The following is a 72,089-nucleotide window of genomic DNA, read 5'->3' as shown; positions in this document are numbered from 1 at the left end:
ATATGCAAAAGCTGTGTATATTTATTCCTCCTCAAACATTTCATGTTTTAATATTACTATTTACATAGTTCATATTTTGTATTCCTCAATAAATTATTAAAGTAAGAGTTATTTAAATACTTTGTCCTTTGTCATTTATTATATAGTTAATAGTGATTTACACACCACTATTACAGTATTAGGGTATTCTGAATTCGTCTACACATTTACATATTCATATGTACTCATGTTACTACTTAATGTCCTTTAATTTGTTTTTATAATTTCAAACTATTTATTTTTTAAGATTTATAATTTTAATTACAGTTAGTTAGCATAGTGTTATATTATTGTCCTTTCATTTTATTTATTTATTTATTTTAAAGATTTTATATATTTATTTGAGAGAGAGAGAATGAGAGATAGAGAACATGAGACGGAAGAGGGTCAGAGGGAGAAGCAGACTCCCTGCTGAGCAGGGAGCCTGATGTGAGACTCGATCCTGGGACTCCAGGATCATGACCTGAGCCAAAGGCAGTCACTTAACCAGCTGAGCCACCCAGGCGCCCTGTCCTTTCATTTTAGCTTAAAGAACTCCTTAACATTTCTTGTAAGTCACTTGGTGGTGATGACATCCCGCAGTTTTTCATTGTCTAGAAAAGTCTTTATTTCTCCTTTACTTCTTTTTTTTAAATTTTTTATTGTTATGTTAATCACCATACATTACATCATTAGTTCTTAATGTAGTGTTCCATGATTCATTGTTTGTGCATAACACCCAGTGCTCCACGCAGAATTTGCCCTCTTTAATACCCATCACCAGACTAACCCATCCCCCCACCCTCCTTCCCTCTAGAACCCTCAGTTTGTTTTTCAGAGTCCATCGTCTCTCATGGTTCGTCTCCCCCTCCGACTTACTCCCTTTTATTCTTGCCCTCCTGCGATCTTCTTCTTTTTTTCTTTTTTCTTAACATATGTTGCATTATTTGTTTCAAGGGACAGATCTGTGATTCAACAGTCTTGCACAATTCACAGCGCTCACCATAGCACATACCCCACCCAATGTCTATCACCCAGCCACCCCATCTCTCCCACCCTCTGCCACTCCAGCAACCCTCAGTTTGTTTCCTGAGATTAAGAATTTCTCATATCGGGCGCCTGGGTGGCTCAGTCGGTTAAGCGACTGCCTTCGGCTCAGGTCATGATCCTGGAGTCCCGGGATCAAGTCCCGCATCGGGCTCCCTGCTCGGCGGGGAGTCTGCTTCTCCCTCTGACCCTCTTCCCTCATGCTCTCTCTCTCTCATTCTCTCTCCCTCAAATAAATAAATAAAATCTTTAAAAAAAAAAAAAAAAAAAAAAAAAAAAATTTCTCATATCAGTGAGGTCATATGATACATGTCTTTCTCTGATTGACTTATTTCACTCAGCATAACACCCTCCAGTTCCATCCACGTCGTTGCAAATGACAAGATCTCATTCCTTTTGATGGCTGCATAATATTCCATTGTGTATATATACCACTTCATCTTTATCCATTCATCTGTCGATGGACATCTTGGCTCTTTCCACAGTTTGGCTATTGTGGACATTGCTGCTATAAACATTGGGGTGCACGTACCCCTTTGGATCCCTACATTTGTACCTTTGGGGTAAATACCCAATAGTGCAATTGCTGGATCGTATGGTAGCTCTATTTTCAACTGTTTGAGGAACCTCCATACTGTTTTCCAGAGGGGTTGCACCAGCTTGCATTCCCACCAACAGTGTAGGAGTGTTCCCCTTTCTCCACATCCCCACCAACATCTGTCGTTTCTTGACTTGTTAATTTTAGCCATTCTGACTGGTGTGAGGTGGTATCTCTTTGAGGTTTTGATTTGGATTTCCCTGATGCCGAGCGATGTTAAGCACTTTTTCATGTGTCTGTTAGCCATTTGGATGTCTTCTTTGGAGAAATGTCTGTTCATGTCTTCTGCCCATTTCTTGATTGGATTATTTGTTCTTTGGGTGTTGAGTTTGATAAGTTCTTTATAGATTTTGGATACTAGTCCTTTATCTGATATGTCATTTGCAAATATTTTCTCCCATTCTGTCGGTTGTCTTTTGGTTTTGTTGAGTGTTCCCCTTGCTGTGCAAAGCTTTTTATCTTGATGAAATCCCAATATTTCAATTTTGCCCTTGCTTCCCTTGCCTTTGGCGATGTTTCTAGGAAGAAGTTGCTGCAGCTGAGGTGGAAGAGGTGCTACCTGTGTTCTCCTTTAGGATTTTGATGGACTCCCGTTTCACCTTTAGGTCTTTCAACAATTTAGAGTCTATTTTTGTGTGTGGTGTAAGGAAATGGTCCAGTTTCATTCTTCTGCACGTGGCTGTCCAATTTTCCCAACAGCATTTGTTGAAGAGACTGTCTTTTTCCCATTGGACATTCTTTCCTGCTATGTCAAAGATGAGTTGACCATAGAGTGGAGGGTCCATTTCTGGGCTCTCGATTCTGTTCCATTGATCTATGTGTCTGTTTTTGTGCCAGTACCATACTGTCTTGATGATGACAGCTTTGTAATAGAGCTGGAGTCAGGAATTTTGATGTCACCGGCTTTGCTTTTCTTTTTCAATATTCCTCTGGCTATTCGGGGTCTCTTCTGGTTTCATACAAATTTTAGGATTATTTGTTCTATTTCTTTGAAAACAGTGGATGGTATTTTGATGGGGATTGCATTGAATGTGTAGATTGTTCTAGGTAGCATTGACATCTTCACAATATTTGTTCTTCCAATCCAGGAGCATGGAAGGTTTTTCCATTTCTTTGTGTCTTTTTCAATTTCTTTTATGAGCATTTTATAGTTTTCTGAGTACAGATCCTTTGCCTCTTTGGTTAAATTTATACCTAGTTATCTTAAGGTTTTGGGTGCAATTGTAAATGGGAATGACTCCTTGATTTGTCTCTCTTCTGTGTTGTTGTTGGTGTATAGTAATGCCACTGATTTCTGTGCATTGATTTTATATTCTGCTACTTTACTGAACTCCTGTGTGAGTTCTAGCAGTTTGGGGTGGAGTCTTTTGGGTTTTCCACATAGAGTATCATATCATCTGCAAAGAGTGAGAGTTTGACTTCCTCTTTGCCGATTTGGATGCCTTTGATTTCTTTTCGTTGTCTGATTGCTCTGGCTAGGACTTCTAATACTATGTTGAATAGCAGTGGTGAGAGTGGACATCCCTGCCACGTTCCTGTCCTTAGGGGAAAAGATCTCAGCTTTTTCCCATTGAGAATGACATTCGCTGTAGGTTTTTCATAGATGGCTTTTATGATGTTGAGGTATGTACCCTCTATCCCTACACTCCGAAGAGTTTTGAACAAGAAAGAATGCTGTACTTTGTCAAATGCTTTTTCTGCATCTATTGAAAAGATCATATGATTCTTTTGTTAATGTATTGTATCACGTTGATTGATTTGCGGATGTTGAACCGGCCTTGCAGTCCAGGGATTAATCCCACTTGGACATGGTGAATAATCCTTTTAATGTACTGTTGGTTCCTATTGGCTAGTATTTTGGTGAGAATTTTTGCATCCATGTTCATCAAGGATATTGGTCTGTAATTCTCCTTTTTGATGGGGTCTTTCTCTGGTTTTGGGATCAAGGTAATCGTGGCCCCATAAAATGAGATTGGAAGTTTTCCTTCCATTTCTATTTTTTGGAACAGTTTCAGGAGAATAGGTATTAATTCTTCTTTAAATGGCTGATAGAATTCCCCTGGGAAGCCATCTGGCCCTGGGCTTTTGTTTGTTGGGAGATTTTGGATGACTGCTTCAATTTCCTTAGTGGTTATAGGTCTGTTCAGGTTTTCTATTTCTTCCTGGTTCAATTTTGGTAGTTGATACATCTCTAGGAATGCACCTATTTCTTCCAGGTTATCTAATTTGCTGGCATAGAGTTGCTCATAATATGTGTTACAATTGTATGTATTTCTTTGTTGTTGGTTGTGATCTCTCCTCTTTCATTCATGATTTTGTTGATTTGGGTCATTTCTCTTTTCTTTTTGATAAGTCTGGCCAGGGGTTTATCAATCTTGTTAATTCTTTCAAAGAACCAGCTCCTAGTTTCGTTGATCTGTTCTACTGTTCTTTTGGTTTCTAGTTCATTGATTTCTGCTCTGATCTTTATGATTTCTCTTCTCCTGCTGTGTTTAGTCTTTATTTGCTGTTCTTTCTCCAGCTCCTTTAGGTGTAGCGTTAGGTTGTGTATTTGAGACCTTTCTTGTTTCTTGAGAAAGGCTTGTATTGCTATATACTTTCCTCTCAGGACTGCCTTTGCTGTCTCCCAAAGGTTTTGAACAGTTGTGTTTTCATTTTCATTGGCTTCCATGATTTTTTTAAATTCTTCTTTAATTTCCTGGTTGACCCATTCATTCTTTAGTAGGATGCTCTTTAGCCTCCATATATTTGAGTTCTTTCCGTCTTTCCTCTTGTGATTGAGTTCTAGTTTCAAAGCATTGTGGTCTGAAAATATGCAGGGAATAATCTCAATCTTTTGGTACCGGTTGAGGCCTGATTTGTGACCTAGGATGTGATCAGTTCTGGAGAATGTTCCATGGGCACTAGAGAAGAATGTGTATTCCGTTGCTTTGGGATGGAATGTCCTGAACATGTCTGTAAAGTCCATTGGTCCAGTGTGTCATTTAAAGTCTTTATTTCCTTGTTGACCTTTTGCTTAGATGATCTGTCCATTTCAGTGAGGGGGGTGTTAAAGTCCCCCACTATTATTGTATTGTTGTAAATGCATTTCTTCGCTTTTGTTATTAATTGCCTGATATAATTGGCTTCTCCCATGTTAGGGGCATAGATATTTACAATTGTTAGATCTTCTTCTTGGATAGACACTTTAAGGAGGATATAGTGTCCTTCCTCATCTCTTATTACAGTCATTGTTTTAAAATCTAGTTTGTCTGATATAAGGATTGCCACCCCAGCTTTCTTTTGGTGTCCATTAGCATGGTCAGTGGTTTTCCACCCCCTCACTTTCAATCTGGGGGTGTCTTTGGTTCTAAAATGAGTCTCTTGCAGACAGCATATAGATGGGTATTGTTTTTTTAACCCAATCTGATAGCCTGTGTCTTTTGATTGAGGCATTCAGCCCATTTACATTCAGAGTAACTATTGAAAGGTATGAATTTAGTGCCATTGTATTGCCTGTAAGGTGACTGTGACTGTATATTGTCTGTGTTCCTTTCTGATCTATGCTGCTTTTAGGCTCTGTCTTTGCTTATAGGACCCCTTTCAATATTTCTTGGAGGGCTGCAAAGGGTTTGCAAATTCCTTTAGTTTTTGTTTGTCCTGGAAGCTTTTTATCTCTCCTTTAATTTTCAATGAGAGCCTAGCTCGATATAGTAGTCTTGGCTGCATATTTTTCTCGTTTAGTGCTCTGAAGATATCATGCCAGTCCTTTCTGGCCTGCCAGATCTCTGTGATTAGGTCTGTTGCCAATCTAATATTTCTACCATTGTAGGTTACATATATCTTCTCCCGAGCTGTTTTCAGGATTTTCTCTTTGTCTCTGAGATTCGTAAGTTTTACTATTAGATGTTGGGGTGTTGACCTATTTTTATTGATTTTGAGAGAGGTTCTTTGTGCCTCCTGGATTTTGATGCCTGTTTCCTTTCTCACATTAGGGAAGTTCTCTGCTATAATTTGCTCCAATATACCTTCTGTCCCTCTCTCTCTTTCTTCTTCTTCTGGGATCTCAATTATTCTAATGTTGTTTCATCTTATCGTATTGCTTATCTCTCGAATTCTGCCCTCGTGATTCTGTAGTTGTTTCTCTCTCTTTTTCTCAGCTTCTTCATTTTCCATCATTTGGTCTTCTATTTTGCTGATTCTTTCTTCTGCCTCATTTATCCTAGCAGTTAGTGCCCCCATTTTTGATTGCACCTCATTAATAGCCTTTTTGATTTTGACTTGGTTAGATTTTAGTTCTTTTATTTCTCCAGAAAGAGTTTCTCTAATAACTTCCAGGCTTTTTCCAAGCCCAGCTAGTATCTTTAAAGTCATGATTGTGAACTCTAGGTCTGACATCGTAGTAATGTCCGTATTGAGTAGGTCCCTGGCTGACGGTACTACCTCTTGTTCTTTTTGCTGATGTGATTTTTTTCTCTTGTCATTTTGTCCAGAGGAGAATGGATGAATGAGAGAACAAAATGCTAACAGGTTAAAAACGTCCCCAGCAAATATATTCTATACAAATCAGAAAATACCTGAAACCAGGGTAAAAGAAAGGGAAAGAAAGAAAAAAGAAAGAGAAAAAAAAAAACAAAAAGAAAAGGATAAAAACAAAAACAGAAGAATATAAAAAAACAGAATATCATCAAATATGATCAGGCTAGCTCATAGATCAGTGCCACACACAAGATTTTGGGCATATTTTGGTCTGTTAGAAAAAAGTTCCTCCTAAAAATTAAAGGGTGAAAGCCTTATATATGTACAAAATAAGGGTTGATACAATGAAGGGATGGAAGATGACTGTAAAGATGAAAAGTATAAAAGATTTTATAAAAGGAATTGATAAGATAAGAAGTTGTTTGAAAAAAGAAAGAAGAAGATTTAAAAAAGAAGAGGAAAAAAAAGGGAGTGACTGTGATCAGGCAGGAGTCTAGAACAAAGCCATATACTAGTGATTTAGGGTATATTTTGATCTGTTAGAAGAAACTGTATCTCAAAATTTTAAAGAGAGAACAACTTATATATGCCAAAAATAAGGGTAACTACAATGAAGGGATAAAATATGACTCTAAAAAGGAAAAATAAAAAAAATTTTTTTTAAAAAAGGGATTGATAAAATGTTGGTTGAAAAGGGAAAATTAAAAATTAAAAAAAACCTTTTAAAAAAATTAACTTTGAAAAACTAATGAATCATGGTAAAAAAAGGCATGAATTCTATGTGCAGTATTCCCCTAGTGCTGGAGTTCTCCTGTTCTCTTTGATCGGTAAACTTAGTCTTGGCTTGCTGGCTGTTCGTGCTGATCTTCTGGGGGAGGGACCTGTTGCCGTGGTTCCCAAATGTCTTTGCCGGGAGGCGGAATTGCCGCCCTTGATGGTCCGGGCTAAGCAAGCTGCTTGGGTTTGCTCTCAGGAGCTTTTGTTCCCTGCAAGCTCTTGTACAGCTTTGGAGGACCAGGGTGAAAATCGTGGCCTCCCAATCTCCACTCGGAGGAGCTGAGAACTCGGGGCCCCGCTCCTCAGTGTGCCCCCAGAGAAAAGCAGTCACTCCCATGTCCCCTCTCCGGCCGCACTCCGTGCTCACCCGGCCTGTGACCGAGCGTTTCTATCCTTGGCACCCGACCCCCTGTGGAGTCTCCAAACCCAGCAGATCCCTGCTCATCCCCAAGGGGAGGAAGGGGAGTCTCCCTGTATCTGCTGGTTGTTGGGTCCCTGCTGGAGAAGCAGTGGCCCAACTGGGCCGCGAATCACAGTTTATGGCCACCTCGAGCTGAGAGCCAGCGTCTCGGCTCCGTCTCTGCAGCCAGCTTCCCCGCTCCAATACCTGGAAGTTCTGCTGCACTCAGGCACCCCCAGTCTTTCTGTGACCCCCAGGGTCCTGAGACCACACTGTTCCGCGAGGGTTCCACCCTCCGCTTAGCCACTGGAGCGACGTTCTAAGCGGAGCCGACTTCTAAAAGTTCCGATCTTGTGCTCCGCTGCTCTATCACTTGTCAGAAGCGGCCGACGGAGGCCCCCTCCCCCGCCATCCATCCTCCGGAATATCGCCTCTGATTCACTTCTCCGTAGTCCTACCTTCCAGAGAGTGGTCATTTCTCTGTTCAGAGACTTGTTGCTACTCTCTTCTTCGGTCTCCTGTTGAGTTTGTAGGTGTTCAGATTGGTTTGATCCCTATATAGCTGAATTCCTGAGACCAGACAAAATCCAGGTCTCCTACTCCTCCACCATCTTGCTCTGGTCCTCTCTTCCTTTACTTCTAATTGACAACATAGATGGGTAATTTATTCTTGTTTAGCAGTTTTTCTCCATTTAGTTATTGGAGTCTGTCATTCCATGATTCCCAGCCTGAAAATTTACTGCTGAGAAATGTATTACAGCTTTATGGGTATTTTCTTGTATGTGACAAACCACTTTTCTCTTACTATTTTCAAAAAAATTTTTTGGTAATTTTTGACAATTGATTATAATGTACCTCAGTGAAGTCGTCGTTGTCGTCATCGTCTTCTTCTTCTTCTTCTCTTTTTTTTTTTTGAATGCTTTGTGGATCTTCATCATTGATTTATCCAGATTTCTACATCTTTCCCTCATTCCTGGGAGTTTTTTTTTTTTTGTTAAGATTTTATTTATTTATTTGAGAGAGAGAGAGAATGAGAGAGAGAGAGCACGAGAGGGAAGAGGGTCAGAGGGAGAAGCAGACTCCCTGCCAAGCAGAGAGCCCGATGCGGGACTTGATCCCGGGACTCCAGGATCATGACCTGAGCCGAAGGCAGTCGCTTAACCAACTGAGCCACCCAGGCGCCCATTCCTGGGAGTTTTTAGCCATTATGTTTTTAAGTGAACTTTCTTCCCCTTTTGTATATCTTCTTCATGGACTCCCATAATGAAAATATTAGCTCCTTTGATGAAGTCCCATAATGCAGAAGGCTTTATTCCTTTTAAATTCTTGTTTTTAATCTCATTTGTCTGGATTTACATATGGCTTATCTTCTAGTGAGCTTTTTTTTTTCTCTTGAATAACTTAAAGGACTTTCTTTTCAAATAGAAGTTAAATAAATTCTTATACTGTTCTTATCTTTTCTGAATATTGTTAAAATATTTAATTACATTTTATAAGATTTTTCTTTTTTAAATATTTTATTTATTTATTTGAGAGAGAGAATGAGAAATAGAGAGCACGAGAGGGAAGAGGGTCAGAGGGAGAAGCAGACTCCCTGCCGAGCAGGGTGCCCGATGCGGGACTCGATCCCAGGACTCCAGGATCATGACCTGAGCCAAAGGCAGTTGCTTAACCAACTGAGCCACCCAGGCGCCCAGATTTTTCTTTTTTAAATCTCACAGCATGTTGTACCATTTGGATCTGGAATTATTTGAAATATCACAATATGTGTTTGCTCTGTGCTCAGTTTCAGGAAATTTGTTTACATATCAATCTATTCATTACTGTAAAGCTCTTTAAATTCCAGCAAATGTGTTATGCAGTTTATACAAAATATAAGTAAACCAAAGCCTACTTGATGAAATTGCCTTTTGTATCTCTCACTTTCAGTATGTGTGGGTTTTTTATTTTATGTTATTGATTTATATCACTCATTAGAGCCATTTGTTTGCTCTACATTAGAAAATGTGACTGGACAGTTGAGCACTACAAAATAAAATATGACTTTGTGATTTCAAGATGTTATTTAATAAAAGTATATTTTTACTGTGGGTGATATAACTGATACCTGGGAAAGTGCCAAATTGACATTTGTCTATAAAGGCTCAAAGTGTGGTTGGATATGTATGTTTCTTAAATGCTTTCTTACAAATTATGAAGCCTCTTGAATGCATGCCAGTATTTGATGTTACTCAGTGATTTCAGAAATCATCATGCTACTTTATTTCCACATATCTCATTGCGTCAATGTGTCTCTTTTACGATTGTGAGGGACAGACTAAATAAGTCAATTCCAATAAGAATGGCAGCATTTCCCTTTGGAATATTTCAGAGTTCAAGCCATTGGGAAATGGGCAACAAATATAAAATCATCACCATCCTCATTCTGTTTGTTCTTACATGCAACTATATTTGCTAAAGTCAAGAAAGCAAGAAGCAAAGTACCTTTTAGGAAAGAAGTTTCTCAATATTTGAAAATCACCGCTAGTCTTGTTGACCTAGAATAATGATCAGTAATACTTCCATCAACAACTACACACAAAGCCTGATGATTTCTTCCAGCTTCTACAGAAAGAATACTTCGGTGAGTTTTGTTTTCTTTTATTTTGGTTGTTCATTTTAATTTCAGTCGGAAAACAAACCTACCAAAATCTTTCCTAAATTTTCTAGTAATACAAGTTTCTTGGATGTAATATCTATATATCTATATCATCTGTCTATGTATCTATCTATCGATCATCTATCTATCATCTATCTATTTATCTATCTATCATCCATAGAGAGAGTGTATATAAGGAAAATATTTGAATTCTATGTATTTGAACCCATAGTATAAGTCTTAGGTATAATTCAGCTATAACTCTTTTCTCCATTCTGTTACATTTAATAACTTAAGTGGATATAATTTTGCAATGATTGGTTTCAAGTGGTTCTTTTCCAATAAAGAATGAGATAAAACACATTGCATTCCAAATTGTTGATTACAATAGTTTTATATTTATTTACTTTTTAGTTACATACACTATTCAAAGTATAAAAACAGGATGCATATCCAGAAAGTATAAGAACACTGAGCCAAACTAGGAAATAAAAACATCTTAACACATTTACAAAACTTAAATAAAATAGCATTTTTATAAAACTTGTAACTGAAGAACATGACAAACATCTGCATCAAATTATTGCTACTGCTTACTCCTGACTTGTAAAAGTGCAGAGGTCTGTCGATTTCAGAGACTTACACTGAAACCGTTCACCTAAATTTTTGAAACAATTGCACTTTCCTTTTCCATTTACACTGTTTCATTAATTGAAATCTTAATTTAATAAGTGATAATTGTTAATTGTTGAGACAGAAAGAGAAGTCACAGATACTGACAGATAAAAGTTGAGCTACAGCGCTAGAAAATTATAATACAAGAAACACATTGAAGTAAAACTAGATAAACAGTACATAAATGGATGGTAGATGATGTATAAACTAATAAATATGCTTATTGCTATTCATATATATGTATATGTTTATCTATACCTATATCCAATCTATACCTATTTAATGTCTTTTCTGCTAAAGTGTTGGCAGATTTTAAATCAAGTAGAAAAGTATACAGCATTTTTTTTACTTAAGATTATATTTAGGCAAAATATTTGGAAAGATCCATGTGTAAGTAGCATGTCTATCAGAGAATTAGAAACTGGATATCAGTAGCTAAAATACTGGGAAAGGAAATACAGATTTGCAAATAGAAATTTGACCTATTTTCTAATTGTAATTGTGTAGCAGTGTTTTAAAATAAAATCTGATAAACACATATATATCTGTGTGTATCTATTTCTATCTTTCTATCAATCCATCTAGGCATATGGATTTCACAAATGCATAAAACGGCCTTGCAATTTGAAAACTACATAACTAAAAGGAGTATGAGTGTAAAAAAGGAGAATACATAGTAATGCAGAAGGCTAAAATAAGAAATTCTCTGATATTACATAGAATCAATTATAAACAATAATCTAAATATCAGAAGAAAAAAGAAAATATTAAAGCAAAATAAGGAGAAATGAAATTTAAAATAAAAAGAGGAATGCCTATTGTTCATGAAGTTTACTTTTAAGACAAATATGGAAAAAATTATGAGTCAAATAATCAATTCATTGAAAGACAAAAATTGCAAAGCCAATGGATAGAGGAGGTAAAATGGGATCATTGGATACTTCATACTTATTCCTCCACTTCCTTTACTTATAAATTAATATTCTTCTCTGTAAGTCACAGGTTGTATTTTGTTGTGAATCTGATAATTTGTGCATATGCTTGCATAGCATTATAACCCTTAGACACATAAAGAGAAATAAATCTTGATAAAAATATGGATTAATTGATGAGGAAAATGAATTTTTAAAACTACTTTTTTTTTATTTTTTTTAAAGATTGTATTTATTTATTTGAGAGAGAGAGAGAGAGAATGAGAGATAGAAAGCATGAGAGGGAAGAGGGTCAGAGGGAGAAGCAGACTCCCTGCTGAGCAGGGAGCCCGATGTGGGACTCGATCCCGGGACCCCAGGATCATGACCCGAGCCGAAGGCAGTTGCTTAACCAACTGAGCCACCCAGGCGCCCAAAACTACTTTTGACTTTTTCTCATACACACATTTATTAATGTAATAAGTATTAGCACAGTTTTTTTTCAGCTTTACTGGGGAAAAATAACTATACTTTGAATTCTTGACCACTTTAACCATACTTTTCTTTTTTTAATGCAGAATATTTCATAAAAAATGAACAATGTCTTGGTGGTGACAGAATTTCTTATCTTGGGATTGTCTGGCCCATGGAGTCTTCAGTTTTTACAATCTGTGCTTTTTACAGTAATTTACCTGTTAGCCCTGGTGGGGAATGGCCTCAGTATTACCATAACATCTTTGGACCCATGCCTGCACACACCCATGTATTTCTTTTTAAGGAATCTGTCCCTGTTTGATCTTTGTCTCATTTCAGCTGTTGTGACAATTTTGGAATTGTTGTCAATTCCTTGACACACAGCAATTCTATCTCATTTTTTGGCTGTGTCACCCAGGTCTTCCTGGTGCCTTTTTCAGCAGGGGCAGAGTTATTCCTCCTCACAGTGATGTCCATTGAACACTATGATGCCATTTGCCATCCCCTGTACTATGAAACCATCATGAATAGGAATATCATTGAATAGGGGCACATGTGGGCAGATGGTGGCTCTGTCCTGGCTCAGTGGTGGCTTGATATCTGTTATACATACAGCAGGAATGTTTTCTTTATCTTACTGTGGATTTAATGAAGTTCAACAATTCTTCTGTGATATTCCCCAGTTGCTAGCTATTACTTGCTCAGAGAATATAACTGCAGAAATTGTACTCATTCTTGTTAACGCAGTCCTGGATTTCTGTTGCTTTATTTGCAGCACAGTCTCCTATGTCTATATCTTCTCCACTGTCAGAAGGATATCATCCACAAAAAGAGGTTGCTGCTTGTGTTCTCCTTTAGGATTTTGATGGAATCCTGTCTCACATTTACGTCTTTCAACCATTTGGAGTCTATTTTTGTGTGCAGTGTAAGGAAATGGTCCAGTTTCATTCTTCTGCATGTGGCTGTCCAATTTTCCCAACACCATTTGTTGAAGAGACTGCCTTTTTTTCCATTGGACATTCTTTCCTGCTTTGTCAAAGATTAGTTGACCATAGAGTGGAGGGTCCATTTCTGGGCTCTCGATTCTGTTCCATTGATCTATATGTCTGTTTTTGTGCCAGTACCATACTGTCTTGATGTTGACAGATTTGTAATATAGCTGGAAGTCCGGAATTGTGATACCGCCAGCTTTGTTTTCTTTTTCAACATTCCTCTGGCTATTCGGGGTCTCTTTTAGGATTTTAGGACTATTTGTTCCATTTCTTTGAAAAAAGTGGATGGTATTTTGATGGGGATTGCATTGAATGTGTAGATTGCTCTAGGTAGCATTACATCTTCACAATATTTGTTCTTCCAATCCATGAGCATGGAACGTTTTTCCATCTGTTTGTGTCTTCCTTAATTTCTTTCATGAGTATTTTATAGTTTTCTGAGTACAGATCCTTTGCTTCTTTGGTTAGATTTATTCCTAGGTATCTTATGGTTTTGGGTGCAATTGTAAATGGGATCGACTCCTTAATTTGTCTCTCTTCTGTCTTGCTGTTGGTGTATAGGAATGCCACTGATTTCTGTGCATTGATTCTATATCCTGCCACTTTACTGAATTCCTGTATGAGTTCTAGCAGTTTTGGGGTGGAGTCTTTTGGGTTTTCCACATAAAGTATCATATCATCTGCAAAGAGTGAGAGTTTGACTTCCTCTTTGCCAATTTGGATACCTTTGATTTTTTTTGTTGTCTGATTGCTGTGGCTAGGACTTTTAATACTATGTTGAATAGCATTGGTGTTAGTGGACATCCCTGCTGCGTTCCTGACCTTAGGCGGAAAGCTCTCAGCTTTTCCCCATTGAGAATGATATTCGCTGTAGGTTTTTCATAGATGGCTTCTGTGATATTGAGGTATGTACCCTCTATCCCTATACTATGAAGAGATTTGATCAAGAAAGAATGCTGAAATTTGTAAAATGGTTTTTCTGCATCTATTGAGAGGATCATATGATTCTTGTTCTTTCTTTTGTTAATATATTGTATCACTTTGATTGATTTGCGGATGATGAACCAACCTTGCAACACAGGGATAAATCCCACTTGGTCATGGTGAATAATCCTTTTAATGTACTGTTGGATCCTATTGGCTAGTATTTTGGTGAGAGTTTTTGCATCCATGTTCATCAAGGATATTGGTCTGTAATTCTCCTTTTTGATGGAGTCTTTGTCTGGTTTTGGGATCAAGGTAATGGTGGCCTCATAAAACGAGATTGGAAGTTTTCCTTCCATTTCTATTTTTTGGAACAGTTTCAGAAGAATAGGTATTAATTTTTCTTTAAATATTTGGTAGAATTCCCCTGGGAAGCCATCTGGCCCTGGGCTTTTGTTTTTTGGAGATTTTTGATGACTATTTCAATTTCCTTAGTGGTTATAGGTCTGTTCACGTTTTCTATTTCTTCCTGGTTCAATTTTGGTAGTGGATACATCTCTAGGAATGCACCCATTTCTTCCAGGTTATCTAATTTGCTGGAATAGAGTTGCTCATAATATGTTCTTATAATTGTATTTCTTTGGTGTTGCTTGTGATCTCTCCTCTTTCATTCATGATTTTGTTGATTTGGGTCATTTCTCTTTTCTTTTGGATAAGTCTGGCCAGGGGTTTATCAATCTTGTTAATTCTTTCAAAGATCCAGCTCCTAGTTTCGTTAATCTGTTCTACTGTTCTTTTGGTTTCTAGTTCATTGATTTCTGCTCTGATCTTTATTATTTCTCTTCTCCTGCTGGGTTTAGGTTTTATTTGCTGTTTTTTCTCCAGCTCCTTTAGGTGTAGGGTTAAATTGTGTCTTTGAGACCTTTCTTTTTCCTCTTAGGACTGCCTTTGCTGTATCCCAAAGATTGTAAACAGTTGTGTTTTCATTTTTATAGGTTTCCAATAATATTTTTAATTCTTCTTTATTTTCTGGTTGACCCATTCATTCTTTAGTAGGATGCTCTTTACCTTCCATGTATTTGAGGTCTTTCCGACTTTCCTCTTATGATTGAGTTCTAGTTTCAAAGCATTGTGGTCTGAAAATATGCAGGGAATAATCCCAATCTTTTGGTACCGGTTGAGACCTGATTTGTGACCTAGGATGTAATGTACTCTGGAGAATGTTCCATGGGCACTAGAGAAGAATGTGTATTCCGTTGTTTTGGGATGGAATGTTCTGAATATGTCTGTGAAGTCCATTTGGTTCAGTGTGTCATTTAAAGTCCTTATTTCCTTGTTAATCTTTACTTAGGTTATCTGTCCATTTCAGTCAGGGGGGTGTTAAAGTCCCCCACTATTACTGTATTGTTGTCAATGCGTTTCTTTGCTTTTTCTTTTAATTGCCTTATATAATTGGCTGCTCCCATGTTAGGGGCATAGATATTTACAATTGGTAGATCTTCTTGGTGGATAGATCCTTTAAGTAGGATATAGTGTCCTACCTCATCTCTTATTATACACTTTGGTTTGAAATCTAATTTGTCTGATATAAGGATTGCCACCCCAGCTTTCTTTTGGTGTCCATTAGCATGGTAAATGCTTTTCTACCCCCTCACTTTCAATGTTTGGGTCTAAAATGAGTCTCTTGCAGACAACATATCGTTGGGTCTTGTTTTTTAATCCAATCTGATAGCCTGTGTCTTTTGATTGGGGCATTTAGTCCATTTACATTCAGAGTAACTATTGAAAGAGGTGAATTTAGTGCCACTGTATTGCCTGTAAGGTGACTGTTACTGTATATTGTCTGTGTTCCTCTCTAGGCTATGCTGCTTTTAGGCTTTCTTTGCTTAGAGGACCCCTTTCAATATTTCTTGCAGGGCTGGTTTCGTGTTTGCAAATTCCTTTAGTTTTTGTTTTTTCCTAGAAATTTTTTATCTCTCCTTCTATTTTCAATGAGAGCCTAGCTGGATATAGTATTCTTGGCTGCATATTTTTCTCATTTACTGCTCTGAAGATATCATGCCAGTCCTTTCTGGCCTGCCAGGTCTCTGTGGATAAGTCTGTTGCCAATCTAATGTTTCTACCATTATAGGTTACATATCTCTTCTCCTGAGCTGCTTTCAAGATTTTCTTTTTGTATTTTAGTCTTGTAAGTTTTACTATTAGTTATCAGGGTGTTGACCTATTTTTATTGATTTTGAGAAGGGTTCTCTCTGCCTCCTGAATATTGATGCCTGTTTCCTTCCCCACTTTAGGGACGTTCTCTGCTATAATTTGCTCCCATATACCTTCTGTCCCTCTCTCTCTTTCTTCTCCTCCTGGATCCCAATTATTCTAATGTTGTTTCATCTTATCATATCACTTATCTCTCGAATTCTGCCCTCGTGATCCAGTAGTTGTTTATCTCTCTTTTTCTCAGCTTCTTTATATTCCATCATTTCGTCTTCTATATTGGTAATTCTCTCTTCTGCTTCATTTATCCTAGCAGTTAGTGCCCCCTTTTTTTATTGCACCTCATTAATAGCCTTTTTGATTTCGACTTGGTTAGATTTTAGTTCTTTTATTTCTCCAGGAAGGGTCTCTCTAATAACTTCCATGCTTTTTTCAAGCCCAGCTAGTATCTTTAAAATCATGATTCTGAACTCTAGGTCCGACATTGTAATAATGTCTTTACTGAGTAGGCCCCTGGCAGACAGTAGTACATCTTGTTCTTTTTTCTGAGGTGATTTTTTCCTCTTGTCTTTTGTCCAGAGGAGAATAGATGAATGGGAGAACAAAATGCTAACAGGTTAACAACGTCCCCAGAAAATATACTCTAAACAAATCAGAAAGCCCTGAAACCAGGGGGAAAGAAAGGGAAAGAAAGAAAAAAAGAAAAAAGAAAAAAAAAGATAAAAAAAAACAAAAACAGAACAAAATAAAACAAAAAAAACCAGAATATGATCAAATATGATCATGCTAGTACATAGATCAGTGCCACACACCAGAATTTGGGTGTATTTTGGTCTGTTAGAAGAAAGTGCCTCCTAAAATTTTAAAGAAAGAAAGAATTATATATGTACAAAATAAGGGTTGATACAATGAGGGGATGGAATATGACTGTAAAGATGAAAATTATAAAAGATTTTATAAAAGGAATTGATAAGAAGTTGTTTGAAAAAAGAAAAAGAAGATTAAAAAAAAAAAGAGAGAGAAAATGTGATCAGGCAGGAGACTAGAACAAAGCCATACACTAGTGATTTAGGGTATATTTTGATCTGTTAGAAGAAACTGTACCTCAAAATTTTAAAGAGAGAACAACTTATATATATATGCAAAAAATATGGATAACTACTCCAAAGGGATAGAATATGACTCTAAAAATCAAAAATAAAAGTGGTTTTTTAAAAAGGGATTGATAAGATGTTGGTTGAAAAAGAGAAAAAGAAAAATTAAAAAAAAAAGTTAAAAAAATAACTTTGAAAAACTAATGAATCATGGTAAAACAGCCATGAATTCTATGTGCAGTATTCCCCTAGCGCTGGAGTTCTCCTGTTCTCATTGATGGGTAAACTTGGTCTTGGCTGGCTGTTAGTGCTGATCTTCTGGGGGAGCGGCCTGTTGCAGTGGTTCCCAAATGTCTTTGCTGGAGGTGGAATTGCCCTGCCCTTGTGTGTCCAGGCTAAGCAAGCTGCTCCAGTTTGTTCTCAGGAGCTTTTGTTCCCTGCAAACTCTCGGTACATCTATGGAGGACGAGATTGAAAATGGTGGCCTCCCAATCTCCACCCGGATGAGCCAAGAATTCCGGGCCCCGCTCCTCAGTGCGCTCCCAAAGAAAAGCAGTCAGTCACTCCCTTCTCCCCGGTTTCCGGCCACACTCCATGCTCACCCGGCCTGTGACCAAGTGTTTCTATCTCTGGCACCTGACCCTGTGTGGAGTCTCCAGACCCAGCAGATTCCTGTGGTGCGCTCCCGCGCCGCTCCTCCCCGGGGGAGGAAGGGGAGTCTCCCCGGCTCTGCCGCTTGTTGGGTCCCTGCTGGAGGAGCAGTGGCCTGACTGTGCCGCGGATCACAGTTTATGGCAACCCCGAGCTGAGAGCCCACACCTCAGCTCCGTTTCTGCAGCTGGCTTCCCCGCTCCGATACCTGGGAGCTCTGCCACACTCAGGCACCCCTGGTCTTTCTGTGACCCTGAGGGTCCTGAGACCACACTGTCCTGTGAGGGTTCCACCTCCCACTTAGCCACTGGAACCACGTCCTTCAGCGGAGCTGACTTCTAAAAGTTCCGATTTTGTGCTCTGTGCTCTATCGCTTGCCAGAAACGGCCGACGGAGGCCCCCTCCCCCGCCGTCTATCCTCCCAAATATCACCTCGGATTCATTTCTCCTCACGTCCTACCTTCCAGAAAGTGGTTGCTTTTCTGTTCAGAGAGTTGTTGCTATTCTTTTCTTTGATCTCCTGTTGAGTTTGTAGGTGTTCAGAATGGTTTGATCCCTATTCAGCTGAATTCCTGAGACCAGATGAAATCCAGGTCTCCTACTCCTCCGCCATCTTGCTCCGCCCCCTCATTTGCATTTATTTAATTACATGGAGGTCATGGGAAGCTTAGAAAAATGTCCATCTGGGATATTTTATTTCATCATAATAAATCTTATACTGAATATTTGCTTTTGCATATGGACATTTGAAAGGGATAACAGATTGGATTTATGTACAATAAAATAATATTTATTTAATATAGAGTTAATATAAAGTTAAAGTGTAAATATTTTGGTTTCAATATTGAGTTAATATAGAGTTAACATTTGTTTTTGTTTATCTTATAAAAATGGGATTATATTTTTTCTGCATCTCTTTCTCTCTTTCTTTCTTTCTTTTTCTTTCTTTCTTTTTCTTTTCTTTCTTTCTTTTTTTCTTTCTTTCCTTCTTTCTTCCTTCCTTCCTTCCTTCCTTCCTTCCTTCCTTCCTTCCTTCTTCCTCCTTTCTTTCTTCTTCTTCTTTTCTTTCTTTTCTTTCTTTCTTTCTTTCTTTCTTTTCTTTCTTTCTTTCTTTCTTTCTTTTTTCTTTCTTTCTTTTTCTTTCTTTCTTTCTTTCTTTCTTCTTTCCTTCTTTCATTCTTGTTATTATGTTAGTCACCATACAGTACTTCATTAGTATTTGATGTACTGTTCCATGATTCATTATTTGTGTCTAACACCCAATGTTCATTGCAATACTTGGCCTCCTTAATACCCATCACTGCACTAACCCATCCCCCCCACCCTCCCTTCTGAAACTCTCAATTTGTTTCCTAGAGTCCAGAGTCTCTCATGGTTTATTTCCTTCTCTGATTCCCCCCTCTTCATTTTTCCCTTCCTTCTCCTAATGTCCTCCATGCTATTCCTTATGTTCCACAAATAAGTGAAATCATATGATAATTGTCTTTCTCTCTTTGACTTATTTCATGTAGCACAACCCCCTACAATTTCATCCATGTCAATGCAAATCGTGGGTATTCATCCTTTTGTTCATATAGGAATACAACAGATTTCTGTATGTTGACCTTTTATCCTGTGACTTTACTGAATTCTTGTATTAGTTCTAACCTTTTTTGGTGGAGTCTTTGGTTTCCTACAGAGATTATCATGTCATCTGTGAATAGTAAAATTGTTCCTTCTTCCTTGCCAATTTGGATGCTTTTATTTATTTTTGTTCTCTAATTGTTGAGGCTAGGACTTCCAGTATTATGTTAAATGACAATGGTGAGAGTGGACACCCCTGTCTTGTTCCTGACCATAGAGGAAAAGCTCTTGTTTATTCCCATTGAAAATGATATTATCTGTGGGTCTTTTGTATATGGCCTTTATGATGTTTAGGTATGTTTCCTCTATCTCAACTTTGTTCAGGGTTTTTTATCAAGAATAGATGCTATATTTTGTCAAATGCTTTTTCTGCATATATTGGGAGGATCATATGATCCTCATCTTTTCTTTTATTAATTAGTGTTGTATTATGTTGATTTGTGAATATCAAACCACTCTTGAAGCACGGGAATACATCCCACTTGGTCATGGTTAATAATTATTTTTTAATAAATATTTTGTTAAATATTTGGAGAGAGAGAGAGAGTGAGGGAGAGAGCAGGGGTAGAGGCAGAGGGAGAGGACGAGAGAAGCAGATTCTGTACTGAGCATGGAGTTTGACACAGGACTTGATCTCAGGACCCTATGTACATGATCTGAGCCAAAATCAACTCAGACACTCAACCCACTGAGCCACCTTGGCGACCCATGAATAATTATTTTAATGTACTGTTGTATTTGCTTTGCTAGTCTTTCTGAGAATTTGCATCTAGATTCATCAGGGATATTGGCCTGTAATTCTCTTTTTTAGTGGGGTCTTTGGTTTTGGAATCAAGGTGATGCTGGCCTCAAAAAATGAGTTTGAAAGTTTTCCTTCCATTTCTATTTTTTGGAACAGTTTGAGAAGAATAGATTTTAACTCTTCTTTAAATGTTCGGTAGAGTTCTCATGTAAAGCCATCTGTTGCTGGACATTTGTTTGTTGGGACATTTTTGATCACTGATTCAAATTCTTTGCTGGTTATGAGTCAGTTTAAATTTTTTTTCTTCCTGTTTCAGTTTTGGTAGTTTGTGTATTTCTAGGAATTTACCCATTTCTTCCACATTTCTACTTTGTTGGCATTTAATTTTTCTTAATATTATAATTGTTTGTATTTCTGTGGTATTGGTTGTAATCTCTCCTGTCATTCATGATTTTATTTACTTGGGTCCTTTCTCTCTTTTCTTTTTGATAAGTGTGAGTAGAGGTTTATCAAATTCATTAATTCTTTCAAAGAACTAGCTCCTATTTTCATTGATCTGTTCTAGTGGTTTTTGTTTGTTTGTTTTCTGTTTGTTTCTATGTCATTTATTTCTCCTCTAATCTTTATTATTTCTCTTCTTCTGGTGGCTGTAGGCCTTATTTGCTGTTACTTTTCTAGCTCATTTAGGTGTAAGGTCAGCTTGTGTTTTTGAGACTTTTGTTGCTTCTTCAGGTGGGCCTGTATGGTTATATACTTCCCTTTTTGCTTGCTTTTGTTGCATCCCAAAGGGTTTGGACTGTCTTATTTTAGTTTTCATTTGCTTCCACGTATTTTTTTTTTATTTTTTCAATTTCCTGATTAACCCATTCCTTCTTTAATTAGATGATTTTTTAACCTGCATGTATTTGTGGTCTTTCCAAATTTTTTCTCGTGGTTGACTTCAAGTTTCATAGTATTGTGGTCTGAAAATATGCATGGTATTATCTCAATCATTTTGTAATTGTTAAAGCCTTATTTGTGACCTAGTATGTGATGTATTCTGGAGAATGTTTCATGTACACTCAAAAAGAATGTGTATTCTGCTGCTTTAGGATACAATGTTCTGAATATATCTGTTAAGTCCATCTGGTCAAATGTGTCATTAGAAAGCATTTTTTCCTTGTTGATTTTCTGCTTAGATGATGTTTCCATTGATGTAAGTGGGGTGTTAAAGTCCTTTACTGTTATTGTACTATTACCAATGAGTTTGTTTTATATTTGTTATTAAATCATTTATATTTTTGGGTGCTCCCATATATATTTACAATTGTTAGATCTTCTTGTTAGATAGTCGCCTTTATTTTGATCTAGAGCTTTTCTTCATCTCTTGTTACAGTCTTTGGTTTAAAATCTAGTTTGTCTAATATAAGTATGGCTTCTTTAGGATTCTTTTGATGTCAACCAGCATGATTACTGTTGCTCCATCCCTACACTTTCAATCTGCAGGTTGTCTTTAGGTCTAAAATGAGCCTCATTTTGGCAACATATATATTTGTCTTATTCTTTTTTATCCATTCTAATACCTTATGTCTCTTGATTGGAGCATTTAGTCCATTTACATTCAGAATAATTATTAATAGATATGAATTTACTGTCCTTGTATTACTTATAAACCCTTTGTTTCTGGAGATTTTTTCTGTTCCTTTCTAGTCTTTGTTGCTTTTGGTGTTTTTTCCCCACTTGAAGAGTCCCCTTTAATATTGCTTGCAGGGCTGATTTAGTGGTCATGAACTCCTTTAGGTTTTGTTTGGACATCTGTTTAATTCTCCTTCTATTCTGAATGGTGGCCTTTCTGGATAAATTATTCTTGGCTGCATATTTTTCCCTTTCAGCACATTGAACATATTATGCCTCTTCTGGCCTGTCAAGTTTCTGTGGGTAAGTCCGCTGCTAACCTTATTTGTTTTCCTTTGTAAGTTAAGGATTTATTTTCCCTTGCTTTCAGGATCTTTCCCTTATCTCTGTATCTTGCAAATTTAACTACAATATGTCTTGGTGTTGGCTTGATTTTTGTTTGTTGTTGCTGTTTTTGTTTGTTTGTTTGTTTGTTTTATGGGAGTTCTCAGTGCTTTTTGGATTTGGATGTCTGTTTCTTTCACAGATTAAGGAAGTTTTTGTTATAATTTTCTCAAATAAACCTTAAGCCCTTTTTTTCCCTTCTCTTCTTCTTCTGGGACTCCTATAATGTGAATGTCTTTATGCCTTTTAGAGTTATTTAGTTCCCTAATTCTACATTTGTGATGCAATATTTTTCCCTCTTCTTATCAGCTTCATTATTTTCCAAAATTTTTTTTCTTCTCTATCACTTACTTGTTTCTCTGCTTCTTCTATCCTTGTGGTCATTACAATCAGTCAGTTTTGCAACTTGGTTATAACATTTTTTTAAAAATTTTTGTCCTGACTTGTTTTTAGGTCTGTATCTCTGTGGTAAGGGTCTCCCTCATGTCTTTTTTGCTTTTCTCAAGCCCAGCTAGTATCCTTGTGATTGTTGTTTTAAATTCTGGTTCAGACATATTATTTACATCTGTTTTGATTAGATCCCTGGCCATGATCTTTTCCTGATCTCTCTTTTTGTATGAATTCCTCCATCTTAGCATTTTGTCTAGGTCTCTGTCTTCTTGTGTTAGGAAAGCTCATTATGTTACTTGCTCCTGAGTGTAATGGCTATATTAAGAAAAGGTCATATATTGTCCAGGACCTGGGGCTTCTGGAAGTGTTTCTGGTGTATACTGTGTGCCCTTTGCTGCTGTATTTTTGCTGGGCTTTCCTTTAGATCAGTCCTCTGCAGAGTTTCTCCTTGCAGTGGGGAGTGTTTGGATCTCGTCCACTGTGTGGTGAGTTTTAAAAAATTTTGGTCGGCTTCTTAAAAGAAGCTAGATCCTATCTCCCTAGAGCTTAAGTTTTGCAGCATTCTATGATCAGCTGACTTGCTGCAGGGTTTGTGTTTGTCTTCTGGGAGTTGGGCCTGCTGCTTTGACTCTCAGGGACATTTGTCCTAATTCAGAAGCTCCTGCAGAATGCAGGATGGTGGGGCTTGGCGCAATCATCTCAAGACTCAACTGTGGTGCTGTGCTGGTCACTGAAGTCCATCCATGCTAATGGGCAGGAAAGAAATGGAATCAGCCTGCTCTCACATCCCAAGAGAGGGGAGTTTGTTCCTGCTGATACTCAGGAAGCACTCACAGAAGAGCGACCAGTCTCCCCTGATGTTTCACAGGCACCCCTCAGATCCCTGTTTTTACCCTGTTTGTGTCAAAGCTGTTGCCCACCTAACAGTGCAGTGCTCCTGGTTTTTTTTCCTTTAATTTGTTTTTATGAAGATTATATTTATGTATTTGTCAGGAGAGAGAGAGCACAAACAGGGGGAGTGGCAAACAGAAGGAGAAGCAGGCTTCTCACTGAGCAAGGAGCCTGATGGGGGCCTTGATCCCAGGACCCTGGAATCATGACCTCTGCAGAAGACGGATGCTTAACTGAGCCACCCAGGTGTCCTTGCTCCTGTGTTTTATCTCAACCATGTCAGCTATGTTTCATAACTCCAAATTTTAGGGACCCTGCATGATGCAGAATCTTGCTGATCTTCTGGGGGAAGGTCTCACCACACTGGCTGGTGCCAGTTTGTCCCACAGTAGTTGCACAAATGTGCAGGGGCTTCGAGTTTATAGTAGAGTGTAGGAAAAAGCCAGTGTTCAAGTTAGCTGCCCTCAGTAGGTTTCTCTATTCTTATGCTAATGAACAGGAAAGTGCAATGGCGCCCACCTGCTCCAGGTGGAGGAAGGAATGAAGGAGAGGAAGTGCCACATGTCCCATGTCCCAAGAAGGGAAACTGTCTCTCCCAGTACATGGGATCCTCAGACCCACTGTTTGTTCCCAGACCTCTGTCCTCCTTCTCCACAAAAGCACTGCTATGTCTGCCAGGCTCCACCCCAGCAATGGCACAGACTTTTAAAACTTCAGTCTCTGAGCTACACTGTTTGTAAAAACTTAATATAATCATACAATTTCATTTTCTTAGTGTTTTTTTTTTGTGGAATCTCTTGCACACTACTCTCTCTCTCTGTCTCTCTCTTCTCTCCATTATCAGGGTTCCCTTCCCTCTGCAGCACCAGCCATTCCTTTCTTCCACAAATAATGTTTCTACCCCTTCTATCTTCCATGACATGGCCTATTCTCTCCCTCTAGTTATGCAGTTTGTTCCCTCAGTCTTCAGATCAATTTCTTAGGTGTTAAGAATGATCTAATATTTATCTAGCTGTGTTCATGGGACAAGGCAAACATAGGGTCCCTCTATTACTCTGACATCTTAACTCCTCTCCCTATTATGAAATTTTCTATTGGAAAGCTTAAAACAACATCTTGAAAAGTGTAATTTTATTTTTAACTTTTTTGTTATTGTTTTTGCTTTGTTTTTTAATTTAATGTAATTTTATTATGTTATGTTAGTCACCATACAGTATATCATTAGTTTTTGATGTAGTGATACACTAACAATGCAACTGTAGAAAGAGAAATTAGAAAAAGATTCCATTTACAATAGCACCAAAATCCATAAGATACCTCGGAATAAGCCTAATCAAAGAGGTAAAGGATCTATACTCTAGGAAATACAAAACACTCATGAAAGAAAATGAAGATGACACAAAAAGATGGAAAAACATGCCATGCTCATGGATTGGAAGAATAAACATTGTTAAAATGTCTATGCTACCCAGAGTAATTTATACCTTCAATGGCATCTCGATCAAAATTGCAATGACATTTGTCAAGGTGCTGGAACAAACAATCCTAAAATTTCTATGGAATCAGAAAAGACCCCGAATCCCCAAGGAAATGTTGAAAAATAAAAACAAAGCTGGTGCTATCACATTGCCCAATTTCAAATTATATTACAAAGCAGTGATCACCAAGACAGCATGTCACTGGGCACTGGCACAAAAACAGACATATCGACCAATGGAACAGAATAGAGAGCCTAGATATGGACCCTCTACTCTATGGTCTAATAATCTTCAACAAATCAGGAAAAAATATGCAATGGAAAAAAGACAGTCTCTTCAATAAATGGTGATGGGAAAATTGGACAACTATATACAGAAGAATGAAACTCGACCATTCTCTAACATCATACACAAAGATAAACTCAAAATGGATGAAAGACCTTAATGTGAGACAGGAATACATCAAAATCCTAGAGGAGAACATAGTCAGTAACCTCTTTGACATGGGCCACAGCAACTTATTTCAAGATTCATCTCCAGAAAGCAAAAATGAACTTTTGGGACTTCATCAAGTTAAAAAGCTTCTGTACAACAAAGGAAACAGTCAACAAAACAAAGAGGCAACCCACAGAATCGGAGAAGATATTTGCAAATGACACTATAGACCAACCACTGATTTCCAAGATCTATAAAGAACTTCCCAAACTCAACACACAAAAAACAAACAATCAAGTCAAGAAATGGGGAAAAGACATGAACAGACACTTCTCCAAGGAAGACATGCAAACGGCTCACACACACATGAAACAACCTTCATCATCATTAGCCCTCAGGGAAATTCAAATCAAAACCACATTGAGATAACACCTTACAGCAGTTAGAATGGCAAAAATTGACAAGGCAAGAAACAGAAAATGTTGGAGAGGTTGTGGAGAAAGGGGAACCCTCTTACACTGTTGGTGGGAAGGCAAGTTGGTACAACCACTTTGGAAAACAGTGTGGAGGTTCATCAAAAAATTAAAAATAGAGCTACCCTATGACCCAGCAATTGCACTCCTGGGTATTTACCCCAAAGACAGAGATATAGTGAAAATAAATTTAATAATAAATTTTATTCATCTGTTATATATAAATATTATCATTATACTGTATAACCAAAAGAATATTATTTCCTGAGATATTTTAGATTTAAAAATAATATTTATTTATTTATTTATTTATTATCAAAGAGAGAGTGAGAGTGAGAGCAAGAGCACAAGCAGGGGAAGCAGCAGACAGAAGGAAAAGCAGGCTCCCTACTGAACAGGGAGCTTTATGTGGGACTCGATCCCATAACCCTGTGTTCATGACCCAAGCTGAAGGCAAATGCTCAACTGACTGTGCCACCCAGACATCCCAATATTTTAGATTTTTATACTCTTTTCTGGACCCAATGTGTATTTTATACTGTACATGTCAATTTAGAATATGCACATATCAAGTGCTCAATAGCCAATGATACTTAATAGCTACCATACTGAACAATTTTGTCCAATAAAAGAAAGGGAAATTAAATAAAACTAAGGCATATATTATATAATTACACATGCTATTTGGTGTTTAAACATAAAACAAAATATGCACACATATGTATATATTTTGATTTTATATATATAGGGCAAATATATTTTAGTATTTATTATAGGCATTATATAATGCATATGTAATGTATAAAATGATGCATATAATGTACGTTATTACATATACTATAGAAATTTATAGAATAATACATCAATAATATACTACAAATATTTGCAATGTGTTACATATTATACATGTATATTTACAGCATATGTGATTTATATATATATGAAAGTAATTTTAAGACTTATTATTTACATAAACCTTTAGCAAGATAAAGCAGAATGAGAGAAAGCAAGAGAGAAGTTACCAAAAAAAATTACCTTAGGAATTAACACAAAAAATAAAGGCTGTCTGGGCCCAGAGTGTTTGCCGGAATATGTTCACCCGTCTCACCCAAGTGCCATCCCAATCTCCACTCCCACCTGTCCTGGCTCCCTACTCCATCCCTTTCACAAGCCCATCTCCAGCAAAGACCCGGGGCTCTGGCCATCACTTGCACTGTGAGATGCTGGTCCCTGTGCTGAAAATTCTGAGGAGTAAGAAACTTTATTTATGTCTTGAGGCAGGTGGTGAATGTCACCTTCTGAGATGTCAGAAATTACCTCCATAAACCAGATTTAAGAAACAATGAAGTTACTTGTTCCATAATTTCTTACAAACATTGGTAATCTTCCTGTATGACCACATGAAATGTTTTCTCTGTCTTGGATTCTAATCACAGTGTTGGAATTTGATATGTGCAAATGTAAAAGGTAGATTCAAAAAGTTATTCATAAATTTCATCCTGCTCCAAGAATATTTTAGTGGAAATTTTGTTGAAATAGAAATAGCTTTTCTGAGTTTCATAGAGAAAGGAAGATGCTTATTTTAATTCATCAGGGTTATTATTTGTGGAAATAGATAAGACTCACCAAGTGAGCACAAGCAAAATCTATTTATTAAGATCTTGTTTTAGTAAGGGAGTCAACAACTATCACTCCTATTTAGCAAATTATTAAGGTTAGATAGAGAGGTGGGGAAACTCAAAACAAAACAAAACAAAAAAGAAAGAGCTTCAAGTGTGCCCTGATTGGAGACTATTGCCATGAGGAAGTTGAGGTAAGCAAAGGGTACATATTTGGCTTTTTCTGGTTAGTCCAAAATTGGAAGCAGAAAAAAAAAAAATCAAGAAGCTCTCAGTCATTAATGAAGTTCACGCTTGGGTCTGATTTTTATCGGGTTTATTGTTTGGCTTCCTGGGTTCTTACTAGAGATAGTTTGGTCTGACTTCTTATTAGTCTGACTTACAGCAGTCTGGCTTTTAGCGCCAGATTCTGTAGACTGTGTATCACAGTTCTGTTTCTAAACATGGTCTGGTTTTGACTATATATTCTGTACCTCATGTTTTTTTTTAATTTAAATTTCATACTTCGATGGAGTTGCTCATAAATATGTTAGAAAATGTCACATATTCAAAATAAGAATGATGTTTAAAATATTTAATTATATTATTTTTACAAAATATATATATGATGGTTAAAGAACAACAAATGTTTATGGAAATTTAACTAATTAAATAAAATATATATGACTACAAAGTGAAAATCAAAACTCATCAGACAACTACAAAAGTGATGACAATAAGTTTGAAAATGTAAAATACACTCTTTTGCAAAAAAACAATTTGTATTCAACTCAATAAGAAAAAGAAAATATGAATAAACCATAGTAATTAAAGAAAATAATTGATAATGGAAACTATCCACAGTGTGAATCAATAACTCTGTGAGTTGGCTGAAACTTTTACAAAATTACTGAGGAGACTGATATGGCTTGTGACCCAAAAATGTTTTTTGTTTGTTTGTTTGTTTTATCATTGTTATTTTTAATTTGACTTCCAGTTTCTTCATATATTATGTATCAAATTCAAAAAACAAAGCCAGCATGGATTGTTGTTCCTAAGGTTATAGTATGATTATGAAAATATACACCAACAAAAGTCAAAACTCTGACTCTTAAATCTTTTCAATGATCTCAAAAGTGTGGTAACAGTCACTTAGAAGTTCTGATGCCATAGGTTAAGGTGATAATATTTTGAATGTACTTTTCCCCTTGCTTTTATAAACCCTTTACCAGGGTCTATGTACCATCACTCATATTAGTTTTTGATCACTAAGAGGTACAATGATCCTAAGTCCTGGAGGTACATAAGCCTCTGGCTATCTAGTACCAAATATATGACTTGGGTGTATAAAATGCTTATTGTGTACACATCTAAACAGCTAATTTAATATAAAATTTTATCTTAAAATATAAAAGTTATCACAAGAATGAATCCCTCGGTGATTGTTTAAAACTTTAAATAACAGTCTTCCTTCTATTTCTGCTCTACCTAAACATTACCATGAAAAAATGTATGAAAACAGTTAAATTTATCTCTCAAATATGGACATATAAAATGGAAGAGGAAGGGACAGAGGAAGAGGAAGAGAAAGGATCTTCAGACTCTGCACTGAACGTGGAGTCCGTCATGGGGCTCGATCTCACAACCCTAAAATCATGACCTGAGCTGAAATCAAGAGCTGGACACTTAACTGACTAAGCCACCAATGTACCCCTAAATTCTTATCTTTAAAATATGAGTATTCTACATATCAAATAGAATATTAAAGAAAAACTTGTTAGAAATACTATGGTGTTATATGAAACTGATGAATACCACATTCTACCCCTGAAACGTAAAAACAAACAAGCAAATACTATGGTGGGCAATACTACATTAATATTTCATTAAGTTCTATTTCTCTATAATGAGACTTAATAGTGTGTGAGTATGCTACATACTTAACACATTCTTCTATAGCCTAAGTAAAAAGACGTAAAAACAGGTCTAAGAAAATTTATTTTGAGAAAGATTTTTATGAGAGAAACTCTTCTTTAATCTCTATTAAGTTAAGAGATCTTTCTGAAATAATGTCAAATGATGTCATTATATTTGATAGAAAATGTCAACTAACTCAAGCATATAATAAATAAATAGAAATTTATATAAACATTATACTTGTTCACTGAATAGCTTCCTAAATATGTATTAAGAAAGAATATATAAACATAATTACATACATGTAGATATACATAAAGATGTGTATAATTATATAGTATTAAATTATGAATAATATTGTCTATTATATATGTATTTAATTAATGCAATATAATTACATATATAATACTTTGTAGTACATAACATTATATTTTAGTATGTAATATTGTGTATTATTCTGTAATGTATCTTCTATAATATATATTTATATAATAATTATATATGTTTACATGGTGATATGCATATTACTGATGTGTGAAATATCATCTGGATAGCAGTCTTTTTTGCTTCCATTTCCACTTAACAGTTAAATTTTTTAAAAATATTTTATCTATTTATTTGACAGTAAAGCAGGGGGAGTGGCAGAGGGAGAGGGAGAAGCAGGCTCCCCGCTGAGCAGGCAGCCCAAGGTGGAGCTGGATCCCAGGACCCTGGAACCATGATTTGACCCGAAGACAAATACTTAATGACTGAGCCACACAGGTGTCCTTAATTTTTTTTTAAACAAGAATTACATATCTTTAGCAACATGGTGGACAAGGAAATTACAGGCTAACCTCATTACTTCACAGAAACATCAAGTGAATCACTACAGACTGAATAACATAGCCTTTAGAGAGCTCTGGACACCAGTTAATTATCTGTAGACACCACTCAAGAAATGGTCAATCAAGAAACAAAGAAACTAAAAACAGTAAGAAATAGGGGCATAATTTGCATCTCAAGTTAGAATCCACAAAATGAACTTGCAGACACCACAGCCTATGAAAATTGGCGGGGGGGGGGGGGCAGAACAGCTGATCAGTGAACACCTAGGGGTAAGAGATACTGGGCAGTTAAACATAATAGAACATTTGGGGCACCGTGAAGAAGCAGAGGTGACAGCCAAAGAAAAGTCAAGACATATAAGATCAGCCAATACTGGAGAATTTGGAAAAAGACATATGCCCAAGCCTAGGAGAGATGCATACCAGAAAAGGCTTAATAGCTATCTTAAGTCTTCACATTGGGCTGAATAGTGAAGGTCTTCCCACACACAGAGCCTGTCTGTGAAGATTGAGAGAGGAGGCTCTTTTTTTCAAATTTCCAATTAAAAAAAAAAATCACAAGGCATACAGAGAAATGTGGTCTATTAAAATAAATAGAACAAGTCTCTCAAAACTAACCCTACAGAAAGTCTTATTAAAGAAAACATTTTAAAATAGTAGTTTTAAATCTACTAACAGAGCTAAGGGGAAAGATCAGCAAAAACTTAAGGAAATGAGAAAAAATGACATATGAACATGTAAAGAACATGAAGAACATATCAAGAAAAATAGATTTTATAAAAAAGGAATAAAACAGAAATTCTGTAGATGAAATATACAAAAACTGAATTCAAATATTCACTAGAAGGGTTCAAGTGCAGACTTGAAAGGCAGAAGAAATAATCAGTAAATTTGAAGACAAGTCAAGTCTTAGGGGATAAAAACATGAAGAAAAGTGAACGGTGCGTAAAGGACTTACTTATATCATCAATCAGTCCAGTATATACTTCACAGGAATCTCAAGGGAGTGAGAAAGGGGTAAAGAGCTTATTTAAATCAATAGCAGCCAAAATTTCCCCATATTTGAACAAGGACATGGTATACAAATGAAGAAACTCAGTGAACTCCGAGTAATACAAAGCCAAGAAAATATACACAAAGGCACTTATAATCATACTACTGCAAGTCAAGGAGAAAAGCAGCCAAAGAAAACAAACTCATCATGTACAAGGGAATCTGAAAAAAAGATTATCAGTTAATTTCTTAGCAGAAATTAACAGCCCAAAATATAATATGACACTGTATCCAAGGCACTGAGAGAGAAAAATTGTCAAGTGTGAATTCTACTATATATGACAAAATTGTCTTTCAAAATAAGGGAGAAATTTAGACATTCCCAGGTAAACAAAGGCAGAGGGAGTCTACTACCATAGACATGCCCTATAAAAAAACATGCTAGATGATATTTCAAAATCCAAGTTCTTTGAAGTCTGCAGTTACCATAAGTAACGGCATAAGGTTTAATCTAGGGAATTATAGGTGACCCGTGTAACCACTTCTTTGTCACTATTAAGCATGAGATATTTGTCAGCTGCCGTGTTAACTCAGCTGTGAGATAGCCATAAACTCACTTTGGTTCCAGGCCTGAGTACATCTCCAGACAAGGGACCTCCAAGGAGAGTGCCTAGCATTCAGGAGCTATGATCACTGGCTGATGGCTTGATAGACTGGCAAGCACACAGGGGAGAAGGAAAAGTAGTCTGCACTGTAATGTCCATTCACTAAAACCTCATTTTGTCTGGAGAGCCAGTGGTGTTGCTGGGAGACAGGACTTCCGGAAGAATGAGTGGCACAGACCCTGACAATCAGAATAGACATTGAAGGAGCATGGAACACGGTGGCAGAGACTCTAAGCAATTAGGTCATAGTCAAAAGGCAGGGATTTTAGGTATCATTTAATGTGCTATCAACTATTTACAAACTAGTATGAGAATTTTTCTATGTTTTAAAAACTCGGTTACTCACACTAGTGCATTCTAGTTGAGTATAAATGTTATCCCCAGTAAATTCCAACTCCTCAAATAAGTGAGCAAGATTGAAGTGAAAGGTGAAGATTAAAAATGCTTTTGATGAATGCACAAATGATGTAAAAAGATGAAAGATAATTAGATATTGCATATAAAAGTAGAAGTGATGAATTATTTTACTGATTAGGGGTGGAAAAATAAATGCAAGGGGGGCTAGCACATCAAACATGTCAAAAGGAAGAATAAAGTAGACAAACTAAATAATGTAATTGCATTTTTATTCTCCTTTGAGACTTAGTCTTCCAGAAAATACTTTGTGAAGGTGTCTATTTAAATTGTGTATTTTCCAGAAGCATAGTTCAAAAACCACAAACTTGAAGTTTCACTAAAGGAAAAAAAATCCCTGTTAATGTTACATTTTGATGCTATGCAATAATTGGGATTTAATTTGGTTCAAGTTCTTGGATTTCCTCAAAAGGCATACATACTAGTCACCAACAAAAGGAAGATAATTTTGAATTCAGATTTACTGATTTATTTAGTACAATGAACATTTTAACAATTAAATAAAACTTTAAACTTGAAGCTAAGGTTCATGAAAATGATTGTGTTAACCAATTTTAGTGGCTGCAAAAACTACACAACTATCAGTGAAGGTTACATTCTTTTTCATTTTTATTAGAGCTAACTACCACACAAAGAAAGGACTTAAGAGAGCTACTTTAGCTGAATTTGTGTGGTGAGTTTTCCCCCTAGTGTGGAAATACTTCACTCATTCAAAAAGAGCCTGTCTTTAGATGTCACTGATAACATCAGTTTCTGCATGAAGAACTTGAATTTTTAAGCTGGCTTCATTCAGTATCTGTGGGTAGCATGTGCCCCAGTGGAAATTTAGTTGAAACAAGTAAATGTATTTCATTCTTTTTTAATAAATCCAATTGAGTCACCAATACATGTTTTCTTCTTATGGGACACTTAGGAATATTCTGTCATAGCTCTGTTATTCCAGTCCTGGAATCACACAGGCAACTTGAGTTCAGAGCATTTATCCCCCCACACACTTGGGCATAATTAAAACACCACACACTAATTTGATAAAAAGAAAATAAAACAACTTTAAAGAGATGTCAGTAATTAAAATAATGAGGTAGGACCTTTTAGTCTAATACAACTTTTTGAGAATGATATATCTGATGATATAACGAGCCATGATTATTCATGGGGCTCGTTAAGCTAACAAGATAACTGAGAAGCATTTGGAGTTCTTAGAGTTCTGTCTCCTGGGTTTCCTTTCCTAGATTAATTATGATGCATCTGGCTAATATCACCCAAAAGAGCAGACATCTAATGCAAGTAGGAATCCTTTGAGAAATCGAGAGATCAAAAAGTGAATGTAGCTGTGAAACAAAGAAAATAAGAAAAACATCTCAATGCACTGTAGGAAAAATATTCCAGGAAAAAAAAAAAAGAGCGGGTTAAAAGGTGTTGGAGTGATTCTGGTGAGAGGCAGAACTTGACACATTGCACTTCAAATATGTGAATTAGATAATTCTATTATCCCAATCACAGTCAATATTGTCAAGAACATGATAAAACATCAACAATTTAGTTTATTAGAAAGATGATTTGATTGGATAGACTCCCTTTTAAATTTATAGATTAGGGAATTCTTTCAGAATTTTTTTCTTTTATTTAAATTCAATTAATTAAGATATAGTGTATTATTAGTTTCAGAGGTAGAGTTTAGTGATTCATCAGTTGCATATAATAAAGTGCTCAATCCATCAGATGCCCTCCTTAAAGCCCAACACCCAGTTACCCTATTCCCCAGTCTCCTCCCCTTCATCAACCCTCAGTTTGTTTCCTAGCTTAAGAGTCCGTTATGGTTTGTCTCCTTCTCTGATTTTGTCTCATTTTATTCTTCCTTCCTTCCCATATGATCTGTCTTGTTTCTTAAATTCCACATATGAGTGAAATCATATGATAATTCTTTCTCTGATTAACTTATTTTATGTAACACAATACCCTCTAGTTCCATCCAAATCATTGCAAATGGCAAGATTTCATTTTTTGGTGGCTGAATAATATTCGCGCACGCGTGTGTGTGTGTGTGTGTGTGTGTGTGTGTGTGTGTGTGTGTGTGTATCACATCTTCTTTATCCATTCATCTGTCAATGGACATCTGGGCTCTTTCCATAGTTTGGTTATTGTGGACATTGCTCCTATAAACATTGTTATACACATTTCTTGTTCTATATATTTGTCATTAATTGACTTTAAATATGCAATTCTTGGGGTATACACCTTAATGTAAAATGTCCAAGAACACTGCCTTGAGGATCCCATGCTTGCTATTATGTCTATTTGATAATTCAAGTTTACAGAGAAATTTTAAAGAAAAACTTTGTTAGGTACTTAATTATGTTAATTGTGTATTAATCAGAATTTTTGATATAATCTTTCATTTACTTATCTATAAAAATGACAAAATAACAGTAAGTCTGTGTCATTTGTGTTTTAAGGCTTTTCCACTAAAAAAAAAAAAGAAGATGTACACACGTCACACCAGTCAGAATGACTAAAATTAACAAATCAGGAAACAACAAATATTGGTGAGGATGTGGAGAAAGGAGAACACTCTTACACTGTTGGTGGGAATGCAAGCTGGTGCAGCCACTCTGGAAAATAATATGGAGGTTCCTCAAGAAGCTAAAAGTAGAACTACCTTATGACCCAGCAATTGCACTACTAGGTTTTTACCCCAAAGTGCAGATGTAGCAAAACTAAGGGGTACCTGCACCCCAATGTTCATAGCAGCGATGTCCACAATAGCCAGATTGAGGAAGGAGCAGAGATGTCCTTCAACAGATGATTGGATAAAGAAGATATGGTTCAGATATACAATGGAATATTACTCAGCCATCAGAAAGAATGAATACTTACCCTTTACACAGACATGGATGGGACTGGAGGGTATTATGCTAAGTGAAATAACTCAGTCAAAGAAAGAAAATTACCATATGGTTTCACTCATATGAGGAATATAAGAAACAATGCAGAGGATCATAGGAGAAGGGAGGGAAAAACGGAATGGGAAGAAATCAGAAAGGGAGAAAAACCACCAGAGATTCTTAACTATTGGAAAGAAACTGAGGGTAGCTGGAGGGGAGGTGGGTGGGGAGATAGGGTAACTGGTTGATGGGCATTAAGGAGGGCAGGTGATGTGATGAGCACTGGGTGTTATATGCAAATGATGAATTACTGAACTCTACATCTGAAACTAATTATGTTCTATATATTGGCTAATTTAATTTAAACTAAAAAAAAAGTTGTTGGAAATTTGGGGATATGATGGATAATCAATGAACTTGACTGTGATAATGGTTTCACAGGTATATGCAATCCATCAAGTTCTGTATATTAAAAATCTACAGTATTTTCCGATGTCAATTATACCACAATATACTGGGTTTTTTTTTCAAATAATCTATATTTAAAAACTTATCTATTTAGGTGACACTTATTGCATGATCAATAAAATCATTTAAAATTCTAATCAAAAAATCATAATCTCTTTACCAAATAAAGTCTAGCAACTGTGTACCTGGAGTCCATGTATCAAATCACTGTGAATTGGTGTTTGGTAGTAAGTAAAACCTTTGACAAGAAAAAAAAAAAGGAATATCCATATACATTTTTTTAAAAAGAAAGGTCTGTATCTGAAGGTTATGTACAGGATAATTTCCTTAATCTTTGAGATGCAACTCATCTATAAGTCATTATTTTATGTTCCCCCATGTCCAATTATTCTTAATTAACTTTTTAACTATTTCCAGAATTGTTTCAATTTATTTCACCCTTATTAATACTGGCTTAGTTCATGCCTTCAATAATTTATTTTATTTAGTTTTAAGTAATCTCTACACCCAACATGGGGCTTGAACTTGAAGATCAAGAGTTGCAACCTCTATGAACTAAGCCAACTGGGCACCCTGTCTTCCATAATTTCTTAATTATCAAAAATTTCCTATGAATTAATTCATTAAAACATCCTAAACTGGAGATATGGTATTGTCATTCTAGAAATTAAACTTCTTTGGGAGACATTGCTAATAGAATTTAACCTCCCTTCGTCAAATGACTTTAGAAGTATTTGGTGTCTGCTCTTAGCAATGACTAATAGATATATTCCCTTTTTTTCCTCTGAGGAAACATTTTATTGAGTATAGACAATGTGGCAGTCATTATGCTAGACTATGAGGATAAGACAGGAACGATCCCTGCATAACACTATTAATTATATTCAAAATATAAACATATAAATAACTAAAAAATCATGTAGAGATGCAGGGTTAGCATTTACATTGGGTATTTTGGACTCTCAGAGAGTTTCACCTAAGACATTCAAGAAGGTTAAATATGTCTGCAGAGTGCTGTTCTCAAATAAGGTTTAGAAAAATGATCTGCCCTTAATATAATCCTCCCCAGCACCCTAACTGTGTCTCCTTCCTTGTGTTGTCTTTCTCCAGAGTACTTACCACCATCCAATATGATACACATTTCCTTTCTCTCCCACAGAGATATAGAGGTAATATGGGAGCAGGAATGTCTATCAATCTTATTTACTACTACATCTCTAGTTCTTAGAACATGAATGACTATATTAGTAAAGATCAGAAAACATAAAATATATTACCTCCAAACCTGAAAATACTATAGCCACTGAGTTCCCATTAGCCTCTCTGATAATCAAAACTTCAGGGTCGTGGTGCACCATATGGAGCACCAACATTTAGCATGATGTTATTGAATATAACATAAGAACTCTCTTTATGAGAAACATTCAAATGTTTCAGGATTCCATGCAGGTGGGCGTTTCCATTCACCCAGTGTGTACCAAATGTTTATTTATGGTATATATAAATAGAGATAGAAGTAGTTAACAACTTCAAATTTATGAATGCTTCTGTACTGTCTGGAGGGCAGAAGAAGCCACATTTTATTTTATTTTTGTTTTCTTTTCTTCTTTTCTTTCTTTTTTTTTTCTTACCATGAGGCAGGGTTGACAATTATTTTAATAACTAAAAATTCACATGGATTCTTGCATGTCACTGATGGATCATGTGGATTTTGATGCCAGGATGGAGATTATCTCAGTTAATATAATCTGTTTTTCCTAAACAGAAAATAGTGCACAAATCCAAGATGCTAGGGGTTTAACATAAATTTTTAGGCAATGTCTGAAATTTAAAGAATATCAATCAGATCAGCATACTGTTAATCCTACTCAGCGCAGAATAAGAAATTGTGAAGTGTCTCTCACCAGACATTGATTACATTGTGACAATCAAAACTCCCAAGGCATTTTTTGATGTTGTATAAGAATCTCTGCCACTTACAGATGCATATAAGATATACAACTATCTCTCCCCCGGGGTCCCAAAAATAAAATTACAGTGATAGGCCTGGGTCATGGTTGATATTTTGGACTCTGTATATTCCCTCAACCAACCCTCAACAGAATGACTAGGAGGAGGAACTCCCAACAACAACAACAACAACAAAGAACCAGAGACAATGGCCTCTCCTGCAGACATAATAGATATGGATATAAGAAGATGTCAGAGACTGACTTCGGGGTAACAATTATGAAGTCAATAGCTAGGCTTGAGAAAACTATTAAGGCAATATACAACCTTTAAGGACAGAAAGGAGAGTTAATCTTGCCAATCTTAAAAATGCTATGAATGGGATGCAACCTAAAACTGGGTACTCTAACAGCTAGGGCAAATAAGGCAGAAGGATGAATTAGTGATCTAGAAGATAAACTGATAGAAAGAAAGGAACAGGAGGAAGTTGGAGACAAACAGCTTACAATCCATGAAAACCGACTTAGAGAAATCAAGGATGCCATGAAACTTTCTGATGTCAGAATTATTGGGATCCCTGAGTGGGTGGAGAGAAGAATAGGACTAGAATGTATATTTGAGCAAATTGTAGCTGAGAAATTCCCTAATCTGGGGAAGGAGACAAGCATTAGTGTCCTAGGGCAGAGAGGATCCCTTGCAAATCAATGAGAATAGACCAACACCCCAGCATATAATAGTAAAACTTGCAAATCTTAGAACCAAAGGAGCTATCCTGAGAGCAGCTGTGGGGAAGAGATTTCTTATATATGGAGGGAGGAACATCAGAATAACATCAGACCTATCCACTGAGACCCGGCAAGCCAGAAAGGGCTGGCAAGACATAATCAGGGTACTAAATGAGAAGAATATGCAACCAAAAATACTTTATCCAGCAAAGCCATCATTCAGAATGGATGGAGAGATAAAGAGATTCCAGGACTGGCAGAAACTGAAAGAATATGTGACCACCAAGCCAGCCTGGCAAGAAATACTAAGGAGGATTCTATAAAAGAAAAAAGAACCCAAGAGTCACTTAGACTAGAAATTTACAGAGACAATCCATAGAAACAGGGAGTGTATAAAATATAGGATGGCAATAAATATGTATCTTTCAGTAGTTACTCTCAACATGAACAGCCTAAATGCTCCCATGAAACTGCACACGTTTGCAGATTGGATATGACAAGATATGACCCATCCATATGTTGTCTGCAAGAGACTCATTTTGAACTTAAGACACATCCAGACTGAAAGGGAAAAGATGGAGAACCATTTTTCAGCCAACAGACCTCAAAAGAAAGCTGGGGTAACAATTCTTATGTCAGACAAATTAGAACAGAACAATGCCCCAGCATGTAATACTAAAACTTCCAAATCTTAGAACCAAGGAAGCCATGCTAAGGGCAGTTAGGGGGAAGAGATTTCTTATATATGGAGGGAGGAACATCAGAATAACATCAGACCTGTCCACAGAGACCTGGCAAGCCAGAAAGGCCTGGCAAGCCAGATTAAGGGTAATAAATGAGAAGAACATGCAGCCAAGAATATTTTATCCAGCAATGTTGTCATTCAAAATGGATGGAGAGATAAAGAGCTTCCAGGACTGGCAGAAACTGAAAGAATATGTGATCACCTAGAAAACCCTGCAAGAAATACCAAGGGAGATTCTATAAAAGAAGGAAGACCCCAAGATTAATATGGACCAGAAATTTAGAAAGACAATATATAGAAACAGAGACTGTACAGACAAAATATGGCAATAAATACATATCTTTCATTAATAACCCTCAAAGTGAATGGCCTAAATGCTCCTATGAAGAGGCACAGGGTTGCAGATTGGATACAGATTCAGAACCCATCCATATATTGCCTACAGGAGACTCATTTTGAACTTAAGACACCTCCAAACTGAAAGTGAGGGGATGGAGAACAATTTTTCAGCCAACGGACCTCAAAAGAAAGTTGGGGTAGAAATTCTTATATGAGACAAATTAGAATTTAAATCAAAGACTGTATTAAGAGATGCAGAGGGACACTATATCATTCTTAAAGGCTCTATCCAATGAAAAAATCTAATTACTGTAAATATCTATGCCCCCAAAATGGGAGCAGCCAACTATAAGCCAGCTGTTAACCAAAATAAAGAATCATATTGATAATAATACGGTAATAGTATGAGATTTTAACACTCCACTCTCAGCAATGGACAGATCATCTAAACAGAAGATCAGCAAAGAAACAAGAGCATTGAATGACACATTGTACCGGATGGACTTCATATATATATATATATATATATATATATTTATATATATATATATATATATTTATATATATATATAAAACATTCTAACCTAAAACAACAGAATACTCATTCTTCTTAAATGCACATGGAAATTTCTCCACAATAAACCACATACTGGGTCACAAATCAGGTCTCAGCCAATACCAAAAGACTGAGATTATTTCCTGCTTATTATCAGACCACAATATCTTGAAACTGAAACTCAATCACAAGAAAAGATTTGGAAGGAATTCAAACACTTGCAAGTTAAAGACCCTGCTGCTAAAGAATGATTGGGTCAACCAGGGAATTAAAGAAAAACAAACTATTCATGGAAACCAATGATAATGAAAACACTTCAGCCCCAAACCTATGGGATACTGCAAAGGCAGTCCTAAGGGGGAAATACATAGCCATCCAAGCCTTTCTCAAAAAACTAGAAAAATCCCAAATGTACAAGCTAACCTTACATCTAAAGCACCTGGAGAAGGAACATCAAACAAAACCTAAACCAAGCAGGAGAGGAGAAATAATAAAGATTAGAGCAGAGACCCCAAAATAGAAACCAGAAAAACAGTAGAACAGATCAAAGAACCTAAAAGCTGGTTCTTTGAAAGGATTAATAAGATCAATAAACCACTGACCAGACTTTTCCAAAAGAAAAGAAAAATGACCCAAATTAAAAAAAAAAATCATGAATGAAAGGGGAGAGATCACGACTAACACCCAGGAAATAGAAACAATTATTAGAAATTAGGGGTGCCTGGGTGGTTCAGTCAGTTAAGCATCTGCCTTCAGCTCAGGTCATGTTCCCAGGGTCCTGGGGTTGAGCCCCTCATTAGGCTCCCTGCAGCCTGTTTTTCCCTCCCCCTCTGCCTGCTGCTCCCCCTGCTTCTGCTCTTTTCTGTCAAATAAATAAAATCTTTAAAAAAAAATTATTACCAGCAACTATATGCCAACAAATTAAGCAACCTGGAAGAAATGGATGCCTTCCTGGAAAATTATAAACTACCAAGACTGAAACAGGAAGAAATAGACAATCTGAATAGACCAGTAACCAGTAACCAAATTGAAGTAGTAGCCAAAAATCTTGCAAAAAAAATACCCAGGGCCAGACCGCTTCCCAAGGGAATTCTACCAAGCATTTAAAGAAGAAATAATACCTATTCTACTGAAGCTGTTCCAAAAAATAGAAAAGGAAGGAAAACTTCCAAACTCCTTCTATGAGGACAGCATTACCCTGAACCCAAAATCAGGCAAAGACCCCATCAAAAAGGAGACTTACGGACCAATATCTCACCACTTAGATTTGGAGTTCTCCAGTCATGTTTATAATTTTAATTCCTTACTACCAGACCCAGAACACATTCTGATTTCCAATATCCACTGCCCCTAACACACACACACACACACACACACACACACACACACACACACACACACACATGAGGAGTGTATGGGGAGAGGCTCTGATTTTTTGGAGTCAAGGGTAAGGTGCCTAGGATTGTCTGGGTTTACTATTTACTAGAAAATTTAAAACATGAGTGGAAATTAGGATAAGTGAAATGTGGGGTCACTCAAGTGACCAGTTGTCTAGGTTACTCAGGGCTTTCTAAATGGGGGACTTCAAGGAGTAGTTTTGTTTCTTTTATAGTTGTTTAGCTAGGGGCTGTGTCAGGAAGCTGGCAATATATTTATTCAAGATGGATGTCTTCTAAATAGTTGCTTTGGCAGTGGAAAGCTTAATGTCAGGCACTTACACTACATTCCCTTTCTTTCTAACATTTAAGGTCTTAAAGTTATTGTAAATGTTACATGAAATAATGTGTAAAGCCACTTCATAGTGCACCACACACATTAATGAATTAATAATTAATGAGTTGATTTCTGTTTTTTTTTTCCAGCTTTCTAACATTGAAGTGTTTTCTAGAAGTCCGAGGACCTCCTACAAGAGATGTGCTAAAAGAACTGATGTTTAAAATAATTTCACAGAACCTGTTAAATTGGTCACATTATGTGAAACCTGAGGCATAAATTGTCACTAAATGTTGATGTAAATGAGTCTACATTATATTGTATCTTACAATTGATAATATAGAGTTTTTCTCCTGTGTTTGAAAAAATTATGTACATGTACACTATATATATAAATGTTTTATATATAAAGGTTATTTAAATGTATGGCATTCAAGTTGATGTTGGAGTTGGGTCATGGGGATTAAGGAGTGCACTTGTCATGATGAGCACAAGGTGGTTATGGAACTGTGGAATTACTATATTGTACACCTAAAACTAATATGACACTCTATGTTAACTACTTGGAATTAAAATGTAACTTAAAATAATGAAGACCCCACAAAGACTTTCTGTTTATATGGTTTACATCATCAATATTTATGAACTTAAAACTAATATTAAAGAAAAAATAATAAAGAAAAATATTTAAAAAATATTAAAATAAACAATTCACAAAAAAGATAGAATTCATTAGAAGATGAATCTGGAATTTTGTATAGCCTCTGGTGTGCTGACCTGAAGGGAGAAAATGGTGTCTTGGTTCAAGGCTTGTCTCTTTGTATAAGTAAAATTGTATATGTATGTAATTGTAATATATGTAAAATATATTTATATTTTAAGAAGGGAGTACTCCCACTCCCACAGTAATATACTATAATATACTATAATTCTCTGTAGAGTGATACGTGCTTATCTATATCTCATTATTCCTTCCTTTTTCACCCTCAATGAGGAATCTGAATGAGTGCACAGGCCCAATGGATATATAGTAGGGAGGAAATTTTTGATTGGTAAAACGTCTCAAAGAAGAAGATATGTGTCGATAGTTTTTAAAAATTTTTGCAGACATATCTAATGTGTTGATTCCCTAAATTTTAACATGTAAAACATTTTTAAATTAATCTGTTAAATATTTCAATGTCAGAGTAAATTTTTAATAAATCTTGGTTAAGAAAAAATTCTGGAATTAACATTATGTTCTATAGAAGAATATAGAAGTGTCTTCCCCAAAACCCCCATACTTCCTTGGCTTAAAATGGAGTAAGCACAATCATATGTGTGTGTGTGTATTTTATTCCAGAATTTTTCATTTACTTTTGTTCTCATAAGCACCATTTCATGCAAATTATACACAATTTATATGTGCATATGTTATATATTAAGTATATATACTACACAGAGTCATGTAGTGTGTGTGTGTGTGTGTGTGTGTGTGTGTGTGTGTGTGTGTGTGTATCTTACTAAGGATTTCAACATAATAAATCAAAATTCTGACAAAATATCACTGACCACAATAAAACAGGCAACAAAAACAACAACAACAACAACAAAAACAAATTGCTATGCTTGGTATAAGAGGGATAATTATGCGATTGAGGAAAATGGCATAGCTGACCTTGCTTGCAGTGAAGGAAAGCCATCTCTGAAAGGATATGCCTTACTCAAAGGAATGCATATATGGGGATTTATATTTCTTCTTAGTACAGGTTTTATCATGAAATGCCTCAGATTAGGTAAAAGGGATGCAAGAAAATTAAGTGAATTATAGAGGATTCAGAGCAGATAAATTTCTAAGGTTTAATTGTGGCTCATAATGAAGTTCGAATTCAAAATGTGGCAGAAACAAATGCACAGTACTGTGTTCTTTAGTATTAATTAACTGTATTTGTGTAGAAATGAAATGGTGCTCCTTGGAATCACCTTTAGGTGAGAATTTGAAGAGTGTAATGAGGGGCTGCAAGCAGCAAGATACTTTATGAAAAAATTAGGTGTGAAATAATATTCTTACTGCCTCTAGAGAAAGTAGTGTGCATGAGCTGCTGTGAGGAAGGGGGCTGAAACCCCCAGCCACAAACACCACGCTTCAGATGACTTTCCACAGTAACCAGAGGCTGTATCACATGACCAGAAAGAGACCAAAGAAATGGTAGTCAGCCCAAGGAAGAATTGTGCAAATGTTGTACTTATAAGAAGAAAACAAACTGAAATGAGATCTGTATCCATGGATATGGACATCAGATTGGGAGGAAAATTACTCATTGAAAGTAAATATTTCCACTGGGTTAGAGTACATAAATAGCATGCCTGATAAAGTAAGAATTGTAGGTGTAAAGTCAAAAATGAATTATATGATTAATATAGACAAAGCAACATTACTGGCACAATTTAAGTTATTATTCACAGAATTTGCACTTTTGTTTGGGGAAAGAAGCTATTATTTCTTGAAAAGAATAAATTATTATTTCTTGAAAAAAGCTTAGAGTCGGGTGTCTGAGTGGCTCAGTTATTAAGCATCTGCCGTCGGCTCAGGTCATGATCCCATGGTCCTGGGATCGAGCCCTGCATCGGGCTCCCTGCTCTGTGGGAAGCCTTCTTCTCCCTCTCCCACTCCCCCTGCTGTGCTCCTCTTTCGCTATGTCTCTCTCTCTGTCAAATAAATAAATAAATAAAGTCTTAAAAAATAAAGAAAAAGTTTAGAGTATTATGCCCAACCCACCTATGTGAATATACAGACAATATCATAAGCACAAGATGTAATTGGCAAGGAAAAGTAATTTACATGGTACTGTATTTCACACACACACACACACACACACACACACACACACACACACACACACACACACACCCCTGTAGGTGAGATATTTAACATTTCTGGTCTCCACAATTTAATATTTTCCTTTTCTAGATTTGTTGGGAAGATGGAAACAAGAAATCTAACAGTCATCAAAGAATTCATCCTTCTGGGATTTTCTGGATCAGTAGAGCAGCAATATTTCTTATCTGTGCTATTTCTCTGTATGTATTTAATGACTGTATCAGGCAACATGCTCATCATCATCTTGGTTGTTGGCTTTAACTCTCACCTCCATTTACCCAGGCATTTCTTCCTTAAGTAACTTGGCCTTTGTTGACATCTGTTTTTCCTCCTCTACTATTCCCCAAATGATAGTGAACATCTTAACTGATACACAGACTATTTCTTTTGTAGGGTGTCTCAGCCACTTTTTCTTCTTCATTGCTTTTGTGAATAGGGACAGCCTTCTTCTGTGTGTGATGGCATATGATAGGTACGTGGCAATTTGCCACCCTTTACATTATATTGCCATTATGAATCCCCACCTTTGTGTCTCGCTAGTGGCTGGGCTCTGGCTTGTCACCTATCTCCATGCCCTCTTACACACTGTTTTAATGGCACATCTGTCCTGTGCTTCCAATATCATGCACCATTTCTTCTGTGATCTCAACCCCCTCCTGCAGCTCTCTTGCTCTGATATATCCCTCAGTGTGATGGTTATTTTTATAGTAGGAGGTCTACTTGCTCTCACTCCCTTTATATGCATCCTCATATCTTATGGACTGATCTTCTCCACAATCCTGAAGATCACATGTACTCAGGGGAAACAGAGAGCTTGCTCCACCTGTGGCTGCCACCTATCAGTGGTGGTGGTGTTCTATGGCACAGCAAGTGCTGTCTATTTCAGTCCCTCCTCCTCTTTTGTCCCTAAAAGTTGAACAATTTTAGCCCTTATGTATTCATTGGTGACTCCAATGATGAATCCTTTCATCTACAGTCTAAGGAACAGTGATATGAAAAGAGCACTTCAGAAAATGATTTGTAAAAGTGCACGCTTTCAGCAGCAATGATGAATGCTCAAATGGCTGAATTAAACATTAGGGACATGGTAATAAAAAGTGCATTCCTGGTGATCATAATAACAGTAATAAAAGCAACTAACTCTTTTTTTTAAATTTTTTATTGTTATGTTAATCACCATATATTACATCATTTGTTTTGGTGTAGTGTTCCATGATTCATTGTTTGTTCATAACACCCAGTGCTCCATGCAGAATGTGCCCTCTTTAATACCCATCAGCAGGCTAACCCATCCCCCTACCCTCCTCCCCTCTAGAAACCTCAGTTTGTTTTTCAGAGTCCATCATCTCTCCTGGTTCCTCTCCCTCTCTGACTTACTCCTCTTCATTCTTCCTCTCCTGCTATCTTCTTTTTCTTTTTTCTTAAAATATGTTGCGTTATTTGTTTCAGAAGTACAGATCTGTGATTCAACAGTCTTGCACAATTCACAGCGCTCACCGTAGCACATACCCTCCCCAATGTCTATCACCCAACCACCCCATCCCTCCCACCCCCAACCACTCCAGTAACACTCAGTTTGTTCCTGAGATTAAGAATTCCTCATTTTAGTGAGGTCATATGATACATGTCTTTCTCTGATTGAATTATTTCACTAAGCATAACACCCTCCAGTTCCATCCACGTCATTGTAAATGGCAAGATCTCATTCCTTTTGATGGCTGCATAATATTCCATTGTGTATATATACCACTTCTTCTTTATCCATTCATCTGTCGATGGACATCTTGGCTCTTTCCACAGTTTGGCTATTGTGGACATTGCTGTTATAAACATTGGGGTGCACGTACCCCTTCGGGTCCCTACATTTGTATCTTTGGGGTAAATACCCAGTAGTGCAATTGCTGGATCGAATGGTAACTCTAATTTCAACTGTTTGAGGAACCTCCATACTGTTTTCCAGAGTGGCTGCACCAGCTTGCATTCCCACCAACAGTGTAGGAGGGTTCCCCTTTCTCCACATCCCCGCCAACATCTGTCATTCCCTGACTTGTTAATTTTAGCCATTCTGACGGGTGTGAGGTGGTATCTCATTGAGGTTTTGATTTGAATTTCCCTGATGCCGAGTGATGTTGAGCACTTTTTCATGTGCCTGTTGGCCATTTGGATGTCTTCTTTGGAAAAATGTCTGTTCATGTTTTCTGCCCATTTCTTGATTGGATTATTTGTTCGTTGGGTGTTGAGTTTGATACGTTCTTTATAGATTTTGGATACTAGCCCTTTATCTGATATGTCATTTGCAAATATTTTCTCCCATTCTGTCGGTTGTCTTTTGGTTTTGTGGACTGTTTCTTTTGCTGTGCAAAAGCTTTTTATCTTGATGAAATCCCAATAGTTCATTTTTGCCCTGGCTTCCCGTGCCTTTGGCGATGTTTCTAGGAAGAAGTTGCTGCGGCTGAGGTCGAAGAGGTTGCTACCTGTGTTCTCCTTTAGGATTTGGATGGACTCCTATCTCACGATTAGGTCTTTCAACCATTTGGAGTCTATTTTTGTGTGTGGTGTAAGGAAATGGTCGAGTTTCATTCTTCTGCATGTGGCTGTCCAATTTTCCCAACACCATTTGTTGAAGAGACTGTCTTTTTTCCATTGGACATTCTTTCCTGCTTTGTCAAAGATAAGTTGACCATAGAGTTGAGGGTCCATTTCTGGGCTCTCGATTCTGTTCCATTGATCTATGTGTCTGTTTTTGTGCCAGTACCATACTGTCTTGATGATGACAGCTTTGTAATAGAGCTAGAAGTCTGGTATTGTGATGCCAGCGGCTTTGCTTTTCTTTTTCAATATTCCTCTGGCTATTCGGGGTCTCTTCTGGTTCCATACAAATTTTAGGATTATTTGTTCCATTTCTTTGAAAAAAGTGGACGGTATTTTGATGGGGATTGCATTGAATGTGTAGATTGCTCTAGGTAGCATTGACATCTTCACAATGTTTGTTCTCCCAATCCATGAGCATGGAACGTTTTTCCGTTTCTTTGTGTCTTCTTCAATTTCTTTCATGAGTATTTTATAGTTTTCTGAGTACAGATCCTTTGCCTCTTTGGTTAAATTTATTCCTAGGTATCTTATGGTTTTGGGTGCAATTGTGAACGGGATCGACTCCTTGATTTGTCTCTCTTCTGTCTTGTTGGTGTATAGGAATGCCACTGATTTCTGTGCATTGATTTTATATCCTGCTACTTGACTGAATTTCTGTATGAGTTCTAGCAGTTTTGGGGTGGAGTCTTTTGGGTTTTCCACATAAAGTATCATATCATCTGCTAAGAGTGAGAGTTTGACTTCCTCTTTGCCAATTTGGATGCCTTTGATTTCTTTTTGTTGTCTGATTGCTGTGGCTAGGACTTCTAATACTATGTTGAATAGCAGTGGTGAGAGTGGACACCCCTGCCGCGTTCCTGACCTTAAGGGAAAAGCTCTCAGTTTTTCCCCATTGAGAATGATATTCGCTGTAGGTTTTTCGTAGATGGCTTTTATGATATTGAGGTATGTACCCTCTATCCCTCTACTCTGAAGAGTTTTGATCAAGAAAGGATGCTGTACTTTGTCAAATGCTTTTTCTGCATCTATTGAGAGGATCATATGATTCTTGTTCTTTCTTTCGTTAATGTATTGTATCACGTTGATTGATTTGCGGATGTTGAACCAGCCTTGCAGCCCAGGGATAAATCCCACTTGGTCATGGTGAATAATCCTTTTAATGTACTGTTGGATCCTATTGGCTAGTATTTTGGTGAGAATTTTTGCATCCATGTTCATCAAAGATATTGGTCTGTAATTCTCCTTTTTGATGGGGTCTTTGTCTGGTTTTGGGATCAAGGTAATGGTGGCCTCATAAAATGAATTTGGAAGTTTTCCTTCCATTTCTATTTTTTGGAACAGTTTCAGGAGAATAGGTATTACTTCTTCTTTAAATGTCTGATAGAATTCCCCTGGGAAGCCATCTGGCCCTGGGCTTTTGTTTCTTGGGAGATTTTGAATGACTGCTTCAATTTCCTTAGTGGTTATAGGTCTGTTCAGGTTTTCTATTTCTTCCTGGTTCAGTTTTGGTAGTTGATACAACTCTAGGAATGCACCCATTTCTTCCAGGTTATCTAATTTGCTGGCATAGAGTTGCTCATAATATGTTCTTATAATTGTTTGCATTTCTTTGGTGTTGGTTGTGAGCTCTCCTCTTTCATTCATGATTTTGTTGATTTGGGTCATTTCTCTTTTCTTTTGGATGAGTCTGGCCAGGGGTTTATCAATCTTGTTAATTCTTTCAAAGAACCAGCTCCTAGATTCGTTGATCTGTTCTACTGTTCTTTTGGTTTCTAGTTCATTGATTTCTGCTCTGATCTTTATGATTTCTCTTCTCCTGCTGGGTTTAGGCTTTATTTGCTGTTCTTTCTCCAGCTCCTGTAGGTGTAGTGTTAGGTTGTGTATTTGAGACCTTTCTTGTTTCTTGAGAAAGGCTTGTATTGCTATATACTTTCCTCTTAGGACTGCCTTTGCTGTATCCCAAAGATTTTGGACAGTTGTGTTTTCATTTTCATTGGTTTTCATGAATTTTTTTTAATTCTTCTTTAATTTCCTGGTTGACCCATTCATTCTTTAGTAGGATGCTCTTTAGCCCCCATGTATTTGAGTTCTTTCTGACTTTCCTCTTGTGATTGAGTTCTAGTTTCAAAGCATTGTGGTCTGAAAATATGCAGGGAATAATCCCAATCTTTTGGTACCGGTTGAGACCTGATTTGTGACCTAGGATGTGATCATTTCTGGAGAATGTTCCCTGGGCACTAGAGAAGAATGTGTATTCCGTTGCTTTGGGATGGAATGTTCTGAATATATCTGTGAAGTCCATTTGGTCCAATGTGTCATTTTAAGTCTTTATTTCCTTGTTGATCTTTTGCTGAGATGATCTGTCCATTTCAGTCAGGGTGGTGTTAAAGTCCCCCACTATTATTGTATTGTTGTCAATGTGTTTCTTCGCTTTTGTTATTAATTGCCTTATATAATTGGCTGCTCCCATGTTCGGGGAATAGATATTTACAATTGTTAGATCTTCTTGTTGGATAGACCCTTTAAGTAGGATATAGTGTCCTTCCTCATCTCTTATTACAGTCTTTGTTTTAAAATCTAGTTTTTCTGATATAAGGATTGCCACCCCAGCTTTCTTTTGGTGTCCATTAGCATGGTAAATTGTTTTCCACCCCATCACTTTCAATCTGGGGGTGTCTTTGGGTCTAAAATGAGTCTCTTGCAGACAGCATATTGATGGTTCTTGTTTTTTAATCCAATCTGATAGCCTGTGTCTTTTGATTGGGGCATTTAGCCCATTTACATTCAGGGTAACTATTGAAAGGTAGTAATTTAGTACCTTTGTATTGCCTGTAAGGTGACTGTTACTGTACGTTGTCTGTGTTCCTTTCTGATCTTTGCTGCTTTTAGGCTCTCTCTTTGCTTAGAGGACCCCTTTCAATATTTCTTGGAGGGCTGGTTTTGTGTTTGCCAATTCCTTTAGTTTTTGTTTGTTCTGGAAGCTTTTTATCTCTCCTATTTTCAATGATAGCCTAGCTGGATATAGTATTCTTGGCTGCATATTTTTCTCGTTTAGTGCTCTGAAGATATCTTGCCAGTCCTTTCTGGCCTGCCAGGTCTCTGTGGATAGGTCTGTTGCCAATCTAATATTTTTACCATTGTAGGTTACATATCTCTTCTCCCAAGCTGCTTTCAGGATTTTCTCTTTGTCTCTGAGACTCATAAGTTTTACTATTAGATGTCGGGGTGTTGACCTATTATTATTGATTTTGAGAGGGGTTCTCTGTGCCTCCTGGATTTTGATGCCTGTTTCCTTCCTCACATTAGGGAAGTTCTCTGCTATTATTTGCTCCAAGATACCTTCTGCCCCTCTCTCTCTTTCTTCTTTCTCTGGGATCCCAATTATTCTGTTGTTTCGTCTTATCGTATCACTTATCTCTCGAATTCTGCCCTCGTGATCCTGTAGTTGTTTCTCCCTCTTTTTTCAGCCTCTTTATTTTCCATCATTTGGTCTTCTATATCGCTGATTCTCTCTTCTGCCTCATTTATCCTAGCAGTTAGTTCCCCCATTTTTGATTTCACCTCATCAATAGCCTTTTTGATTTCGACTTGGTTAGATTTTAGTTCTTTCATTTCTCCAGAAAGCGTTTCTCTAATAACTTCCACGGTTTTTTCAAGCCCAGCTAGTATCTTTAAAGTCATGATTCTGAACTCTAGGTCCGACATCGTACTAATGTCCGTATTGAGTAGGTCCCTGGCTGACGGTACTAACTCTTGTTCTTTTTGCTGAGGTGATTTTTTTCGTCTTGTCATTTTGTCCAGAGGAGAATAGATGAATGAGAGAACAATATGCTAAGAGGTTTACAACGTCCCCAGAAAATATACTGTATACAAATCAGAAAAGACCTGAAACCAGGGGAAAAGAAAGGGAAAGAAAAAGAAAAGAAAGAGAAAAAAAGAAAAAAAAAGGATAAAACACAAACAGAACAATACAAAAAAAGCAGAATGTGATCAAATATGATCAGGCTAGTGCATAGATCAGTGCCACACACTAGATTTTGGGCGTATTTTGGTCTGTTAGAAAAAAGTGCCTCCTAAAATTTTAAAGGAAGAAAGACATATATGTACAAAATAAGGGTTGATACAATGAAGGGATAGAAGATGACTGTAAAGATGAAAATTATAAAAGATTTTATAAAAGGACTTCATAAGAAGTTGTTTGAAAAAAGAAAGAAGATTTAAAAAAAAAAGGAAAAAGGGAGAAAATGTGATCAGGCAGGAGACTAGAACAGAGCCATACACTAGTGATTTAGGGTATATTTTGATCTGTTAGAAGAAACTGTATCTCAAAATTTTAAAGAGAGAACAACTTATATATATATGCCAAAAATAAGGGTAACTAATATGAAGGGATAAAATATGACTCTAAAAATGAAAAATAAAAAAATTTTTTTTTTAAAAAGAGATTGATAAGATGTTGGTTGAAAAAGGGAAAAAAGAAAAAAATACAGTTAACAAAAATTAACTTTGATGAACTAATGAATCATGGTAAAAAAAAAGCATGAATTCTATGTGCAGTATTCCCCTAGCGCTGGAGTTCTCCCATTCTCCTTGATCGGTAAACTTGGTCTTGGCTTGCTGGCTGTTCGGGCTGATCTTCTGGGGGAGGGGCCTGTTGCTGTGGTTTCCAAATGTCTTTGCCAGAGGCTGAATTGCCCCGCCCTTGTCGGTCCGTGCTAAGGAAGCTGCTCGGGTTTGCTCTCAGGAGCTTTTGTTCCCTGCAAGCTCTCCGAACAGCCTTGGAGGACCAGGGCAAAAATGGTGGCCTCCCAATCTCCACCCGGAGGAGCTGAGAACTCGGGGCCCCGCTCCTCAGTGCGCCCACAGAGAAAAGCAGTCACTCCCTTGTCCCCGGTCTCTGGCCGCTCTCCGTGCTCACCCAGCCTGTGACCGAGCGTTGCTATCTGTGGCACCCGACCCCGTGTGGAGTCTCCAAACCCAGCATATCCCTGCGGTGCGTTCCCGCGCCGCTCCTCCCCGGGAAGGAAGGGGAGTCTCCCTGGATCTGCAGCCGGTTGGTCCCTGCTGGAGGAGCAGTGGCCCGACTGGGCCGCGGATCACAGTTTATGGCAACCCCAAGCTGAGAGCCCGCGCCTCGGCTCCGTCTCTGCAGCCGGCTTCCCCGCTCCGATACCTGGGAGCTCTGGAGCACTCAGGCTCCCCCGGTCTTTCTGTGACCCCAAGGGTCCTGAGACCACACTGTCCCGGGAGGATTCCAACCCCTGCTTAGCCACTGCAGCGACGTCCCTCAGCGGAGCCTTCTTCTAACAGTTCCGATTTTGTGCTCCGCTACTCTATCACTTGCCAGAAGTGGCCGGCGGAGGCTCCTCCCCCGCCGTCTATCCTCCCAAATATCGCCTCGGATTCACTTCTCCGCACGTCCTACCTTCCAGTAAGTGGTCGCTTCTCTGTTCAGATAGTTGTTGCTACTCTCCTCTTTGATCTCCTGTTGTGTTTGTAGGTGTTCAGAATGGTTTGATCCCTATTCAGCTGAATTCCTGAGACCAGATGAAATCTAGGTCTCCTACTCCTCCGCCATCTTGCTCCGCCCCCCAGCAACTAACTCTTAATAAATGTTTCTTTTACGCTTGAAATGGTGATAAACACTTTATATGAATTACCACATTTAATCATAAGAGAAATTATTTAGATAAAATTATAAACCCATTTTTCAGATAAGGAAAGTGAATCTTAGGGAAATTATAAAGTGTACATATTGCAACAGTTTATAAGTAAAGTATCTCTGACACAGTAGAAATATATCCTGGTGAAAATTGTCAATCTCTGTACTAAATTTCACAAATATTATAAATTAAGATAAATGGCTCTGGACTTAATCTTTATGAGCTCAGATTGAAATTAAATGGGCATGGACACAAATGCTAGCTTCACAGTGGGATGCCTAGTGGAATGGCTAAGCTCTTACATTCCTAGTTTTTAATGCAAAGTAAAGAATGCACATTCTCATAAAAATAAATAAATAATAAATTGAAGATGTGACTTGTAACGTGCAGTTTTGCCTAATCAAAGTGAATAGGTGTTTCATATTTGTGTAGTTAAAATATGTGTCCAAAAATTTAACTCAATCCTCTACTATACGTTTATATATAGAAAATTGTTTAGGTTATAGTTTTAGGTAGAGGACACTAATAGGGTTTGGTGGTATCTGTGATAGGCTTTCAAATATACATGTAAATTTTGGACTTGTTACATTATCACCTTAAGCCATCAGGTTTTACATTACCAATGGTTATTCTTCTAGTAAGAAATAATATTATATTATTTATTTTATCATTTTTCTTGTTAGGGTAGTTTACTTCTCTTTATTAATTTGTGTTTCCTTTCATCAGTATTAAATTCTTAAATCAATTTTTGCAGACTCAGAGTAAAGCTCAAAATATTTAACAGCTTCCCACAACCAAAATAGTGTTGTAACTCAAGTTACCTGACATTTTTATTTTACAAATATCTAAATATTCAGCTGAGATGTCACAACTACATAACAGGGGAAATTTGATATCATTTTCTCATAAACATTTCACAAAATTTTACCTGTCTGATGGTGAGCTTCTGCAAAAATCATGAAACAAATGTGAGCACATAGGAGCTATCAGTAAGGGAGAAGGAAATGATAGTGATTGTTGAGAGGCTGGAAGTATATATGCAGCAGTCTACACCATATACCATGGATTCTTTTTGAAACCAGATCAGGAATTATAAAGGTAAATTTACACAAATGTGTTACTTTTACTACTGTGTAGCATGAACCTGATGCTTCATAATGCATCTAGTGTTCTCCAAACTTGCCATGGAAAGCAAAATTCCACTTAGTCACTGAGACAAGTAAATTTGACTCATAAGAATGAAAGATTTTGGCTGCTATCATATTTTACTAGTTTAAAGGATGATCACAAGACACAGGAAAAACATGCAGTCTGTTAACATTAGTACAGCTCACCAGCCCTTCTTTATCCTATTAAAATGGAACACGATCATGATGTATCTTTCTATTTGTTTGTGTCATCTTCAATTTCCTTCATCAATGCCTTATAGCTTCAGAGTACATGTCTTTTATCTCCTTGGGTAAATTTAATTCTAGGTATTTTATTCTTATTGATGTAATTGTAAATAGGGTAGTTTACTTAATTTCCCTTTATGCTACTTTTCTATCATTGTACAGAAAAGCAGCAGATTTCTATTTATATTAATTTTGCTACCTGCAACTTTACTGAATTCATTTGTCAGTTCTAGTAGTTTTTTGCAGGGAGTCTTTAAGGCTTTCTATGCACTATCATGCCATCTGTTTAAATGAGGACATTTTTACTTCTTCCTTACTAATTTGGTTGTGATTTATTTCTTTTTCTTGTCTGATTGCTTCATCTAGGACTTCCAGTGATACGTTGAACAAAAGTGGTGAGAATGGACATCTTAGTCTTATTCCTGATCTTAGAGGATACCTTTTAGTTGTTCCCCATTGAGTGTCATGTTAGCTGTTGGTGAGGATGTGAAGAAAGGGGAATACTTATGCACTGCTGGTAAGAATGTAATTTGATGCAGCCAGTATGGAAAATTGTATGGAATTCCTCCAAATATTAAAAGTAGGAATACAATATGATCCAGTAATTTCACTTCTGAGTATTCACCCAAAGAAAGCAAAAACACTAATTCAAAAATATATATGCATGCCTATGTTTATTGCAACATTATTCATAATAGATAAGATATGGAAACAATCTAAGTGTCCATCAATAGGTGATTGGTTAGAGAAGATATGGTATATATATGCAATAGAATATTACTCAGTGATAAAGGAAAATAAAATCTTGCCATTCACAACATGGATGGACCTAGAGCATATTATGCTAAGTAAAATAAGTTAGACAAAAAGACAAATACCACATGATTTTACTTGTATGTGGAATCTAAAACAAACAAATAAAAAAATAGAAACAGATTCATAAAAAAGAGAACAATCTGGTGGCTGACAGAGGGGAGGGGATGACAGATGAGCAAAATACATGAAGAGGATCAAGAGGCACAATCTTCTGGTTATAAAATATATGTCACCAGGATGAAAAGTATAGCGTAGGAAATACAGTCAATAATATTATAATCTTGTGTGGTGACATGGTAATTGCACCTACCATGATCAACATTGTGTAATTTATAGCTTTGTTCATTGTTGTATCCCTGAAACTAATGTATATCAACTCTACTTCAACTTAAAACTAAAAAAAAAAAGGGCCATGAGCTAGATTTAACATATGATGTCTCCAAATTGTACTTGAGGGATATTATATTATGCAGAAGGAGTTACTTGGATCAAGAAACTGCTTCACTTTATACTGTAATGCCTATATATTTGGCCCCTATATGTTTCAGAAGCCTTGTCTATATATCCATTAATCTAAATGTATTTACCATAAACAACCTAGAGAAATGAGGTATACCCTCTTAAAGACATTCTGTAAGTAAGAGTTTCAGTTACCCTTCTGCTAGAAATTACCATCAGAAGATCTCATTAGATTAATTACAAAAGAAAAAAGATTTGACCTGGTTATTTCTTTTTACTTGTGTCATGAAAGGAGGAAAGATCGGGTACAGACTCAGCTGCTAACCTTTCCTTCCCAGCCAGGCATAATACCAGGCAAATAAGAACAGTAGATGTCACAGATGATTGCTTGAGTGACTGGTTTGCAGTTAGAATGTGAGTTTAAATATCCCAAGAAATATAAGATTGCTAGGGCAGTTTTGATAAAAAATGAAAAGTTGTTCCTTTTCCTAGTTTCTTAGCTTTTATTCTCTGTTACCACTGTACTAATTTCTATAACAAAGAGAAGACTTAGAATATAAACAAACCAAGCCATATACAACATAAAAATGAGTTATTAATTTTTATCTCTTGAGCTTTAAACTCATATTGTAACAATTAAACAAGTCTAATATAAAAAGGAAAAAAGATGAAAAATTAAACAGTTTTGGAGATATAACTATAGAAACACCAAAGAGAAGAATAGATGTAAGAATTAATTAATTCACTAAAAATATACATGTAAATACCCTCTGAAAATATTTTTTAAAGATTTATTTATTTATTCATTTGAAAGAGAGAGAATGAGAGTGAGAGAGAGAGAGAGAGGTCACATGAGGAGGGGAGAATCAGAGGGAGAAGCAGACTCCCTGCTCAGCAGGGAGCCCGATGCAGGACTTGATCCAGGGACTCCAGGATCATGACCTGAGCCGAAGGCAGTCGCTTAACCAACTGAGCCACTCAGGCGCCCACCCTCGGAAAATATTAACAAAAAAGTTAGACTATAGATGTCTTCAGTGTCAGTAGCTTTATTACTTTATATTTCACAAAGAAGAAAGATACAATTATATTGTAAATTTTCTAAAGTATTGAATAAGCTATAAATTCTATTGATAAATTAGGAAAACTATTTGAAATACATGTAAATCTAGAGGAAGCAAGAACTATAACCCATTATAGAGAGATTTTCATTGTGGTATCTAGCATAATTTATCTGATTATAAAAATTTGGTGTTCTAACGTGGCCAAGCTTCTAAGAATTTTTTGAGAAAATTTCACTGTAAAGAAATATATAAATATAAATCTCATCTTTCAATATAGAATCCAATACTGTTCATATAACTTATTTTTACACTAAACAAAATTAAAGAAGATAGGGATGCCTGGGTGGCTCAGTCAGTTAACTATCTGCCTTTGGCTCAGATCATGATCCCAGTGTTCTGGGATCAAGTCCCGCATCAGTCTCCTTGCTCAATGGGGAGCTTGCTTTTCCCTCTTTCTCTCACTCCCCCTGCTTGTGCTCTCTCCCTCTCTGACAAATAAATGAATAAATAAAATCTTATAAAAAGAAAATTAAAAGTGTTCTTAGTATCTATCAAAAGGGATGAGACTTTCTATTCCAAGTTTATTAACATATTAGATATAAAAATAATAGTACAAATCCTATATGTGGACTTGAAAAGCACCTATGACATATTGTTTTGTGAAAGGAAAAGTGAACTAAAGAGCATGGAGGGATTCATATCATCTTTGTAAAATATGTGCTCACAAATTTATATTTTTATGTTAAAATATAAAATATATAGTTGAAAAAATAACAAAGTAACTCTAGTTATTGGGATCATCGACATTTTTACAATTTCCTTCATCTCTGACTTCAGATTGAATTGTTAAAAATTTTGTCTTTATATACCATAAAAGCAACTCTTTTTTCATTTTATTTTCCATCCACTCTTTTGTAGATATCATATGCTTCACCCAAACAGAATTACTTCCAGATCTTGGAATCTGTCATTATGCATTAAGTTTTTCTGGTTATCATATGCTTTCTCTCCTTATAATTCAGTAAAAATCATCTCACCTTCCTATCCTTCACCCTCCAAAATTAAAGTTTTCTGTCTGCCAGTAAAATATCTTTGACTGCCATGTTTCTTTACCTCTATTGCATCCTCTATTTATACTCATCACAGAATTTTTCACACTAGTTGTTCATATTTTGTCCTCTCCTCAGCTCTTCTTGGCCTGGAATTTTAGACATTTGGTCATAATTTTCTATTTAAAAATTTCCTCTTCCTAAACACTACTGCTTTGGTTTTCCTCTTCTTAGTTGCCCCCCCCCAAAAAAAATATAAAATTTCCAGCCTTCCATTACATAATGAAGGTTTTTTTTTTTTTCCACAACTAAGCAGACATGTTATAACAAGGACATTACACAGAGATACATTTCAGCTGGTAGTGTGTTTAACAGGATGCCCATATATCCTAGTGACTTTTATCAACATACCCATCAGATAATCCATGATATAACAATATCATTGCTCCAATTCTTAGGGGGGAAACGTGTTGATAAAGTCACTTATTATTACCACAGGAGAAGTGTGTAATTGGAGAACAGAATTTGTTACATTGTGTCATGTTGCAGGCAATAGTTTAATATTACCAAAAAATGAAATGTATGTATGAAATTACATTAGCATTTTATTAACCCAGATAGAATCCACTTGTGCAGAGCAGTGTGGAACTTATTCTAGATATTTCTGTATACAAAAAGTGTCATGTCACATGGATTCTTTAAATCAAAATAAATCTGATGGTGATAAGCACAATGTGTTTCTGCCAGTATGGTGAAAAATCGATTTATGGTCGTTACTGGGTGTCTTTGTTCTTTCTTAGAATCTAATGCTCCCTGGGTATAGATAAAGTCTTTTTTGTATGAGAGCAGTAGGAATTTTTATATTTGCCACATCTTATGGTTCTCCAATCATGGTGATCTGTGCCAAGGCCAGGAAAGTCTCCCTACTCAGACACATGTGAAACTACCCAACCCCTTTTCAGGTCATTCCAAAGCACTGACAGATGTCCACTATCACTGGATCAGAAAGATTTTTCTACTCCCTTGTATTTGAGGGGATTTATTTTTTGATTAAATAATTTATGTATATTTTACATAAATAGAACTGCAGGTATTTTATGAATACAGCTGAACACATTTTCACAAACTTCACACACCCATGTAACCAGCATTTAGAACAAGAGATTGAACAAATCACACCCCGGAACCTCCTGTCCAACCCAGCATTGAACATAAACGTTATCCTGACTTCCAGAGAGCATGTTTTAATATTTTTATAAGATAAATGACATCTTACAGGGTGCTTTCTTGGTGTCCAATTTCTTGTGTTTAATATTGTCTCTCAGATTCATGTCCATTGCTGGATAGAGGTGTGGAATTTCCATTCCAGTTGCTGTTTACAGCCTTTACTTGTTTGAATATGCTAAAAGTTTTAAAGGTTTAAGGCATTTGGAGAGTGTGTAAATGATAGATGATAGTAGATAGATGATAGATAGATAGGTAGATAGATAGATAGATAGATAGATAGATAGATAGATAGATGATAGGTAGGTGACAGATGGTGGAAATATATCTTTCTCTCTGATCTATTTTAAAGACCCTGTAGATCAAATATGACACATTGATAATGAAGCATTGACTTTCATTCAATATCTTTGTATTCTATTGCTGCACATACAGGCTACTACAAACCTCATAGCTTAAAAGCACAAATTGCACATTTTTATAGGCTGGATTCAGTGAAATAAAATTATGGTGTCTCAGGGCAATATTCTTTTCTCAAGGCTTTAAGGGAAAATCTGTTTCCTTGACTTTTCCAGCCTCTAGAAGCTTCCCACATTCTCTGATTCATGGTTCTCCTTGCTTTAGCTTCAAAAGTCAACATTGCCCAGTAAAGTTCATCTCATGCCACCATCTTTCTGATTCTTTAAGTACAGCTGAGAAAGGCTCTCTACTTTTAAGGATTTATGTGATTAAATTGAGCCCACCTGAATAATCTAGGCTATTCTCTCTATCTCAATGTCTATAACTCTAATCACATCTACAATGCCTTTTTTTCACATAAATAGCATATTCATAGATTCTGAGTATTAGTATGTGGACTTTTTGGGTGTCCACGATTTGCCAGTACATGATGGATTCCAAATATTCTCTCTCTCTCTCTCTTTTAAGATTTTAACATCTATTTGACAGAGAGAGGGAGCACACAAGGAAGGGGAGTGGTGGTCAGAAGGAGAAGGAGAAGCAGGCTCCCCATTGAACATATAGCCCAACTCAGGGCTCAATCCCAGGACCTTGACAGCATGACCTGAGCTGAAGGCAGACACCCAACTGACTGAGCCACCCAGGCCACGCAAATATTCTTATTTCTAAGAAAACTACACTTCACATGGAAATTTGTAACAATTTCAATAGATACATAATTAAATTTTACTTGGTATTGAAGTGAAGAGGTATTAAAAGATAAAATGAGGAATTCCATGTAAGGAAAAATAAAGGGATATCTTGCAGTGCATGGGGTCATATTATATGTTGCACATCTGACATTTATATAATGCAAATAAACTACTTGAAAATTAGCCAATTATACAAATCATTTTTCCAAGAAATTCATATATATATTTATGGTCATTGAAATTATTTTTCTCTGCCTATTGCACAAATTCGTTAGTGATTTTTTATGAAAATTGTTACTTATTATGAAAAATATCTATGTACACAGATTTACACAGAAATCAGTTGCTTTCTTATACACTAACAACACAAGTGTAGAAAGGGAAATTAGAGAAATGATTCCATTTACAATAGCACCAAAAACCACAAGATACCTTGGAATAAACCTAACCAAAGAGGTAAAGGATCTATACTCTAGCAACTAGAGAACACTCATGAAAGAAATTGAAGAAGACACAAAAAGATGGAAAAATATTCCATGCTCATGGATTGGAAGAATAAGCATTGTTAAAATGTCTATGCTACCCAGAGTAATCTATACCTTCAATGCCATTCCGATCAAAATTCCAATGACATTTTTCAAAGTGCTGGAACAAACAATCCTAAAATTTGTATGGAATCAGAAAAGACCCCGAATCACCAAGGAAATGTTGAAAAAGAAAAACAAAGCTGGGCTCATCACATTGCCCAATTTCAAGCTATATTACAAAACAGTGATCACCAAGACAGCATGGTACTAGCACAAAAACAGACATATAGACCAATGGAACAGAATAGAGAACCCAGATATGGACCCTCAACTCTATGGTCAATAATTTTTGACAAAGCAGGAAAAATATGCAATGGGAAAAGGAAAGTCTCTTCAATAAATGGAGCTGGGAAAATTGGACAGCCACATGCAGAAGAATGAAACTCGACCATTCTCTAACACCATACACAAAGATAAACTCAAAATGGATGAAAGACCTCAATGTGAGACAGGAATCCATCAAAATCCGAGAGGAGAACATAGGCAGTAACCTCTTGGACATCGGCCATAGCAACTTCTTTCAAGATACATTTCCAAAAGCTAGTGAAACAAACAAAAATGAACTTTTGGGACTTCATCGAGATAAAGAGCTTCTGCACAGCAAAGGAAACAGTCAACAAAACAAAGAGGCAACCCACAGAATGGGAGAAGATATTTGCAAATGACATCTCAGATCAAGGGCTGGCATCCAAGATCTGTAAAGAACTTCTCAAACTCAACACCCAAAAAACAAATAATCAAGTCAAAAAATGGGCAGAGATATGAAAAGACACTTCTCTGAAGAAGACATACAAATGGCTAACAGACACATGGAAAAGTGTTCATCATTATTAACCATCAGGGAAATTCAAATCAAAACCACATTGAGATACCACCTTACACCAGTTAGAATGGCAAAAATGGATAGGGAAAGAAACAACAAATGTTGGAGAGGTTGTGGAGAAAAGGGAACCCTCTTACACTGTTGGTGAGAATGCAAGTTGGTACAGCCACTATGGAAAACACTGTGGAGGTTCCTCAAAAATTTAAAAATGAGCTACCCTATGACCTGGCAATTGCACTCCTGGGTATTTACCCTAAAGACACAGATGTAGTGAAAAGAAGGGCCATATGCACCCCAATGTTCATGGCAGGAATGTTCACAGTAGCCAAACTGGAAAGAGCTGAGATGCCCTTCAACAGATGAATGGATAAAGAAGATGTGGTCCATATATACAATGGAATATTACTCAGCCATTAGAAAGGATGAATACCCAACTTTTACATCCACATGGATGGGACTGGAGGAGATTATGCTAAGTGAAAGAAGTCAAGCAGAGAAAGTCAATTATCATATGGTTTTACTTAATTTGTGGAACATAAGGAATATCATGGAGGACATTAGGAGAAGGAAGGGAAAAATGAGGGGGGGGAATTGGAGGGAGAGATGAACCCTGAGAGACTATGGACTCTGAAAAACAAACAGGGTTTTAGAGGGGAGGGGGGAGGGGGGATTGTTTAGCCCGGTGATGGGTATTAAGGAGGGCACATACTGGGTGTTATACGAAAACAACGGATCGTGGATCACTGCATCAAAAACTAATGATGTATTGCATGGTGACTATCATAACATAATAAAATTAAAAAAAAAGAAAAGAAAAATATCTATGTACACAGATTTAGAAATATTAAAGAAAATTTATTATAATCCATTGCCAGTAGAATGAATTATGAAGGAATACATTATAAATACAGAAACATTTTTTGGTAAATCACAATGATAATTAGAATGGGCCCATAAATACACATTAAATATGTTTTATGTGTCTGTTAACCATCTATTTGTCATCTTTGGAAAATAATATCTATTCCTTTTTTCTGCCTATTTTTTAACTTGATTATTTGGTTTTAGGGTGTGGAGTTTGATAAGTACTTTATAGATTTTGGATACTAACCATTATTAGATATGTCGTGTGCAAATATCTTCTAATACTCCAAAGGTTGGCTTTTAGTTTTGTTGATTATTTCCTTCACTTGCAAAGTCTTTTTATCCTGGTAAAGGCCCAATAGTTCATTTTTGCTTTTGTTTCCCTTCTAGACATGTGTCTAGCAAGAAGTTGCTGTGGCTGACGTCAAAGCGGTTGCTGCTGTGTTCTCCTCTAGGATTTGATGGATTCCTGTCTCTCATTTAGGTTTTTCATCCATTTTGAGTTTGTTTTTGTGTAGGGTGTAAGAAAGTGGTCCAATTTCATTCTCCTGCATGTGACTGTCCAATTTTCTCAACACCATTTTTTGAAGAGATTGTCTTTTTTCCATTGACTATTCTTTCCTGCTCTGTCAAAAATTACTTGATCATAGAGTTGTGGGTCCATTTCTGAGTTCTCTATTCTGTTCCATTGATCTATGTGTATGTCTTTGTGCCAGTACTACACTGTTCTTTTTCAACATTATTTTGGATATTTGCTGTCTTTTCTGGTTCCATTCAAATTTTAGGATTTTTTGTTCCAGTTCTGTGAAAAATTCTGATGGTATTTTCATAGGAATTGCATTGAATGTGTAGTTTTTTTTGGGTAGCATAGACATTTTAACAATAGAGAATAATCCTTTTAAGGTACTGTTGGGTCCAATTAGTTAGTATCTTTGTGACAACTTTTGCATCCATGTTCATCAGGGATATTGGGCTGTAATTCTCCTTTTTAGTGGGGTCTTTATCTGCTTTGGGGATCAACATAATGTTGACCTCATAGAATGAATTTGGAAGTTTTCCTTCCATTTCTGTTTTTTTGGAACAATTTCAAGATGTTCTGTTCAGGTTTTCTATTTCTTTCTGTTTCAGTTTTGGTAGTTTATATGTTTCTAGGAATTTATCCATTTCTTCCAGATTGCCTAATTTGTTGGCATATAATTGCTCATAATATTCTCTTATAATTGTTTCTATTTCTGCAGTGTTGGTTGTGATCTCTGCTCTTTCATTCATGATTTTATTTGGGTCCTTTCTCTTTTCTTTTCTTTTTGTTTAAAGATAATTTATCCATTGGAGAGAGAGGGTAAGAGAGAGAGCATGAGCAGGAAGGGCAGAGGGAGAGGGAGAGAATAATCCACACTGAACATGGAGCCTAATGCGGGGTTTGACACTGAGACCACAACCTGAGCTGAAACCAAAGTCAGAGGCTTAACCAACTGTGCCATCCAGGCGCCCCTTTCTTCTTTTTCATAAGTCTGTCTAGGGGTTTACCAATCTCGTTAATTCTTTCAAAGAACTGGCTGCTAGTTTTGTTTGTAGTTTCTACTGCTTTTTTGATTTTCATATCATTGATTTCTGCTCTTTTATTATTTCTGTTGTCCTGCTGGATTTACACTTTATTTGCTGTTCTTTTTCCAGCTCCCTTAGGTGTAAAGTTAGGTTGTATATTTGACACTTTTCTTGCTTCTTGAAGAAGGACTGCATTGCTATATAATTCCATCTTAGGACCATCGTGGCTGCAACCCAAAGATTTTGGACTGTCATGATTTCATTTTCATTTGCTTCCATGTATTTTTTTTTTAATTCTTTTTTTTTGCCTGGTTAACCCATTCATTCTTTAGGAAGATGTTCTTTAACTCCTATGTATTTGTGGTCTTTCCAAATTCTTCTTGTGTTTGACTTCAAGTTTCATAGCATTGTGGTCTGAAATATGCATGATATGATCACAATCTTTTTTGTAGGGTTTGAGGTCTGTTTTGTCATCCGGGATGTGATCTATTCTGGACAGTGATCCATGTGCATTCGGAAATAATGTGTACTCTGCTGCTTTAGGATGAAGTGTTCTGAATATATCTGTTAAATCCATCTGGTCCAGTGTGTCATTCAAAGCCCTTGTTTCCTTGCTGACCTTCTGTTTAGATGATCTGTCCATTGCTGTGAATGTGAATGGGGTGTTAAATTCCCCTAATATTATTGAATGATTATCAATGAGTTTCTTTAAGTTTGTTATTAACTGATTTATATATATATATATATAATATTGTTGGATAGCCCCCTTTATTATGATATAGTGGTTTGTTTTTTTAATTTACTTTTTTCTTTTTTCCCTCATTTTTAAAAATTTAATTAGCCAAAATATAGCACATCCTTAGTCTTTGATGCAGTGTTCAATGATTCATTAGTTGTATAAACACCCAGTGCTCATCTCATCACGAGCCCTCCTTAAGGCCCAGCACCCAGTTACCCCATCCTCCAAACCACCTCTCTTTCCACAACCCCTAGTTTATTTCCTGGAGTCAAGGGTCTCATATGGTTTGTCTCCCTCTCTGATTTCTTCCTATTCAGTTTTCCCTCCCCTCCCCTATGATCCTCTGAACTATTTCCTATATTCTACATATGAATGAAACCAAATAATTGTCTTTCTCTGTTTGACTTATTTCACTTAGCATAATACCCTCAATTCTATCCATGTGGATGTAAGTGATAAGTATTCATCCTTTCTGATGGCTAATATTCTATTGTATATATGAACCACATCTTCTTTATCCATTCATCTGTTGGAGGACATCTCAGCTCCTTCCACAGTTTGGCTATTGTGGACATTGCTGCCATGAACTTTGGGGTGCATGTGCCCTTCTTTTCACTACATCTGTATCTTTGGAGTAAATACCCAGTATTACATTTATTTTTGTGTATGGTGTAAGGAAGTGATCCAGTTTCATTCTTTTGCATGTTGCTGTCCAGTTTTCCCAACACCTTTTATTGAAGAGACTGCTTTTTTCCCATTGGATATTCTTTGCTACTTTGTTGAAGATTAATTGTCTATATAGTTGTGGGTTCATTTCTGGGTTTTCAATTCTGTTCTATTGATATATATTCTATTTTTGTGTCAATACTGTGCTGTTTGGGTTACTACAGATTTGTGATATAGCTTTAAGTCTGGAATTGTGATGCCTCCAAATTTACTTCTCTTTTCAAGTTTGCTTTGGCTATTCGGATCTTTTCTGTTTCTAAACAAATTTTAGGATTGTTTGTTTTAGCTATGTGAAAAATGTTGGTATTTTCATAAGGATTGCATTAAATGTGTTAATTGCTTTGGGTAGTAAAATTATTTTAACAATCTTTGTTTTTGCCATCCATTGGCATGGAATGTCTTTCCATTTCTTTGTGTCATCTTCAATTTCATCAGTTTTTTTTTTTCCTTTTTAAGTTTTCAAAGTACAAATCTATCCACTTCTGGATAGATTTATTCTTAGGTATATTATTGATTTGAGTGGAATTGTAAATGGGATTGATTACTTAATTTCTCTTTCGGCTGTTTCATTACTGGTGTATATAAATGTAACAGATTTTTGTACATGGATTTTGTATCCTGTTGAATTTACTGAATTTGTTTATCAGTTCTAGCAGTTTTTGTGTGGAGTCATATATATATATATATATATATATATATATATATATATATATATATATATATATATATATACTTGCCAATAGTGAAAGTTTTACTTCTTCCTGATGAATTCTATGCCTTCTATTTCTTTTTGTTGTCTAATTGCTGTGGCTAGGACTTCCAGATTATGTCAACCAGTAGTGGTGAGAGTGGACATCCATGTATTGTTCTTGACTGTAGAGGAAAATCTCTTAGTTTTCTCCATCGAGGATGATACTAGCTGTAGCTTTTATTTTTTTTTAATTTTTTTATTGTTATATTAATCACCATACATTACATCATTAGCTTTTGATGTAGTATTCCATGATTCATTGTTTGTGCATAACACCCAGTGCTCCACGCAGAATGTGCCCTCCCCAATACCCATCACCAGGCTAACCCATCCCCCCACCAACCTCCCCACTAGAACCCTCAGTTTGTATTTCAGAGTCAATCGTCTCTCATGTTTCAACTCCCCCTCCAACTTATTCCCCTTCATTCTTCCCCTCCTGCTATCTTCTTCTTTTTTTTTTCCTTAACATATATTGCATTATTGTTTCAGAGGTACAGATCCGTGTTTCAACAGTCTTGCACAATTCACAGTGCTCACCATAGCACATACCCTCCCCAATGTCTATCACCCAGCCATCCCCTCCATTTCACCCCCCACCACTCCAGCAACCCTCAGTTTCTTTCCTGAGATTAAGAATTCCTCATATCAGTGAGGTCATATGATACATGTCTTTCTCTGATTGACTTATTTCACTCAGCATAACACCCTCCAGTTCCATCCACGTCGTTGCAAATGGCAAGATCTCATTCCTTTTGATGGCTGCATAATATTCCATTGTGTATATATACCACCTCTTCTTTATCTCTTCATCTGTCGATGGACTCTTGGCTCTTTCCACAGTTTGGCTATTGTGGACAGTGCTGCTATAAACATTGGGGTGCACGTACCCCTTCGGATCCTTACATTTGTATCTTTGTGGCAAATACCCAGTAGTGCAATTTCTGGATCGTATGGTAGTTCTATCTTCAACTGTTTGAGGAACCTCCATACTGTTTTCCACAGTGGCTGCACCAGCTTGCATTCTCACCAACAGTGTAGGACGGTTCCCCTTTCTCTGCATCCCCGCCAACATCTGTCGTTTCCTGACTTGTTAATTTTAGCCATTCTGACGGGTGTGAGGTGGTATCTCATTGAGGTTTTGATTTGGATTTCCCTGATGCCGAGTGATGTTGAGCACTTATTCATGTGTCTGTTGGCCATTTGGATGTCTTCTTTGGAAAAATGTCTGTTCATGTCTTCTGCCCATTTCTTGATTGGATTATTTGTTCTTTGGGTGTTGAGGAGTTTGATAAGTTCTTTATAGATTTTGGATACTAGCCCTTTATCTGATATGTCATTTGCAAATATTTTCTCCCATTCTGTCGGTTGTCTTTTGGTTTTGTGGACTGTTTCTTTTGCTGTGCAAAAGCTTTTTATCTTGATGAGGTCCCAATAGTTCATTTTTGCCCTTGCTTCCCATGCCTTTGGCGATGTTTCTAGGAAAAAGTTGCTGCGGCTGAGGTCGAAAAGGTTGCTGCCTGTGTTCTCCTTTAGGATTTTGATGGACTCCTGTCTCACGTTTAGGTCTTTCAACCATTTGGAGTCTATTTTTGAGTGTGTTGTAAGGAAATGGTCCAGTTTCATTCTTCTGCATGTGGCTGTCCAATTTTCCCAACACCATTTGTTGAAGAGACTGTCTTTTTGCCATTGGACATTCTTTCCTGCTTTGTCAAAGATTAGTTAGTTGACCATAGAGTTGAGGGTCCATTTCTGAGCTCTCTATTCTGTTCCATTGATCTATGTGTCTATTTTTGTGCCAGTACCATACTGTCTTGATGATGACAGCTTTGTAATAGAGCTAGAAGTCCGGTATTGTGATGCCAGCGGCTTTGCTTTTCTTTTTCAATATTCCTCTGGCTATTCGGTGTCTCTTCTGGTTCCATACAAATTTTAGGATTATTTGTTCCATTTCTTTGAAAAAAGTGGATGGTATTTTGGTGGGGATTGCAATGAAAGTGTAGATTGCTCTAGGTAGCATTGACATCTTCACAATGTTTGTTCTTCCAATCCATGAGCATGGAACATTTTTCCATTTCTTTGTGTCTTCTTCAATTTCTTTCATGAGTATTTTATAGTTTTCTGAGTACAGATCCTTTGCCTCCTTGGTTAAATTTATTCCTAGGTATCTTGTGGTTTTGGGTGCAATTGTAAATGGGATCGACTCCTTAATTTGTCTCTCTTCTGTCTTGTTGTTGGTGTATAGGAATGCCACTGATTTCTGTGCACTGATTTTATATCCTGCTACTTTACTGAATTCCTGTATGAGTTCTAGCAGTTTTGGGGTGGAGTCTTTTGGGTTTTCCACATACAGTATCATATCATCTGCAAATAGTGAGAGTTTGACTTCCTCTTTGCCGATTTGGATGCTTTTGATTTCTTTTTGTTGTCTGATTGCTGTGGCTAGGACTTCTAATACTATGTTGAATAGCAGTGGTGAGAGTGGGCATCCCTGCTGCGTTCCTGGTCTTAGGGGAAAGGCTCTCAGCTTTTCCCCATTAAGAATGATATTCGCTGTAGGTTTTTCATAGATGGCTTTTATGGTACTGAGGTATGTACCCTCTATCCCAATACTCTGAAGAGTTTTAATCAAGAAAGGATGCGTACTTTGTCAAATGCTTTTTCTGCATCTATTGAGAGGATCATATGGTTCTTGTTCTTTCTTTCGTTAATGTATTGTATCACGTTGATTGATTTGCGGATGTTGAACCAGTCTTGCAGTCCAGGGATAAATCCCACTTGGTCGTGGTGAATAATCCATTTAATGTACAGTTGGATCCTATTGGCTAGTATTTTGGTGAGAATATTTGCATCCATGTTCATCAAGGATATTGGTCTGTAATTCTCCTTTTTGATGGGGACTTTGTCTGGTTTTGGGATCAAGGTAATGCTGTCCTCATAAAATGAATTTGGAATTTTTCCTTCCATTTCTATTTTTTGGAACAGTTTCAGGAGAATAGGTATTAATTCTTCTTTAAATGTCTGATAGTATTCCCCTGGGAAGCCATCTGGCCCCGGGGTTTGTTTGTTGGGAGATTTTTGATGACTGCTTCAATTTCCTTAGTGGTTATAGGTCTGTTCAGGTTTTCTATTTCTTCCTGGTTCAATTTTGGTAGTTGATACATTTCTAGGAATGCATCCATTTCTTCCAGGTTATCTAATTTGCTTGCATAGAGTTGTTCATAATATGTTCTTATAATTGTTTGTATTTCTTTGGTGTTGGTTGTGATCTCATCTCTTTCATTCATGATTTTGTTGATTTGGGTCATTTCTCTTTTCTTCTGGATAAGTCTGGCCAGGAGTTTATCAATCTTGTTAATTCTTTCAAAGAACCAGCTCCTAGTTTCGTTGATCTGTTCTACTGTTCTTTTGGTTTCTATTTCATTGATTTCTGCTCTGATCTTTATGATTTCTCTTCTCCTGCTGGGTTTAGGCTTTATTTGCTGTTTTTTCTCTAGCTCCTTTAGGTGTAGGTTTAGGTTGTGTATTTGAGACCTTTCTTGTTTCTGGAGAAAGGCTTGTAATGCTATATACTTTCCTCTTAGGACTGACTTTGCTGTATCCCAAAGATTTTGAACAGTTGTGTTTTCATTTTCATTGGTTTCCATGAATTTTTTTAATTCTTCTTTAATTTCCTGGTTGACCCATTCATTCTTTAGTAGGATGCTCTTTAGCCTCCATGTATTTGAGTTCTTTCCGACTTTTCTTGTGACTGAGTTCTAGTTTCAAAGCATTGTGGTCTGAAAATATGCAGGGAATGATCCCAATCTTTTGGTACCGTTTGAGACCTGATTTGTGACTTAGGATGTGATCAGTTGTGGAAAATGTTCCCTGGGCACTAGGGAAGAATGTGTATTCTGTTGCTTTGGGATGGAATGTTCTGAATATGTCTGTGAAGTCCATTTGTTCCAGTGTGTCATTTAAAGTCTTTATTTCCTTGTTGATCTTTTGCTTTGATGATCTGTCCATTTCTGTCAGGGGGTGTTAAAGTCCCCCACTCTTATTGTATTGTTGTCAATGTGTTTCTTTGATTTTGTTATTAATTTTCTTATAAAATTGGCTGCTCCCATGTTCGGGGCAATAGATATTTACAATTGTTAGATCTTCTTCTTGGATAGACCCTTTAAGTAGGATATAGTGTCCTTCTTCATCTCTTATTACAGTCTTTGGTTTAAAATCTAATTTGTCTGATATAAGGATTGCCACCCCAGCTTTCTTTTCGTGTCCATTAGCAGGGTAAATTGTTTTCCACCCCATCACTTTCAATCTGGGGGTGTCTTTGGGTCTAAAATGAGTCTCTTGCAGACAGCATATTGATGGGTCTTGTTTTTTAATCCAATCTGATAGCCTGTGTCTTTTGATTGGGGCATTTTGCCCATTTACATTCAGGGTAACTATTGAAAGGTATGAATTTAGTGCCATTGTATTGCCTGTAAGTTGACTGTGACTGTATATTGTCTGTGTTCCTTTCTGATCTATGCTGCTCTTAGGCTCTCTCTTTGCTTAGAGGACCCCTTTCAATATTTCTTGGAGGGCTGGTTTTGTGTTTGCCAATTCCTTTAGTTTTTCTTTGTCCTGGAAGCTTTCACCTCTCCTTCTATATTCAATGACAGCCTAGCTGGATATAGTATTCTTGGCTACATATTTTTCTCATATAGTGCTCTGAAGATATTATGCCAGTCCTTTCTGGCCTGCCAGGTCTCTGTGGATAGGTCTGTTGTCAATCTAATATTCCTACCATTGTAGGGTACACATCTCTTCTCCCGAGCTGCTTTCAGGATTGTCTCTTTGTCTCTGAGAGTTGTAAGTTTTACAATTAGGTGTCGGTGTGTTGATCTATTTTTATTGATTTTGAAAGGGGTTCTCTGTGCCTCCTGGATTGTGATGCCTGTTTCCTTCCCCACATTAGGGACGTTCTCTGCTATAATTTGCTCCAATATACCTTCTGCCCCTCTCTCTCTTTCTTCTTCTTCTGGGATCCCAATTATTCCAATGTTGTTTTGCCTTATCGTATCACTTATCTCTCGAATTCTGCCCTCGTGATGCTGTAGTTGTTTCTCTCTCTGTTTCTCAGCCTCTTTATTTTCCATCATTTGGTCTTCTATATCTCTGATTCTCTCTTCTGCCTCATTTATCCTAGCAGTCAGTACCCCCATTTTTGATTGCACCTCATTAATAGCCTTTTTGATTTCGAATTGGTTAGATTTTAGTTCTTTATTTTTCCAGAAGGGGTTTCTCTAATAACTTCCACGCTTTTTTCAAGCCCAGCTAGTATCTTTAAAGTCATGATTCTGAACTCTAGGTCCGATATGGTACTAATATCCGTATTGAGTAAGTCCCTGGCTGACGGTACTACCTCTTGTTCTTTTTGCTGAGGTGATTTTTTTCATCTTGTCATTTTGTCCAGAGGAGAACAGATGCATGAGAGAACAGAATGCTAACAGGTTAAGAACCTCTCCAGCAAATATACTCTATACAAATCAGAAAAGACCTGAAATGAGGGGACAAGAAAGTAAAAGAAAGAAAAAAGAAAGAGGAGAAAAAAAAGAAAAAGAAAAAGATAAAAACAGACAAAAACAGAGCAAAACAAAACAAAAAAATATGATCAAATATGATCAGGCTAGTGCATAGATCAGTGCCACACATTGGCTTTTGGGCATATTTTGGTCTGTTAGAAGAAAGTGCCTCCTAAAGTTTTAAAGGAAGAAAGACTTATATATGTACAAAATAAGGGTTCATACAATGAAGGGATGGAAGGTGACTGTAAAGATAAAAATTATAAAAGATTTTATAAAAGGAATTGATAAGATAAGAAGTTGTTTGAAAAAAGAAAGAAGATTAAAAAGAAAAAAGGGGAGGGAATGTGATCAGGCAGGAAACTAGAACAAAGCCATACAGCAGTGATTTAGGGTATATTTTGATCTGTTAGAAGAAACTGTATCTCAAAATTTTAAAGTGAGAACAACTTATATATATATGCCAAAAATAAGGGTAACTACTATGAAGGGATAAAATATGACTCTAAAAAAGAAAAATAAAAAATGTTTTTTTAAAGG

The 72,089-nt window shown here is 36.7% G+C and overlaps 1 protein-coding gene and 1 pseudogene across 1 annotated transcript; both read left to right on the top strand.

Moving 5' to 3' along the window:
* The first annotated feature begins 12,115 nt into the window (after positions 1 to 12,115).
* On the top strand, positions 12,116 to 41,972 carry LOC113928642 (annotated as a pseudogene).
* A 2,684-nt stretch (positions 41,973 to 44,656) lies between these two features.
* Positions 44,657 to 45,602, top strand: LOC113928451 (olfactory receptor 1C1-like). The gene is given in 2 exon segments (XM_027604384.1): positions 44,657 to 44,845; positions 44,847 to 45,602. Coding segments are annotated over 2 exon segments (945 nt in total).
* The last annotated feature ends 26,487 nt before the right edge of the window (positions 45,603 to 72,089 follow it).

The sequence above is a fragment of the Zalophus californianus genome, chromosome 5, assembly GCF_009762305.2.
Source record: "Zalophus californianus isolate mZalCal1 chromosome 5, mZalCal1.pri.v2, whole genome shotgun sequence".
Taxonomy (NCBI): Eukaryota; Metazoa; Chordata; class Mammalia; order Carnivora; family Otariidae; genus Zalophus; species Zalophus californianus.
The sequence above is the reverse complement of the archived record's forward strand: the minus strand, read 5'-3'. Positions and strand labels throughout refer to the sequence as shown.